This window comes from Prionailurus bengalensis, chromosome B4 (assembly GCF_016509475.1).
Source record: "Prionailurus bengalensis isolate Pbe53 chromosome B4, Fcat_Pben_1.1_paternal_pri, whole genome shotgun sequence".
In the NCBI taxonomy this organism is placed as follows: domain Eukaryota; kingdom Metazoa; phylum Chordata; class Mammalia; order Carnivora; family Felidae; genus Prionailurus; species Prionailurus bengalensis.
In genome coordinates, this window is record NC_057358.1 from 140699511 (window position 1) to 140769974 (window position 70464).

The window sequence follows — 70464 nt, forward strand, 5'->3', positions numbered from 1 at the left end:
GCTGTCAGCACAGATCCCGACGTGGGGCTCGAACCCACAAACCATGAGATCGTGACCTGGGCTGAAGTCGGTCGCTTAACTGACTGAGGCACCCAGGCGCCCCAGGAAATCATATATTTCTTTGAAAATGAAAGTATAAACTTCTGTATGAGGACAAATACTATGAGGACACCCCCTGCGAAGGCCAGGCAATGGCCCAAACGGGCAACCCCGTGTGGTTGGACCCAAAAGTGTGGATAAATTCAAGTAAGATGCCCAGAAGTCGGAACCACACCCATGCAACTCATCCCTGTGAACGGCTGGCCCTGGGCGGGTGGGCGGGCGGGAGGGGGTGGGCATGAGGACCCTCCACACAGAGCCTCCCATACAGCCCTCCACCTGCTGGGTTTGGAGGGCAGGGATCTGTGTTGGGTCTTGCTCCCCCGCTGTGTTTGACCTCAGCTGGTTTTCCGAGGTTTCTTTAAAGCTAACCTTGCCACATTCAGGAGTCAGGTGCAGGAGGGTCTGAGCAGATGACATTCCCCGGGGCCAGTTCCGGCTTCTCTGTGCGGCGCTTGTGAGGTTAACCACCGTCAAGAGGACAGAGTGGAGGTACAACAGGTGTCGATAGAGACAGTCCACGTGCGTGACCCGGAGATCACAGATAACAGGAAAACACGCTGAAAAAATTGGGACATGATGAGTTTGCATTATGGCTGCTTAAAATTCCTTTATTGAGGCAACAACACGTATCCTATGAAACCCATGTAAATCTGCACCACTTTGAAATACACGGTTCAGGGACGCTAAGCACATTCACAGTACCGTGCAATTGTCACCACGATCCACCTCTGGAACTTTACGTATTCCCGAACTGACACTGACACTGTCCCCGTTGAAGAGCAGCCCCCGTCCCCGGCCCCCGGCCCCTGGCTCCCACCATCTACTTTCTGTGTCCATGGTTTTCGCTGCTCCAAGTACGTCGTAGGAGAGGAACCATACGCCGTTGTCCTGCGACTGCTCCATCTCCCTTGGACGTGTCCTCACGCGTCCATCCACGTTGCGGCAGGTGCCAGAATCTCCCCACTTTGTGTGCCAGTGTCTCCCGTTGTATGGATGGACCACGCCTCGTGGACCACACCTCGTTCATCCATTCATCCGTCCATAGGCACTCGAGTTGCTCCCACCTTTTGGCTGGTGTGGATATGCTGCTCTGAACAGGGTGTGTAAGTCTGTTTTTGAGAAACCGTGTTCAATTCTTTTGGGAATCTGCCTAGGAGTGGGTGTGGCAGGGCATATGGTAATTCTGGTTAACTCTCTAAGGAACTGCCAAACTGTTTTCCACGGTGGTCGTGCCATTTTGCATTCCCACCAGCAACGAATAAATGCTCCGGTGTCTCCACATCTTCATCGATACTTCCTCTCTCCCATCTTGCGGATGACGGCCATGCCAGGTGCATCAGGTGATGTGTCGTGGAGATTGCGATCCGCATTTCCGTGCTGGCTAATGAGGTCGGCCATCTTTTCATGTGTCTTCTGAGTGTCTTCTTTGGGGCCGTGTCTATTCAAGTCCTTTGCCCATTTTTAATTGGGTCGTTTGTGTTTTGGTGTTGAGTTGTAGGGGTCCTTTTTTTTTTTTTTAATTTCATTACCTTTGTTTTCAGTGTGATTTATTTAATTCCGAGCTCACGCGTTGATGCTTAATAACGGCTGTGTTTAGCGATCAGCTCACAGAGTTCCCGAAAATCTAACAGCCGACAGCCAGCTCGCCTGTGTTGATACGAGCCTGCTCACCCCTCCCTGGATTCTTGTTAGGATTAAGGAAGAAAATGTTTACAACAGGGTTTTGAAAAATCTAAAGTGTTTTCCTCACATAAAGAAACGCTGTCGTTACTATTTATGGCCATTTTTATGACTCGACACATAAGCCCCCCCAATTCACTCGTATTAACATATCTTCCTGGTGAGCGGAGCTTTGCTGGGGAAGAGTAAAGTGCTGTGCTGGAATTATCTGTGAGCTGACACCCCCATGCCCCCAATCCCCTGGAAGGCTGATAAATGAGAAAGGCTTTCCTCCCACAGCTTTTGAAGAGTCTCAGAACATTTTAAACCCTTGAAAAGCACTTAGCCGATAAAAACCCATTCTAATGAATAAAAGACAGGCTCTTTTGAGGCACAGGCCACTTAGACAGTGTCGGGCCAGAGTTCCCGCTCCCTCCGAGGCCGGGAGACTCTGTCCGCCCAGAGGGCCCTGAGAGTGCTGAGTACAGCACTCTCCTGCCAGAACGCCTCCCGAGGGGGCTGCTCTATTCTCGTCACTTGTCCTCGCTCGGAGAAAGCGGACAGGGATCCGGAGCAAAGCAGGAAGCCTGCTCAGATCTGGCGGGAGGAAGCGGGCCACCCCAGCCGGCTGCTGTCGAGGGCGACAGCTGGCCCGCACTCCCGTCCCTCTGTCCCTTCGTGTTCTCTTTTTTTTCTGGGACCGTCTTCTTTCCTTCTCTCTCTTTTTAGCGCCGCTCACATCCAAAGAGCAGGATCCACGGTTTTTCGGTGAGGTAAGCCCGCGAGCCCGCCGCTGACAAACCGACCGACCGCTGGGACCTGGGTCATCGCCTGTGTCCAAAAGCACCGCCCACCTCGCCACCTGCACCGCCTCCACGCACCTGAGGGGAACCTCCTCCCGCGCCCATCCTCCTCTGCTCCGTCCCTCGTTCGTGTCTCGTTACAGTTCTGTGTGCTCCTACATACGGACGCGTGTGCTGTGTTGCTGGTTTGTGTTCCTTTCGGCTTCATAAACCGGTAACGTGCGGCGTGAGATCACGCTTTCTCGCTTAGGGCCGCGTTGTCGACGTTCGTCGCTCCTGTCGCACAAGACCAGCGTTTGTTTCGACCCCTCTGTGCCGCTGCGTCAGAGCCCGGCACGCGACTGCCTGAGGGTCAGATCCACGGTCTGCGGCGTTTGTGAATAAAGTTTTATTGGAACACGCCCCTGCCAACCTGCTCAGGTATCTGCCGTGGCTGCTTTGGCACTGCGATGGCAGCTGGCTATTCGTGGCTTGGCAAAGCCTCACGTAGCTTCTTGTTTTAAGTGCTTTTCCTCTTTTTTTAAATGACTCTATTGAGGTATGGTTGACACGTAAAAAGCTGTACATATTTAATGCGCACAACTCAGCGAGTCTGGGGACACGTTCACACGGGGGGGACCATCACCTCCCCACGGAGACCACAGACATATCTGTCAGCTTCCCAAGGTCCCCCCGCCCCCTCTGTCATTATTACTGTCACTGTTATTACAACTGTTAACCGTTAAAGTCTGGTTAGAACATATCACCATTAGCTAGAGGCCCTGGGCTGCAGAGCCCGTCCGCGATCCATTTATCTCGCACAACCGAAACTTTACATCTTCCTGCTGTCACCTCCCCACGCCCCCTCCCCTTGGCCCCCGCAGCCACTGCCCTCCTCTCTGCTTCCCTGGGTTTGACTGTTTTCGATTCCACACACAAGTGAGATCATACGGTACTTGTCTTTCTGTGTCTGGCTTATCTCGCCGACCATCACGTCCTCCGGGTCCACCCGTGTCGTCACAGATGTTAGAATTCCCTTCTTTTTTTGGTGTTTATTTATTTTTGAGAGGGAGAGAGAATGAGCGGGGGAGGGACAGAGAAGATCCGGAGTGGGCTCTGTGATGCGGGGCTCGAACTCACGAACCATGACATCATGGCCTGAGCCAATGTTGGACGTGTAACCGACTGAGCCGCCCAGGTGCCCCAGGATTTCCTTCTTTATAAAGCCTGAGTAACACTCCATGGCATGTATACGCATTTCTTCATCTGTCCGTCCGCCCCCAACTGGGTGTTGGGCCAGCTTGCCTGCCGCGGCCACTGTGCGTATGCTTCAGTGAACGTGGGGGTGCATGCACCCCTCAGAAACCCCGATTTCACTTCCTCTGGGTGTGTGCCCAGGAGCGGGATTGCTGGAGTGAACAGTGGTTCTGTTCCGTCCATCTTGAGGACCCTCCACGCTGTTCCCGGAGCGGCTGCACCAGCCTGCATTCCCACCAACAGCGTGACACGGGCCCCTTTCTCCACGTCCTCGAAACACCTGTTGTTTCTTGTGCCGTTGACCGTGGCCACTCTGACAGGGGTGAGGAGGTATCCCTCGTGGCTTGGAGCTGCCTCTCTCTGACGCTGAGTGATGCTGGATTTTGGTTATCTGCAAGTCTTCTGAGAAACGTCTGTCCAAGTTCTTTGTCCACTTTTTAGTTGGGTTATCTGGGTTTTTTGCTATTGGGTTGTACGAGTACCTTATACGTTTTAGACGTCAGCCATGTATCAGAAGATTTGCAAATACCTTCTCCCATCCCGTGGGCTCCTTTTCGCTTTGCTGATGGTTCCCTTTACTGCGCAGAAGCTTCTTGCTTCTCTGGGGTCTGCTCGCCCGTTTTCACCTTGCTTGCCCGTCTTTTGGCTCCATGACCAGTGTCAAAAGTTCCTTTTAAAATGTTTTCTTCCAGGAGTTTGGTGGTTTCAAGTCTGCCTTTTAAGTCCCTAATCCATTTTGAGTGGGATTATGTGGATGGAGTGAAATACGGGTCCAGTTTCATTCTTTTGCGTGTGGAAACCCATGTTCCCCAACATCATTTGTTGACCGGACTCTCCTTTCCCCATTTTGTATTCCTGGATTCCTTGCCGAAGGTTCTGGACTGCAAACGCTCCCGTGTGTTTCTGGGGTCTCCAGTTCTGCTGGTTTGCATGTCTATTTTCATGCCAGTACCATACTGTTTCGATTACCGTAGCTTTGTAATATGACTCGAAGTTAGGAACCACGATGACTCCAACTTTGTTCTTCTTTTTTTTTTTTTTTTCAACGTTTATTTATTTTTGGGACAGAGAGAGACAGAGCATGAACGGGGGAGGGGCAGAGAGAGAGGGAGACACAGAATGGGAAGCAGGCCCCAGGCTCCGAGCCATCAGCCCAGAGCCCGACGCGGGGCTCGAACTCACGGACCGCGAGATCGTGACCTGGCTGAAGTCGGACGCTCAACCGACTGCGCCACCCAGGCGCCCCTCCAACTTTGTTCTTCTTGCGCAGGATCTGTTTTGGCTGTTTGGGGCCCTTTGTGTTTCCATATGAATTTTAGGATGTTTCTTTATCTATTTATGGGAAGAATGACTTTGGGATTTTGCTAAGGATCGTATGGAATCTGTAGATGCTTTAGATAGTACCGACACTTTTAACAGTGTTAACTCTCCCCATCCATTAACATGGGATAGCTTCTCATTAATTTAAATTCTTCTTCAATTTATTTCATCCATTTTCGTTTGTCTTCGGTGATCAGGCCTCTCACCTTCTCCCTAGGTATCTCATTCTTTCTGATTCTGTTATAAACAGAATTTTCCCCTCCTTCCTTTCTTGGGTAGTTTGTTGTTACTATAGATGGTTTTATTTTTGTGATATTTTGTGCCCGTTTTGTATTTTGCAAATTTATTGAAATTGTTATTACTTCTCTCGGGGTTATTTCCTCTTCTCGTTCCCCATTTATTTACTTATTTTTAAAGTTTCGCAGTTTCTTTTTTAAGTTTTTGGTTTTTTTTTTTTAATTTTTTTTTTCAACGTTTATTTATTTTTGGGACAGAGAGAGACAGAGCATGAACGGGGGAGGGGCAGAGAGAGAGGGAGACACAGAATCGGAAACAGGCTCCAGGCTCCGAGCCATCAGCCCAGAGCCCGACGCGGGGCTCGAACTCACGGACCGCGAGATCGTGACCTGAGCTGAAGTCGGACGCTTAACCGACTGCGCCACCCAGGCGCCCCAAGTTTTTGTTTTAATTCCAGTTAGTTACCCTACAGTCTTGTGCTAGTTTCAGGTTCACACCATATTGGTTAGCCCCTCCCCCCACTGAATCAACACCTGAGGGACAGATGTTGCGAGGATTCGGAGAGAGAGGAGCTCTTTGGTGCTGCTGGTGGGAATGCAAACCTGTGCGGCCGCTCTGGAGAACAGTGCGGAGGTTCCTCAAAAATTAAAAAGAGAACTGCCCTACGACCCAGCAATTGCACTACTAGGTATTTATCCCAAGGACACAGGAGTGCTGATTCGAAGGGACACATGCACCCCACGTTTACAGTAGCATTATCTACAGTAGTCACACCGAATTTTCTAGTTTGACAAATACCATATGGTTTCACTCGTAAGTGGAGTCTAAAAAGCAAAGCAAATAAAGAAACAAGGCAAATAAACAAAGAACAGAATCAGACCTATAAATATGGAGAACAAGCCGATGGTTAAGAGGGGAGGGCAGTGGGGGGATGGGCAAAATGGGAAGGAAAGTGGGAAAGACAGTTTTTATTTACGTGGTGATGTTAAGGTTTTTAAAACATAAGACCAGAATATCTGGAAAAAGAGACAATTTTACTTCTTTCTTTCCAATCTAGATGCCCCCCACCCTTTTTTCTTGCCTAATCGCTGTGGCTAGGACTTCCAGTACTGAATAAAAGTGCTAGAGATGGGCCCCCTGCCTTGTTCCTGATCTTAGAGGAAAAACTTCCAGCTTATCACCACTGGGTATGATGCTGGCTGTGAGTTTGTCACGCACGGTCTTTATGATGTGTGCTGAGAGCCTCTCATTTATTTTCCCAAGGAAAGTGCCCTGAAATGCTCAAGGGCGTGCCCCAGCCGTGGGGTGGGGGGCACACGTCAGCCTGTGGTGGGGGATGGCAGTGCAGAACTAGCGGGCGGGGCTCCTGATGCACACCGTGGTCAGATCTGCGGCCGGTTGTTGGGACGTGTGCAGTGGTTGCCGTGAGCCACTGCCCCTTTCCCTGCTACTGTCTGTCCCCAGACTACCCAGCCGTGCCCGTCCAGGGTAGGAGGGCACACCGCTAAGTGCTCACTTGACTCTCACTTCCCCTGGGGGAGAAATTTCGAGCAGAGGGGGGCTCTTGGGACTGGGAAGAAGTGAAACTGGCCTTCTCCCCCTCTTTCATGCATCTATTTGGGGATGTTTTTTGCTCCCTGGTGTGCTGAGCCCGCCCCCTGGACTCGTGGTTTCCCATAAAGGCATTCTTGTTCATGGGTGGCTATTAAAAATCAGTGTTTCTGTGGAGGGCTAAGGGGTGTAATCACTTTGCCCCCATCTTGCCGATACAAGTAAACTCTGAAATATGTCCCATCTGATCCTTTGCAGAAGTTTGCAGACACCTGCACAGTTGTTTCTAAGTTTTGCAAGGGGGGGGGGGGTTATGAAGAATGTGCAGAAGTTCTTATACACGTCTCCCAGCCCACATTCAAGAGTCCAGTTTGGGTAAATACCTAGAAATGCGGCAGTCACTGCATTAGGTCCCCTGGTAGGCAACGTACAACTTTGGGGAATGATATCTAGGAGTTTTTCCAATGTGTTGCACCGTTTATGTTTCTACCAAAAAAGTAAGGGACCCTGGGAATTCCCATCTTCTCTAACAGTTGTTGTTATGATCCTTTCATTGTATCGCCAGCGGATAGGTGTAGACGTGTGGGGACGCCCGTGTATGTTTTAGCAGGAGAACAACACCGCCAGTCTCCTGTAAGGCAGCCTCTCCCAGGAAGCAGAGTCAGAGTCCTGTCAAGTTTAACGGCTGCCGTGGCCCCTGGGACGGAGTACCTGGTGAGGCTGGTGGGAGGCGTGGTGAGTGTGGGAGAGAAGCCTTGTTACCCGGAGGCAGAACAGGCCGTGGTAACTTCACGCCAGTGTTAGAAGCGGCCCCTGGACTTGGAGGAGGCATCCGGGCCTTGGAGACATTCTTAGGAGGGACCCTAAGGATTTGTGTTCGTGTGTGTTTGTGGGCCCACCCCTCTGTGTCCCCTTCTGGTCAAGACCTCAGATGCTGCCAGCTGATACACATTTGGGGTCTGCAGGGGACCTATGCCACGGTCCAGACATAACCGGAGGGCTTCGAGGCTCTTCTGATGGCCAGCTTTATGGAAGACTTGAGGGCAGGCTGGCCTCGAGGGCCTCAGTATCACCCATGTGATGCGGTCACCACGCAGCAACCTGGCTCTGGGTGGGCCCATCACACCTGGAACAGGGATTCCTGATCCTGCCTGGCTTGGCCAACCTACAGCAGGGCCTCCCCCCTGTCCTCCTGGTGAATGGATGAATGAACGAGCGAACGATGAATGAACGATGAACAGATGAATGAACCAATGAACGAATGAATGATTAGTGAATGACAGCTTGCTCTGAGGAGGCTGACCAGGACCCCCAGCATTGGCAGCGACAAGGCAGAGACTGGGGATGCCGTCCAGAGGAGAGTATCGCGTGGGACGCCATCATGCTGTGAGAATGTGGCCACCTGGGGTGTGCTACAGGGGATGGGCTCATTGTGGTGTGAGAAGGGCTGAAGTTCAAGTTCTCCGTGGACATGACAGGCTGGCTCAGTATTATTACCGGAGTACAACCACCACCATCACCGTCATCGTCACCATCGTCACCACCATCACTGTTGCCATCACCGTTATCACCACCATCATCACCATCCCCGTCATCACTCCCATCATTTTTTTTTTCAGGTAGGTGGCCATAACGGTCCATTTTATGTGTCAACTTGACTTCATCAAGGGGTGTCAGATATTTGGTGAAACCTTATTTCTAGATGTGTCCATGGGAGTAATTTTTGGATGAGTATGTGAACTGGTTCACTAGTAAAGTAGATCATCCTCCTCAATGTGGAAGGGGTGCTCATTCAATCCATCAGGGGCCTCCAGAGGGTGGAAATGTGAAGGAAGGGAGAAGCCAACCCCTCTCTGCCTCACTGTTGAGCTGGGACATCAGTCTTTTGCCCTCAGACTGGGACTTAAACCATAGACACTCCCGGGTCTCGAGTTTCTAGAGAGAAGATTCTGGGACTTCTAAGCCTCCATAATTGGGCAAGCCAATTTCTCATAAAAATATCTTTATATATCTTTATATGTCTATCTATATTTATATCTATCAACCGTCTGTATCATCTATCTATCTGTCTGTCCGTCCATCCATCCATCCATCCACCCACCCATCTTATCTATCTATCTATCTATCCATCCATCCATCCATCTCTGTCTCCTACTGGTGCTGTTCCTCTGGAGAACCTAACTAATGCAGTCTCCAAGGCTTTCATTGGATGAAACAGCTGAACAGAAGAAGGGCTGTGGGGAAGACAGTGGGCTGGGTCAAGAGTCTGTTTTCAGCTGCTGTCCTGCCACGGACCAGTGTGGGGGTTGAGACCCGGGCACCACACTGGTTTCTCCTTCCCGCACTGAGAGAGAATCCAGGGGGCTTCGGTCTTGCCAGCATTTGGTTTACGAAGACAGGCTTCTTGCAAATTCATGGGTTCTCGCAAATTCAGGCGCCCTCTTGGGGAAAGTTGTCAGAGTGAGGCACCAAAATTTTAAGCACCGCTCAGCAGTTCTGAACTCCCTGTGGCCCCAATCGTAGGGATGTGTCTAGGAAACAATACCAAAGCATTAATGAAAGATCTCGAGGAAGGGTCCTTTCCGTAGTTAATTGCTTGTAACCTTCAGAAAAGAATCTGGCAGATTCCCCATTGTATCCCCTGAGGAGAGTGTTTCAGAGACACAGGCATGAACCCCAGAGCTGCAAACTAATGATTCTGGCAATAGCAGGACGTCTCCATCCACCCTTTGAAGTTGGTGGCTTGTCACTTGTAATGAATAGCCCTGCTCTTGATAAAGATGTGTGTGTGTGTGTGTGTGCGTGCGTGCGCGAGGTCCATGCACGAGACTATATTATGTCAAACTGTGCCTACTTCTCACACGTCAAAGATTGTCTGGAAGGAGGTGGGAGCAGTGGACGTCATTCCACAGGTTAGGTCCAGGCCTTGCCGGGGCAGCTGACAGCTGGGTGCAGCTGTGGCTGGGGCAGCCTCATGTGCACCACTGTCCACGTCAGGACAGGCCCTGGTCCCCGAGGACGGCCGTGACGGCCACCTTTCCTCACTGTGTGCTCTGTACATGGCTTTGTCCGTCACAAGTGACACTGGATCATGTCTTGTACTCCTCTCTCCGTGTATCCATCTGTTTTGTGCAAGAACACGTTGGACACAACCCAGTGTGTGAGACGGGCACGATGCTCGTGAGGGGTGACGGGAAGGACACGGGGCCAGGAGAGCCAGAGCGGCTGGGGCGGACATGCTAGACGATCTGCCACTTAGGACGACTGAGGGGAAGGAAAAGCCCTTCCAGAAATCCGGTCATGTTAACTTGTCTCCACTATTGATCCTATAATCCGGGCAGGGGTTGGGGGGGGGGGGCGGTGAACCCTGATGATGGTTCTGTGAGTGACCAAAATGACAAATCCGGGCACACTGCTGCTGATGGTAAGTTCTTAACTTTCAGAGGCTTTGTGTGGGGAGGACACGGGCACACGGTGGTTTCCGTCCCAGCTTTTCAGACCCCGGGGCACGCGCCCAGCTGCCCCGATGCCATGAAAGCCCGGGTTCAGCCGTGGATTCTTTCCTGTTCACTCCCACGATGCCCAGGCCACCTTCTTCTCTGCTTCCGAGGGCACGTCGTGGCGTTTCTTCTCCCAAATCCACAAAACTGCTGTCTGTTAAAGGAAAGTAACCACTGAAATCAATTAGGCCCCTGACCCTTCCGGATGCTTCCGAGGCAGCATCTGCCATCTGGGCACACGTGTGCTAAGTGCCTCCAGAAAGGCAGCGGGAGTGACAGCCAGATCGCCATGCAATCTGCAGATATAATTATATATAGAATGCATTTAATGCTTCACTGGGCAACTTGGTGTAACAGTTTAATTTTTCACTGAAATCTAAATTTGCTCCCAGACTGTATATTTTTCTATCACATTAGATAATCAATCTAAGCAGAAATCCAATTTTAACTCAATCAACACTCCTCTGGAGAAGGTTCCACAAATGAGCAGCCCCCTCGCTAGGTTGTTTGAGGCTGGAAGACGGTGGGGGGGGTGCCGCACCTGGGGTCTGCGTGGCCATTTGGGGAGCGGGCCCAGGCTGGCCTGCCACCTCCCCACCACCGGCCGGGGTCGTGGCCAGCTGTCTGGGTGGAGGCGGGGGGCTGTCTGTCTATGGGACACTGAGGCCCTGTCCGGCCTTCCCCTTCCTGCACCTCAGGGCCAGTCTGCAGGCGGTGGCAGGACACATGGGGACCTCAGGGTCTTGCAAAGACCTTCTTGTCTCTCCTTGGTCTCTCATGTATTCCGGTGTCTTCCATAGAAAGTACTAGATGGTATCAGAGGCCACTACACCCTCTGTGTCTGGGAGCTCCGGGAAGCTTCTGGCCCACTCGTAGAGAACATTGTGTCCCCAAGGAGTGTTTGGTGACCTGGCTGCTGACCCCGGCCCGCGTCTTCACGCGGGATCGGTGAGCGGCTGGACGGGTCTCTCAGACTTTCTCTTGTCCCTCCCTGTCCTCCCTTCCTTGTAGGGAGGGAGAGTCTCTCACTCCACGGCCGCAGGTGGGAGGCAGTGCCCCATGGCACTGGGCACACAGTCAGAGGCCCTCCCTGTGGGGCTCCATAGGCACCTCGCCCAGAAACGACAGAGGGCAGAGGAACGGCACCAGCCGCCGATGGCTACTTTCCTTCCGTAAGCAGGAGGGTCTCACTAGGGCCAAATGAGGGAGGCTGCATGAATCTCTGAACAGACTTTATGTTCTGAATCACTAAGGGGCAGCCAACTTGCTCGCCTGCAGTTCGGGTGCGACCCAGCAGCCGTGGAAGGTCCCTTGCCTGGGCGCCTGGGTCCCCTGAGTACGGGAGCAGAACGCATCCCAGTGCTGATGGGGGACATGGCTCCGTGGTACCCGCCGTCTGCAGGCACCTGCCCGGTCACCCTCAGGACGACGTCTGGGCTCTGGCTCCTCCTGGAGCCGAGCTTCACCCCCCTTGGGCCTCAGCAAGGCCACGGCAGGACCAGGGTTTGAACCAGGCATTCCTAACACCAAGCGGTGGCTCCTCGTGGAGACGTCCGGAACGGGCTCACACTTCAACAGCTGTCGGGACACGCTTTTCACTCAGGCTACAGTCACCCCCGGAGGGCCTGGCCCTCCCTCAGCCGAGGGCTTCCGCTTCGGCCTGTGGTTTTGGGGTCCTCGGAGCACACGGGTGTCCGCAGGTGCGGCCAGACCGTGTGGCCGGGATTACGGGGCCCTGTCCTCGCTGGCCCACCTGGCAACCCTCGTAATCCCCGGACACACGTGCTCAGCCTGCGTCAGGCCGAGCGGGCGAGGGGCAGGGCGGGCTGAGACCCTGGGCGCTGACGGGGCCCCATCCTTGGTAGTGGGGTGGGGGTGGTACCCACAGGAGCCCAGAGGGAAGACCACCCGTCACCACGTGGCAAGAACCACATGGTCCCGCTTCTGCGTCTGGTGCTGTGACCTTGAGGCCTTGCTGACCTGACAGGGAGCCCCGTCTGAGGGTCCGCAGATTTGTCTGCCGTGAGCACACCTTCCGCAGGCAGAGGAATCAGGACAAACCCACCACTCCGACTGCCCCCCCTCCCCTTGCCTGTCCTGCTACCCCAGGGCCAGTGTCAGACAAGCAGGGGCAGCCCGTGTCCCGCAGCCAAGCCCCTGCCTCCTTGCCAAGGACCCTGCCTCCCTCTCTGCCGGGGACCAGCCTGCGCTCCGCGTGCGCCCACCCTGGGGAACGGTGATGGTGGATTGTCTTGTCAACGCCCCCCACATCCTCAGGCGCCCTCCTGGCAGGCCAGAGCAACAGTAAACCCACACTTGAGAAAAGACGTGCGGCGGGAGGGGCATCAGCTGGGGAAGGAGACCTTTACCCTGACCCCAGACCACCGTGGGGGGGGATGGGGTGGGGAGCGGGTATCGGGGCCGACTCAGGAAAATTTCCTCTGGCTCATGTCAGGGACCCGACACCGGGGACGGCGGTGGCCTCTGTTCAGGGACAACAGGGCTGGTGACGGGCAGGAGTGAGGGAGCGGGGGCTCGTGAGGGGGCAGGAGGGGTCAAGGCAGAGACACAGGCCGGTGTCTAGTCAGCCGCCCCTCCCCCCCACCGCGGTCCCCCTGAAGGTCAGCTCGGGGCTCTGCACACAGGCAGCGTGTGCCCTCAGCCGTGAGGCCAGGCCAGAACCCGGGCTCGGCTGCGGGCCGGGGCCTTCCGGGCGCCGTGAGCCCCTGTGCCGAGCGCTGGGGGACAGCGAGCCTCGCCCCCAGTCTTTCACGAGTGCCCTGAGCACAGCACGCATTCGGGCGCCAAGCGGATCCACATGTAGATCGGAGCCCCTTCACTTGCTTGACTCGGGGAAACTCCCACCGTGTGGAAGGCATCCCAGGGCAGCACCCCCCCCCCAGCCCCCCGACCACCAGGTGCTCCCGCCTTCCCTGGGGGGTCCGGGGCCAGGAACAGGGGCCAGTATGTGTCCGACCTGACAGCCGATCTCATCAGGACCCTCACCCGGAGGAGCTCCAGCAACTCGCAACTCCCAAGGCCTGGACACGGGTGTGGGGCAGCTGGTCTTTGGAGGCGTGTCCCTCGAGGTGTCTCTGGGGCGTGTCCCTAAGTGTGTCTCCAGGGGGCATTGGGGGGGGTGGGAAGAGAGGGGCGTGTCTGGGCGGGGCATATCTCCCAGGGCGTGTCTCCAGGGGGCGTGTCTCGGGGGGGGGGGCGTGTCTCGGGGGGCGTGTCCATGGAGGGTGTGCGGGGAGTGTCTCCGGGGGCGTGTCCATGGAAGGCGTGCCCCGGGGGCGTGTCTCCAGGGGCGGGTCCATGGAAGGCGTTTCCCGAGACCTGTGTCTGGGGGCGGGTCCATGGAGAGCGGGTCCCGGGGGCGGGTCCCGGGGGCGGGTCTCCGGCCACAGTGTCTCCCTGAGAAGGGAGCCTGAGCCAAGGGCCCACCTGCAGATGGGTCTCAGCAAGTCTTGGGGAAGGAGTCCTGGGCGGTGCTGGGGGCACGTCTGCCACGTCCGCACAGGACAGACGGTGGACACGCTTTTAAGTGGGAAGAAGCGCAGACCAAAGTGAACGAGGTGGTGCCACGGAACGGGTGTGGCCCCTCGCGTGGAGTGAGCATGCAGCGTAAGCCCGGGAGTCACCACGCGGGGGCTCCTCGCCCAGGACGGGACCTCTGGTTGCTCCGGGCTGAGAAGACTCTGCAGAGAATGGTCCCATGGCGGGGGGGGGGGGGGGGGGGGGCGGGGACACGGCGCAGGGGGCGTTCCCGTGGGGGACGTGACACCGTCTCAGCCACGTGGAAGGCCGCCCACGGGGCCCCTTCCCACCGCAGCTCTGTCCTCGTCCCGTCACAAGGTGTCAGCGGACGACAGTCGTGTGTAAGCGCGGTAACCAGATTTGGGGAGTTTTCAGGGGAGCAGGATGACCGAGAGACCTGGGGGTCCGTGGAGACTGGCAAAGTCATTCTGGAACAGTCGCGGGTTCGCAGGCGGACACAGGAAGCGACACACAGTTACTGAGCGTGCAGGCGGAGTGAGAGCCTGGCACACGCTGGGTGAAAAGCTGCTCGCGACACAGAGCTAACGTCCACCAACAAGGAAGTAGCCAAGTGGGTTTAAACCACGGGAGGCACGTTCCAAGGGTTCCTAGGCTCATGCTTCAACCAGAGGGACAGGGAGAAGCGCGTTTGTCCCGCCGTAGAGACAGTGCAGGGGCATTTCCAGGGCACGAAGCCCCTTCCAGGGTGAGCGACTGTTGTCCCGTCAGATGTGTCCCTGTGTGCACGCACACGGTGGGTGTGTGCATGTCTCTACGTCCACGTGGGTTGTGTGTGTGTGTGTGTCTGTGTCTCTGTGCGTGCATGTGCCACAGTGTCCTCTCCAAACTGACCTCTCAATAAACAATAAAATAAATACAGAAATAATTATTTTTGTTTTGCCTGTGGGTTAAGGTAACAGGGGTCAGAAGTGACTGTGTGAACGGCACACTCTCAGGGCCCCGGTGTCCCTGTTCACATGTGGGCTGAGTGTCTCCAGCAGGGACGCTGGGGACAGAGGGTCACAGACGGCTGGGGACGTGCTGCTGGAAACAGGGGCGGAGCCAGGGCACCTGGTCCTGAGTCGTGGCTCCGGCTTCAGGCCTGGGTCCATCACCCAGCATGGGCACTGCCCCCTCTGGAGAGCCCGCCCTGCATCTGGAGCGGCCGCCCCTCCCGGCCTCCACGCGTGCATCCTCGTGGCGGGTTTCCCACTTTTTCCTTTAAAATCTGCCCTGAGATGTGCAACCCCAGATGTCTGCAAAAGCCCCGGAACCTGAAGGAGGGTGGAGGTCACCAGCAGGACAGCCGGCCTCACGGGGGACGGGGGGCAGTGGGACAAGACTAAGAAGCAGACGGAAGCCCATCCGGGCCAGAAGTGCCCCAGGATCTGACGTGATCTAGGCCGTTTGGAGACGTTTAAACAACCCCGTGCAGGACAAGCTGGAAAGACAGTGAGGCGAATCCACTGCAGGGCAAGGGAGTGAGGACAGGTTGGGGACCATCTTCACTGCAGGGTGACGCTCTGGCAGGCAGACCCACAGAAGAGAGGGTGGGGGAGACGTGGCCCCGGCAGCACCAGGGGTCAGAGGGGGAGGCCTCGTAGGGGCATCTGAGGCAGCCAGAGGAGGGACGAGCCCCAGGCATCTGCCTTCTCCTCCCTAAGCTGGGGCACTGGGAACAGTCCGGACATTCAAAGCCACCTTCCCGTGAGGCTTTCGGACGACCCGACTCAGAGTGGCGGCCCCCACACTCTCCCTTCTACCCGGCTGGGGGGCCTCCTTCCGCATCCCAGCCAAAGCCAGGATGCTGTGCGTGCATCGTGTGTCCTTAGGTGCTGAGTGAACGGGAAGGGAGTGGACACACACCCCATCTTCTCTGCCAGGTGACTTGAGTCACCCCACACACGGGCAGGGACAGCGAGGCCGTTGTGCGGGGTCCCAGCGCAAGGCAGGGGTTTCAGCACCCAGGTGGGGGTCCCAGCACCCAGAGAGGAGCCGAGTCCATGGGAGACTGACAAGCAGGGGAGGAAGGTGCAGACTCACAAAGGGTCGGGGGACCGAGACCAGCAGCCTGACAGTTGCCGCAGACGAGGGGCAGGACTGAGCCGTTTTCACGGCAGAAATCAGCACTCAGGGGCCGCACTCAGGGGTAGGGGGCCGGGCAGGGTGGCTGTGACTTCAGTGGACGGCCATGACCCCCGGCGGGACGGAGGGCTCACAGTGAGGTCAGGACCGGCCAACCGACCCACCCGAGGCACTAAAATCATTACGTATGTTCCTTTGAGAAAAGAAAATATGTAACAAACAAAGATAAATGCAGCGCCCTAACAGTGCCCGCTGCGTGATCCCAGGGAAATGAAGCGCGACCTCAAACCCAGCCCTGCTGGGCCCGGCCTGTGCCCTGGGCCCCAGACAGCGACCTTGCCGGGACCTCCGGGTCCACGTCCACGTGCCCCATCCGGGGTGGCCACGGGTGCCCTACAAGTAAGGCCCGACTGAACCGTCTCCACAGGTAACACAGGTGCACATGGGACTCCAGAGGACGATGGCTCCATGGTGTCTTCTGAAGGGGCCGGGCCAGCCTGTGCGGGGACCTGAGAGCAAGGATGGGGTCCTGTGGGGCCGGAGCGCCTCACCCCTTCATCCCTGTTTGAGTTACTTTCGTGGTTTCCACTTGATCACCTGGAAACCCCTGCATCCCAGCTGAGCCTTTCCCCTAAGATCTGGACTCGAGTGTCCCCCTGCCAGCAGACACATCTGCCCCATCACCTGGCTGACACCCGCCTGTCCGAGCCATGTCTGGACCTTCCCCTCGGGGCCACGCTCCCATCCGCCTGGGCCACCCCGTGAAGGCACGAGGGAACTCCTCCACCTCCTGGGTCCCAGGCAGGCCGACACCCACCCTCCCGCCTCCTGGTCGGTCTCCAAGCCGGCCCTCGATTCCCCTGCTCCCCCCCCCCAGGCCCCCCACCTCCGGACCCCCGGGGAGATTAAAGGCTTCCCCCTCCCCGACCCGCCGTGGACTGTCCTCAGCAAGCAGTGGTGACAAGTCGAGCGAGGACACCTGCCCAGGTTCCTCCCCTGGGGCCTCCGGGTGACCGGGGGTGGGGTCTCAGCCTCAGCTCCTCCCTGACGGGCAGGCGGCCGGGGTCGCCCCGCGGCTGCCAAGCCCTTCTTCGTCCACAGCTTCTCTGTGCTCGCCTGCTTCCCGCCAGCTCTGACTCTCCTTGCGCTCCGCACGGCGCGCTGAGAATTTTGATGCAATTTCCGTGGTTTCATTGATCAATTCTTTCCTGATTGATCTCCGGAACTTCAGCTTTCCTGTCCGCCCTTCGTCTGCTTCTTCTTCAAGGAATACATGAATTTTAAATAAATATGTGCATGCACAGGACAGCTGCCATTTGAAGAAAACCTATGTGCGTTCTCCTGCAAATATAGATTTTCTGGCTTCCGTATGAGATGAAAAATGTCCCCTAAATGTATCTGCTTTGTAAATCCAGATTTTCATACATCATGTTTTCCTGGAGCAGAGCTGAGCGATAAGTAGATGTTCCCTACTCCTCCTTGAGATAAGTTCTAAGAAGGAAATACATCTTTTGAAGAACAATTGGTAACAACTTGGACGAGGCCTTCTATCCCTCGTCCTGCCGTGGCCTCGACTCGGGCTCGGAACAGAGGTTTTACGGAGACCACGGCGTCGTCGGCTGGCACGCGTGCACGGCTCGGAACACGCTGGTTATCGCCGGTCGCTCTATTTTTCAAATCTGGGCCTCATCCGAGATCCAGAGTATTTCGTCTGTGCTGCCCTGAGTCTTGCCAGGCAGGCCCGTCACCTCTTTAAACGGACACCCAGGCGTCCACCACGTGTGGATGTGACCCTGGGCCCGTGGGCTCCGCTTGCCCGGGGAGGCATCGGGAGTATTACGGGGCCACACGGATTTCTGTTCCAGCAGCGATAGGAGAACCACGCCCCCCCAGGTGCCCAGTGTCCAGGGTGAACCTCAGATGTGGGGAGCCTTCCTCCATCTGGGACTCAGTTTCCCTCCTTGTAAAACGGGGTTTTAATGAGACTCACGCAATGGCACTTAGAACCTTCACAATTCGGGGGACACGTCTAGCCACGCCGCCTCATGTCTGCCCTGATGCTCTGGGAACGGGAAGTGGCCGCTTGTGGCAGACGGATCGTGCGTGGACCTGCCGCGTGGAACACCAGTAGTGGCTGAGACACTGCTGGCTCTGCGGAAGGACCCGGGAGCCCGGGGCCCGGATCCTGCTTTTCCTGACCTTTTCTGTCATCTGTGAAGCCTGAGGTTCCTGCTGCTACAACCGTGGGAGCACAGAGAAGGGGCTTCCGGAGGTGGGCCCAGGCCCGCGAGGAGGAAGGTTGCCGTTCCAGAGGACCGCTCTCCAAGGAAGCAGACCGCGGGCCCCCGAAAGCCGCCACGCCGACAAGCCATCACCCCTGCTCCGCACGACCACCGCTGGGCTTCTGTACGTGGGGCGCGTGCGGACCCTCTCTGAGCCCACGCGTGGGCCCATGTGACCCCGGAGAGCAGACACGGGAAGAAGGCCTTCCTCAGGGAGGAACCCAGAGCAGACGCGCCCCAGGCCACTTCCCCGTGACAGATGGGCCCCCTGGAACGAAAGCCCGCGTCCCCCCGCTGCAGGGCCGGCGTGGTAATTAATAGCCAGCTGAAGGAGCTTGATTGCTGTTTCTGGGTCTAAAAATGGATAAACAACCGGTATTGCCAGAAAGGTCCAAGCCGTATTCATCACCATTACAGAGAGTAATTCGCAGTGTGCTCGTTAATCAATCACTGCTCTCACTGGGGCTTTGGCCGGCTGGTCCCCGAGAGTGGACAGCCGTCACCGGCTCGCGGGCCGCGGTCCACACATGATGGATTGCGCTGCCATGGCTCCAATCTGGACGGGATTGCTGGGGGCAGGGATGGCTTCCCACGGGCGTCCGTCCCTGATGCAAATGAGGAGGGGTTGCAGAGCAGAAGACTGGAGGGGAAGCCGAGGCGGGAATCAGGCCCCGACTCCTGGGGCCACGTGGAGACATGCCTGCCTGGGTCCGGGGGCCCTCCTGGCCCAGATGTGAGCCCGGTTCTGCCACACACGCTGGTTTGGGGGCCGCCATGTACGCACTCTTTTCTACATATGTGTTTTCAAGTTCATTTATTTATTTTGAGAGAGAGAGAGAGAGAGAGAGAGAGAGAGCAGGGGAGGAGCAGAGAGAGAGGGAGACAGAGAATCCCCAGCAGGCTCCAGGCTCAGCACAGAGCCCGACGTGGAGCTCGATCCCACGACCCCTGAGATCACGACCCGAGCCCAAATCAAGAGTCAGACGCTCCCCCGACTGAGCCCCCCAGGCACACCCGCAGTGTCCCTGTTCCTACGTAAAATAATTAGGTGTTGCACATACGAAGCAGCATTTCTGCACGGCATCACATTTACCATCTGGCAAAGGATGGGGATTCATTCGGCGAGCGGCCCCGGTGGGGACGGTGGGTCCAGCGGAACACAGAGTGAGCCTTCAGAACCGGAAGCGAATCCGGGAGCCTGTGGCAGGGACGGCGTGGCTCGTCCTGTGTCTTAAAGATGCTGGTCCGGGTCCCCACTCCGCACACGGGAGGCGGTCACCCAGAGCTCGTGGCACACGGTCCAGGTGCCAGAGTCTGTGCGGTGGCTCCGGGGAGAATGAGAACATCGGCCAGCGGCCAAACCTGGCGGGAATGTGCTCTTTCGGCCCCATGGAGACTTTATGGGACGGGGCCTGCCCGGACCCCCTTTTTCTGGATGAGGAAACAGGTGCCACGTGGCGCTCCTGCCCCAGGGCAGCCTGAGAGACGGTCAGCGTGATGCACTTGGGGCGACACAGGGCCAGGGGGGCCCCAAGGTGTTCGGAGCACCGGCTGGAGGGACGGGATGTTGGAAGGGCTCCCTCTGGACCCTGAACCACGTCCCCGCAGCGAATCCAGACGCAGGCCGTCTGACGACTCTGTTAAGGCCGCCAAGGCCGCTGGAGGCCAGGCAGGCTCCCTCCCGGAGAGCTGCAGCGTGTGGACGGGCGTCACCTGCCGGCCACCAGCGCCCCCTTCCTGCCCCCCCGCCCCCCCTCCCGTGACTGTGGCCTGAATCGCCGGCCTGGGGAGACCCCGCTCTCCAGGCGGCCAGGGGGCTCCTTCATCGGATCGCTTACTCCACAAGCGTCCCCGGTCACAGACACTCCAGAGTCTGCACATGACGCTGACCGGAGCACGTGTCTGTCCCCGGGGGTGCGCGAACCGAGCGCACACACACGCACACACAGATGCACACGGGCTCTTGCCGGCTCCTTCCCCCACGCTGCGCAGGTGAAGTCTCGGTGAAGAGCTGCCTTGCCGTCGTCTGGGCCCCCGACCAGGACGCGCGTCCCGAGAGGCAGGACTTAGCGTTTGCTGTTTGGCCAGAGGAGGCTTCCCAGTGAGGAGGCCTGTCCGGCCGAGTCTGGATTTCAGAGAAGCGGCACCTTTCGCCAGCGCGAGCACTTCCCAAATGCTGCAATTGCCACGTGGGGCACGTTCACACCGGACACGTATCCGTCGCGTGTCTGAAATCCCTAGTTCCCCAGCACCGCCACTTATGGTCGCTGAACCTGGCAGCCGCGGGCGAGAGGGCTGAGCAAGGTGTCTGCTATGCGCACAGTAGGAGCTCGAGGGGCATGTGCTCACGGCCCCGGACCTTACGCTGAGTGTCGTGTGGCCAGAGTCACTGCGGGCCCTTTGAAGGACAAGCCAGAGGTGCGTTTTCAGCCCCCGTAATCGGGTCTCTTTACTGACGCAAGTGGAGGGCGAGACACATGCGGTCACAGCAAAGACAGCAAGACCCAGGGCCCTGCCCTCAGTTTCCCCCAAACACCACCGCCTGCACAAGGACAGGACACAACCCCGGGAGGGCCCCGTCGGCCTCCCGGAGCGGGCGGTCACTTACGAGCTTGTCACCTGTGCGGTCACACCTTCTGGGCTCTGCTCTGGGGTCTGGGAGCTCCGAGTGGTGAAGGCAGAGAGACGTGCCCCGGATCTGGGGAGGCGAGAGCGGCCGGATCCAAATCCCAAACCCGAGAGGAGGCCGCAGGCAGGGCCCACGTGGGCCCCTCCCCCCGTGGCTGCTCTGGGGAGCCCGGCTGTGCGGACACGGCTCTCAGCCTCCCTCCCCGTGCCTGGGGTCAGGGTGGACCCCTGCAGAACTGAGCCAGCAGAGGGCTAAGAGACTGCAGGAGTGTGGGGACAGCAGGACACAGTGCAGGTGTGACCGCCATCAAAGCAGAGGGCTGTGTGGCCCGGGCTCAGGGGTGAACCGTTCTGGAGGGTGGCCAGCAGTGGTGCCCGTCAGGGACAGTGAGAGTCAGATCTGCCCGGCGGGTCCTTCAGAAGGACCCTGCCCGCCCCCCGCCTGCATGGCCAAGCCGGTGGGAACTGGGGTCACCCCGGACCCCCAGAGCCCGCACAGCACCACAGCGGGAAGAACCTTCCTTCTGTGCGGGGAGTCTGGGGCCAGGCCGTGCAGGGGCCAGGCAGGGACAGAGGGGAAGTGGGGGTGACGGGGGTTCGGGGGCCACCGAGGGCACGGCAAGTGTGGGGGCTGAGTGCTGGTCCCTCGAACGCGTGACCACTGGAGCCTGTGCCCGTGGCCTCTTTGGGACAGAGGGTCTTTGAGGTGCCGTGGAGACAAGGACCTTGAGGTGATAAGGTCATGGATTTTTCCGCCCCGGATCTGAGCCCAAGTGTCCCTGCGAGAGGGGAGAAGACAGGGGACGCGGAGCAGAGAGTGGCCGGGAGAGAGTCTTCCCCTGGAGACGCTGCAGGGCGCCTGTCCCCGGCCTCAGCCCAGCAGGCGTGACCGTCTACGGGGTCCCGGGCCCGGGTTGTGGTCATTGGCTAACGCAGCCGCAGGACGTGCACCACCCGGGACAGGGTTTGGGGACCTTGCGGGTCCTCAGGGGGGAGGATCTGAGAGAGACAAGAGCATCCCGGGGTCGCGGAGAAGGTACCGGTCCCCGCAAGCCCTCCCCAGATTTCACCGTGTGCCTCTCTCCCCGTAGGCCCCTCCCCCACTTGGACGTCAAGGCGAAGTCCCTGGGTGTCCGTGGGGATGGTGACACCCCCCTCCCCGTCCCTGAGACCTTGGGGGAGGCGGTGGCCTCTGCATCACCCCCAAGGAGCGCCGGACCCTGAGAGCCTCCCGTGGCGGGTGGGGGGCCTGACGCTTTCCCCAGAGCAGGTGCAGCTGAGGAGGAGAGGCCCAAGTCACGCGCACGCTGAACCCCACGCGGGACTTCAGGAAATGGCCGCCCAGCTCTGTCCTCGGAACTTTCCGGGCCCCGGAGCTACAGGCGTGGCCCCGTGTCAGGGGCACGTGAGCAGAGGCCTGTGCGCTCGGCTCCGCGGCATCCAGGCCACCGGCTGGTACTCGCTGCCCGCCCCCGGGACGGCTTCCAAGTGAAGGTGGGTCAGCGTGGAGCCGTCCACAAGGCCCAGGCTCGGACTTCACAGTTTGCGCTTTGTCCCCGCTCCCGCCTGGTGCCGTCCTCACAGCCCCTGGCCGGGCGCCCACGTGGGCCACACTCCGTGTGTGCTCATGGCTTCGTGGCCGAGTGATGGCGTCAGGTGGAGCTCAACCCACTCCCAAGGTGAACATTTTGCTTTTTGTTGAAAATATCCAAATGCTTCGTATTCTGTTTCCTGCAGCTTATGATATCGGGTGTCTTCAAAGAACCAAGTCAATAATAATTTAATGAGAGAGAGAAAGGAGGGGGGAGGGAGGAGAGGAGGAGGAGGGAGGAAAAGGATGAATGAGGGAGGGAGAGGAGGGAGGAGGGAGGGGGGAGGAGGGAGGAGAAGGCGAAGGAGGGAGGGGAGGGGAGAAGGGAGGAGGGAGGAGGGAAGGGGAAGAGAGAAGTAGGGAGGAAGGAGGGAGGAGGGAGGAGGGAGGAGGGGGAGGGAGGAGAAGGCGAAGGAGGGAGGGGAGGGGAGAAGGGAGGAGGGAGGAGGGAAGAGGGAGGAGGGAGAGGGAGGAGGTGGGCGGGGGGGTGGGGAGGCGAACGGGCAGCATCCTGGGCTCCGCCTGGGGCGCAGGCGGGGACATCAGGTCCCTGCAGCGGGCTGTGTGAGTGGCCGCGTTGGTGGCCTCAGCCCAGCTCCGTCCGTGCGTCCTGCTGGGACGCCTGTCCAAGGCCGCGTGCGGAGGGGTCCTGCGGCCCGGCAACAGGTCCGCGTTCTGCGTCTCGTGTGCCTCAGCCTCCCTCCCGCGCCGACCGACATCAATGAAACATTCGGGGGTTTGCGTCTGAGAAAGTGCGGGGCTCACCTCAGTCACCTCTGATTGAATTACCCAGCCAGCTGCTCGGCCACTCCCACAAATGAACACATTTGCAGCCTTTTTTCTTTCTGTTGCAGGTAATTTTCATGGCTGGTTTCACTTTGCAAGGATGACAGAAAATATTAATAAAACATTTGATGTCTAAGTTTGGGTGGAACGTTAATAAATTAGATGGGCATATTTCATTTGTGCTCACGTGACGGTGATTGGCTTAAAAGGGACCGTTTGAGGAGATGCTCCCGGTGAAGTTTGGAGTCTTTGGAGGTCGGGCTGGAAAGGGCAGAGGTGGGGTGCCCGCAGGGGAGGAGAGGGCGCAGGGGAGGCTCAGACAACGGTCCCCGAGCCATGGGGCGGGGGCGGGGTCCCCGCCTCCTGTTCCGTCCCCTGACTTTCCCGAAGCCCCTCGGGGCGCACGTGGGGACTTGGTGCAGGCGATGTGAGCCGGGCCGACGGCCTCATCTGGGCGAAGCATCACCCCCCCCCCTCAGCAGCAGGCAGAGGCGGTTCCCGAACCTGCTGCCCCTTCACTGGCAGACTCTGAACTTGAAGAGTGACCTCGGTCCTTGCGTGCTCCACGGGGAGTAGAGAGGTGAGAAGCATTTATAAAAGCGGGTTTTTTCGGATGAGCTGCTGACCGACGGGAAGGGTTTGGAAAGGGAAGGGAAGGCAGAGTGAGCCCAGTGGGAAAGGGGTGTGGGGTGTGGGGCGAAGGGATGGAGGTAAAACACTGTCAGGGGCTCACCCAGCAGGAGGGGCCACCTGTCTTCAGGGACGGACAGCTCAGGGTCCAGGGCATGGAGGCCATGGCCCGGGGTCCCGGGGCCTCGAGCGCAGCAGGGGCTTCCCAGGTTCCCCGGTCCTGGCTCCAGGGCTGCTGGCCCTGCCCCAAGGCCACCTGCGGGGTCAGGCTCTGCTTTGCGCTGGGCGGGGGCACCGCGGGGGTACAGGCCTGGGAGCCAGGGCCGGTGCGTGCAGGCCTGGCCAGGCTGGGAGGAGCCCGGAATGCGGCCTGGACGCTCCGTTCGTGAGGGAGCAGGGCCACGTCTGGGGGGTGGGGTGTCCACCTGAGACGCTGTGGGGCCGCTGAGATGGCGTGGTCGAAGGGCACGCCCTGAACGCACACACATGCACCCACGTAGGCACTCACACACACACGTGCACACAGACACGCACACACAGTGTGCACACGCACACACAAGCGTGCACAGAAGCAGAGGCACAGCCGCACTTCTGCAGGTTTTTGCAACAAACGGCAACGGGCCAGTCCGGCCCGGGTGAGAACGCGCGTGGCGACCTCTCTCGGCGTGTTCGCCACAGCTCGGGACGACGTGCAGAGCCCTGACTCAGGGGGCCCCGAGCCGAGGTCAGCGCCCCACCGGCACCGTCCCAAGCGCTCCGCGCTCTCCAGCAAGGGGTCCCACGCTGCCCGTTCGTGCTGGTGATGTCGTGTCGCCTGCTGCTGTGACGGGGGGGACGGTCTCACTTCCTTCCCTCCGCAGCTCTGGGCTTGGGACACACAGCCTGTCCCCGTCACCCTGTCCTGGAACGGGGCGCCCACACCTCAGGCCCCTCCGGGCAGGCCGTGGTGTCCCGGCTGGCGCTCCATACCCTAGACGACGACACCCTAACAGCAGGGCCACCACACGTAGGTCTTCACTGATTTTACGGAACAGGTTCACTCATTTGAGAAGCGCCTGGCCATCTACTGGGCGTAAGTCACAGAGCAATTAGCTCAATATTTAAATAACCAGGTTTTCACCGTGTGTGTTGGAATGTCACAATTACAAAGCACTTTTAATTGTTTGAAAAAATCGCAGGCTGGTGAGTATTTCTTTGCAATTAAAAACGATACCCACGCGTGAATTTTGCCGCGTGTAGATATTAACCCTTAAGACTGCACATTTGCACTTTCTGCCTCCGTGTTTGGGGACGTGGGTCCGAGGTGGCAACGGGGGTCCCTGGGGAAACACACTTGACGGACCCATCTCCTTTCCCCGTGGGGACACGGCCCCGCCCTCCCGTCCGGCAGCGACCAGTGCACTCAGGGCAGCGCCCGTGGGACACGCCAGCACCTCCGCGGGGGAGGCCTGGGTCCGTCGGGACCAGGGAGCGGGGGCCTGGGACCCAGTGTCGGTGACGGATGAAGCTTTGGGCGGCCCCACCCAGCAAAGCACTGTGGCCGGCTGAGGGGCTGTGGGCGTGTATTTTGTGTGTGTCTGCAAGGGCGTGTGAGTGTGTGTGTGCGCGTGAGTGTGTGTGCGTGCAAGGTGCGTGGGTGTGCATGTGTGTGTACTTGTGTCTATATGTGTATACGTGCACTGTATGTATGTCTGTGTACGTGTGTGCACGCGCGCGTGTGTGTGTTATGTGTGGGTGCGTGCATGTGTGGGTGCGTGTTTCCTTCTCCCCCTGCCCCTCGTCCCGTCACACGGGATGTACTGACCTCGTGTCTCAGTGGGAGGCCTGTCACTTGCCTGTCCTTGTGTTACCTGCAGATGCCTCGGTCAAGACTAGACATGGCTCCTCCTCCGCGGAAGGTTAGCATGTTTTAGGCTGTACGCAGGGGGGCTGTGTCCGTGGTCCTTGTTGGAGCGAGTGTGATGTAAGTAAGGTACGTAGGTGCCTCACCGGCAGCAGTGGGCGGTGGGTTCTCGTTCTGTGTCAGCGTGGCCGGGCCCAGGTGCCCAGGCACCTCACCAAATGCTGTTTCGGGTGTCGCTGGGAAGGAACCGTGTGGATGTGGTTGACGTCAGCTGACTCTGGGCAGAGGAGATGACCCTCGCGGTGTGGGTGGGCCTCGTCCAATCAGTTGAAGGCCTTCAGAGGAAAACCGGAGGTGGCCCTGAGAATTAGAAGTTCCTGCTCCAGACGTAGCGTCACCTCCTGCCTGAGTTCTCCCCACTGGCCAGCCCAGGGGACATCCTCCCAGGGTCTCCTGATGCCCCAGTGTGATAACAGTTCTGTTACTATATGAGCAGCTCCTCAGGGAGTGACGGTGCCGGATGACCCAGGAACACCCACCCGGTGATGGGGGCAGGCCAGGGGCAGGCCAGGGACAGGCGGGCATGGGGAGTCTGGTCTCCCTGCTCCGTGCCCACACGTGGCGCTGGCCTCACCCCACGGCAGCATCATGTCGTGATCACTTGCTGGACACCCTGTGGCCACGTGTATGACACAAGACGGAGAAACGGATGAGAGCTGGATGTGAGTCTCTTCACAGCCTGGAGAGAAGCAGGAAGCAGGTGGGAGAGACGCAGAAGTCACCAGCCCGGCTCCAGTGGGACACGGAACCCTAGCTTCTCCGCGGAACGGCCCCAGCCCCTCTGGACCGCGCTGCCGATTTGTGGTTCGCAGAAACAGAATGTTTGGGGCCAGAGGGGACTCGAGCTCATCGGTCAGATAAATGATCTTAGATTCTGAACTAATGAGATCTGTTTTGGCGAATTTGTATAGTGAATGGTTTGAAAACAGCATTCAGGTTATTTGGTGCCCTTGAGTGAGTTTGTGAATGAATGAATGAATGAATGAATGAATGAATGAGTGAATGAATGAATGAACAAGTGAACGAACGAACGAACGCTTCCAGGACCTGTGTGCCATCACTGTGCCCGACGTTACGGTCAGGGAAACTGAGGCTCAGAGGCATCGTTTGAGTCTCTCTAGAGTCACTGCCCCCACGGGATTTCCTGGGTGGTCACCCGGCGTGCGAGGTCCCACTGAGTGGTGCTGCCGTGCCCGTGAGCCCAGGGCCCAGGTCCCCGGTGAGGGAGTGGACGGGACATGTCCCATTGGACCCGGCAGGGGTGTGGCCGCGAGCTCATTCCTGCACCGTCCTTCCAGCAGCTCCCCTGCAGGCGGCAGGAGGTGGGGGGTCCCCGAGGGGGCCCCCATGTCTGTTCCATGTTGTTCTGCATCCCCCGGGCCGCCCCCGTGTCCCAATGCCTCCCTCGCCTACGCTGCGTGAGGACCAGTGAGTGACTTTCCTGCCACAGCTCCCACGTCCGGTCACCCCAGCCCACCTGCCCCGAGCACGAAGTTTCCGGGCGAAGGAACGGGGGCGGTGGCGTGGGGTGCCCCGAGTCACAGCCAGGATGGGCGGAGGTGACACCAGCCGGCGGGCAGGCCAGCACCCGGCCCGGGGAACCGCACGGTCACATTCAGACAGCGCCCGTCTCCGAACCGAGGGCCTGAATGGACTTGTTTTGTTGATTATTTTTGTGTGTAATTCATGCATTACTTTGGTGTAATGGTTGCACGAAAGCTATAAGCCTACGGGATTTATACCTAATTAAGTAATATTATAATGAAAATCACCGAGGTCAACACCGGTATTCTGCAGTAATTATCTTCCCCTACGAGGGAGTTCTGCCCTCGAGAAGCTCCAAGCCCCCGGCGCCCCGCGGAAGCCTGCGTTCTCCAGCGGCGGGGGACGGCACGTTCTGGGGCCGCCCCGCGGGGGAAAGGGGGCCGGGGTGTGCCCGGGGCTCGCGCGTGCTCCCCATCTCCCGGGGCGGGGGGGTCCCCAGCCGCTTGCCGGCTCCGGGCTTCCCCGGAGCCTCCGGAGCGGGAGCTGAGCCCCAGGACCCCCGAGGTTTGGGGGCATTAATTTAAAACAGCTGATTGCCAGTGAAAGGTCTCATCAAAGATTAAATAAGCATAATTTAACTGAGGGAATGATAATAGATTTAGTTAAGAAGAGAAAAAAAGGAAAATTGAATTAGAATGCATATTTGAGGAAAAATCGGAGTTTAATATAATTACACTTAGAGCTGAGACAGATTACAATTACCATGTTTCAGAGGTGGGATTTTTAACTGTGTTATGTAAAATCAAGTCTGGGTCTTTGCTCTGCAATAGGTCAGGGTCAGGGATCGGAGCCCGAGGAGGGGACTCTGGGCCCCCCGGCCCCAGGAGGCAGGGGCACGTCACCTCCTCTGTGGCTTTCGGGGACCGGGAGACCGTGCCGGGCACGTGGCCCCCCACAGAGGAGGCGGACGGGGGCCCCTTGATGGCTCCGACCTCGGGGACCCCGCAGCCAGGCTGCGGGCAGAGCGGCCGGCTGACAAATGTCTTCACCAGATTAGATTATCCTCAGAGCTGATCCAATCACCTGGGCAGAAATGAATTATTACGGCAGGCAAAACCCCTCAATTCCGCCCCAAATCAGGTTTCCCAGATGGCGCTTTCGCTCCCTAGTCCTGAACTGCCCACCTTCACGGGAGGGAGCCCACGGGGGCCGCGTGTGAGGCAGGCGGGTGCGTCTTTCACTTGCACACGGGGTCCTCGCAGCCCCCCGGGGTCCCCGGCACGTGTGGGCACAGCGAGGACCCCCGCCAGGACCGGCTGTGCTGTGTGTGTGGACCGTGGACGCCCCCGTCCAGGACTCTGGGCTCCGTCATTGTTGTGGGTTCAGCTGGGTCCCCCAGACCTGCACGCAGAGGCCCTAAGCTCAGAAAAGGTGGAGATCAAGCCTTCCCAACTGTAACTGAGGTCAGATGAGGGCCCTCCTCTGATGCTGCTGGCGTCCTTTGAAGAAGAGGGGACAAGGACACAAACACAGGCACACGGGGAAGACACACGGCGGCCACGGAGCCCGCGGAAAGACGCTGCGTCTGCGGTCGTTGGGGTTTGCCAGGAAAACCCCGAGAGGAAAGCGTAAGGCACCGACCTGAAGGCCGAAAACAAAAACGACCAAGCGGGCCGGGTGTCGGCAAGAACAGGGAACGACGGGAACTCTGGCCGCGGCTGGCGGGAAGGAAATGGCACAGGCTCTTCGCAAAGCGGCCTGGGGTTTCCCGTGAGGTCACGCGCACCTGACCGGACGGTCCGTCCGCTCCACGCCAGGCGTCCACGCGGGAGCAGCGGGAGGGACTTGGTCAGGCGTGTTCACCGTGACTTCATTCGAATTTGGAAAAACGTGCAAGGTCCCCAGTGTCTGCGCGCAGGGAGGGGGACAGGAAAAGGCGGGTATCCGTGGCGGCATCCGTCTCAGCGGCTGAGGCGGGAGCTACTGTTGGTGGCTGCTGGGGCCACGGGAGCCCGTGCGGTCTGGGAAGGCCACCGAGCCATCGTTCAGGGTGACGGGGACGTGGGTGTAAACACTTGGCAGAAGTCCCCAAACCGATCTCTTGAAGTGAGTGCACTCGATTGTGCGCCCGTGTGTGAGCCCCGTGGCCTTCCCACAGCCCCCAGCTCCGCGCCGGGCCCCCAGGAGGCACTCAGGAGCCCACAGGACACCGCCCCTGGGGCCCCCGTGGTGCCAGCGGGCGGGCGCGGCCGTGGGGCTGCCTCTGCACAGATGCGCTCGCTCACCCACACCCCACACCCGGTCCCCAATCCATGGGGCCGAGAGCGGGTTACACGGACTCCCAAGCCCTCTGAGCCCTCAGCTCCCTGCACCGCGGTTACGCGTCCAAAGGCAAGGCCGGCGAGGGCAGGGGCGCACGCCTGGGGCTCGGCACCAGCTCTCGCAGCTGACCGGGCACCACGGCTTTGCCCTTTCTCGTGGAGCTCAGGTGCCACGCCTTCTCCGACCACCCCCGTCACCCACGCTCTCATTGTGCACACGGGCTGGGTTCTTTCTGGAGCCCCGGGCTCGTGCTCCACGTCGCGATAATCACCACACGTCCGTGGAGGATCCCTCATCGTGTCGGGCCTCACGGAAAAGCCGGTCGCCCCCTGGGACGTCCTCCCCCTTGTAGGGACACCTCTTGCGTCTGGCCGATCCCCTGGCCTCCACGTGCCGTGCGGAATGTGACTCCGGGCCACCGCTCGGCGCTCGGGGCCCTGAGCTTCCTGGCCGGCAGGGAGCTGCTCGCTTCCGCAGCCCCACTGGGCACCGCTGACCCGTTTCCCAGACCCGGACGGGGAGGGGGGGGCGCTGGCCCGGTGTTGGTCATCAGCGAGCCGCTCTGCTGGAGCCTGTCTGCCCCCCAAGTCCCTCCCGCCCCCAGCAGCCTGGGGGGAAGTGGGCGCAGCCCTGGCCAAGTGACCTTGGGGAGACTGCCTCCCGCCCACGTCCTCAGTGCCTCATCTCGCGCAGGACAGGTGCAGCCCCTCGCGGTGGGCGTGTGACGGGGGGAGAGAACACGTGTCCCGAGGCGCGCCCACACCCCGCACACGGGGCAGGTGACACTGTCACTGCTCAGACTGCGCCCAGCAGCCTCCGCGAGGGCGGACTGTCCCTAAGGGGGACCCGCGCTCAGCCTCAGGGATTGTGGTGAAAAGTTTAAAGTCAAGGCCCAACAATTAGGCGTTTCCCCGACGCCTGGTGAAAATGGGAGACCGGAACGACCTAACGACCAGTCCCCTGCCCACTCTGCTCCGGGGACAGTCCCCGAGCCAAGCCACCGCGCGACCAGGCTCTGTGTGGCCCTGAGGAGGGGGCTTGGGTTCCCCGCCCGCCCTTGGAGCTATTTGAACAAGCCAAGCATGTCTTCCCGCACTGGGGCACGGGACCCCCACCCTCCTGCCCCTGCAGGGCCTGCCTCCCAACCCTGGCTGTCCGCTCTGTTCCCGAGTGCAGCCCGTGTGGCCCCGTGGCTTGCGTGGTTTCCTCCTCTTCCCCTGGGGCCGTGAGCACGCGGGACTAACAACACGCCGTCTACAGCATCTGCTCTGTGTCTGGGGTCTGTGTCGGGGTCAGGCATTCAGCCGCCCCCACGCGCTGGGGAGCCCATCCCTGCCTCTCCAGAGGGGCAGAGAGGAGGCCTTCAGCACAGAGTCTTGACTCCACGGGGCTCGGGGCCATGGCGCTCCACTGGCTGGCCTCCTCCCCCAACACTGGGGGCGACAGGTTCACTCCTGGAAGTTGGCAGGAGGCAGGGTCGGTCTGCCACCCTTGTGCGGGGGCCTGTGGGGACGCAGCGGATACCGCCGGGCGCGAAAGAATTGTCCCAGGACGTGAGGAAGCTGTTCCCAAATGCCCGTGTGGCTCTGCCTCTGCCGGGTGAGTGTCGGTTGCCCAGGGCCTGTGCGCCCGCGACAGTGACTCAGCTCTGGCCACCGGCCTCATTCGGCTAATTAGCACAGGACCTCAAGCGCACAGTGAGATCCCGCCTCCTGAGAGCTCCAGGCGGCTCCAGGCCCCTGCGTCAGGGACCCGTGAATCTTTGGGGGATGTTCCAAGGCAACCTCCTGCTGCTGATTCCGTCCTGAGACTCGCCCGGCTTGCGAAGCAGTGGGCTCAAAGGAATCACCAAGGCTAGCGAGATGCTCATCATGTCTGAGGAAACCGTTCCCGCCCCGACGGAAGGGTGCGTTCCACACCCCGGTCATGGGGACGGCATGAGGACGTGGCACCCACAGTGTGTGGGACTCACACGAAAACTGTTACCGAAACCCTAACTTGTCTGCTCGCCGCTCAGAAGCTGATACTCGGACAAGTGTGTGTCGGAAAGGAAAGTGTTTATTCAGGAGGCCGGCGACCTGGGGAGATGGCTGGTGTCCGTAGACCATCTGCACGGTCCCGGGTGGAGCGGGGGTCAGAGGGGAGACACAGGGAGACGCTGGGGATGATCCCTCACGCGGCCTCGGGCAGACCACTGGCATCAGGGACCTTCCAGGGCCGTCGGTGTGACCTTCCTGAAACGCCAGGTCCCTCCTCCCCGGGGTCAGTGTTCTGTTGAAATCTCAAAGAAACTGGAATCAGTCAGGCTCTAAGCTGAGTCCCACGTTAACCAGTTAGAGATTTGGAGGCTTCGGGGTGCTTGGACACGACCGTAAAGTCGGTCCCGTCCCCCCGACAGAGCAAGGAGGGGCAGGAGGGGACAAACCCCTTCCCGGGACGCCGGCCGGAGCGAGTGTGGCTCTGAACACCAGACAGGGCTGCACCCGACCCGGGGACTGCTCCGTGGGTCCCGCACACAGCTAGGCGTGGACCGGCTCCCTCCGCGTCTGTCCGCCCCGTCCAGCAGCCGGGCAGAGACTGTCCACGCCTCCCCCGCCGTCTCCCCGTGCGGCTCCACTGGGGACAGAGACCCTGGCACTGCCTTCCCTGCTGCACAGACTGCGACCCCCACCCTGCCCTCCTCGCGCTCCCTCCCGCTCCCCAGCAGATGTGCTCGTCCTGTCTCCGTGTGGCTGCGACTTCCCAGGACCCTCTGGGGACAGCCTGCCCTTCCCAGGGGGCAGCAAACAATGCCCTGCAAAGCGACACATCCAGAGCCCGAGAGTCCAGCCACCTCCTTTTCTGACTCCCAGCCCCGGATCCTCTTGCCCTAAGTCACCCCAGGACCAGGCCCAGGGCCACTGGAGCCCACGACAGACCCCAGAGCCCGGAGCCCCCAACACTGTTCAAATCATCTGATCCTGAACTTGATCAGCCGTCCCTGCTCGCCTTCCTGCAGAGAAAACAGCACGGCGTGGGCCGCTCTCTCCTCGCCCCGCCTGCCCGTGGCCGGCCCCGCTGCTCACCCGGTGGACCCGCGAGGCTGGGCGGCCCTCCCCTGGGGAACGGTGAGAGCCAGAGTCTCCTTTCCTGGCCACTGTCCATGTCCTCCACTCCCAGAACAAACCCTGAAGCAGCAGGAGCTCCTGAGGCCCCAGAAGACAAATCCGGGTGTGTCAGTCCATTGGCTGCTCAGTTTAGGGTCACGCCCCCCAAGGACCCAGGAAGCCCGCCCCCCGCCTGCCCCCTTCCCACCTCATCTCTGTCTCCCCCCTCCTGCACCATGCTTAGCTTCCCCCCCCCCGCCCGCCCCCACCAGGGCCTGGGCACCTGCTCTCTTGCTGGTAAGCTCTTCCCGGGGACGCTTCAGGGCTGGAGTCCTCACCCCCAGGCTCTGAGGCGTGGCCGATGTACATCATCAGAAAGCCTTCCCGGACCTGTGAGAAAGAAGCACAGGATTCTGGAGGATTCTGGAAGATTCTGGAAGATTCTAGAGGAGCCACCTGTGCCTTTTCCTTCAGGACTTACATGTATAGCTATTAACATGTCAAGGTGCTGATGATGGGGTGCCTGGTCGTGGGACTTCCTGGCGAGGGGCACCCGTGGGAGTCCTGGCGGGCAGCCGCAGGGGGGGAGCACATGGCAGCCTCCTGCGGGCCTGGGGAGCCCCCACCTGCATGCTCGCCTGTGCGCCCTCCCCCCACCTGAGGTTCTGGCCACCCCTCCGCAAGGTGGGAACGCGACCTTCCTCCCTGAGGCCCACCAGCCAGCTGCAGGGCCTCCCTCGTCCTTGTGGCTTTCCCGCGTAGCTCGGTCGAGGCGCCTCTCCAAGTGGACGCTGGTCCGGGGGTTCCTGCCTCCCGGTCTGTGCCCCAGCACGGCCATGAGGGGCTCTGCGGTGCCGAGGGCTGGGCCTCACTTACGGCCCCCCCGGGGGCCGGAAGGTCGGCTCGGCCTCTGCCCCGTTTAGGTGACCGCACCCCTCTCCGGAGCCACTGATCAAGTGGAAACCCACCTTGCGAACAACCGGGCTGAGATTGCGTTTGTTTTGCTCCTGCCTGGGGCCTGGGCTCAGGGGGACGTCCTGTCTCTGTCCTTCTGGGTGTGGGCAGGGGCCGGGTTCACCCGAGGGCTGGCTCACCTGCGGGCCTAGAGGCAGGGGCCGGGCGTGGCTGGACCTCAGGGGAGCAGTGGCTGCGGGGCATCCTCACTTGTGACCCGGGTCCTAAGCCAGCCAGAGCGAGCTGCGAGAGCATCCGACAGGCGCCATATCGCGTTTTGTCCCCTGGCCTCAGAAATCACTCAGTATCGTCTCTGCTGTTTTCTGCTCATCTCTGCCCCAGAGTTCGAGGGGGAGGGGAGGGGACACATCTTCCTGACGGGCAAAGGCAAGGTTTGGGCGGCCTGCGTCAGTATCAATATCGCCATGGAGATTTTAGGAGCACGCAGCTTGGTGCAGTAAGACCCCCCAGAATTCTCTATTACCCATTAGCCGCAAACACGGTGAATTCGATGCTTTCTTTTCAAGGCTTCTAGCTTGTAAATTTATTTCCTTGTCTTGTGTTTTGAAAGGCTGAACACAGGCCCTTCATTTCTGCATGAGCAAAGTGACCAGGCCAGCTTTGCTCACTCTCAGTCTCCCGAAGGGAGACAACGGGGGCGGGGGAGGGGACCCGTTGGAGCACAAGGAGAAGCCGGGGTCTGGGTGCCCAGCGCAGGGACGGAACCGTGCCGATCGGGGCCGTGACAGAGCCACGCGGCTCCCAGAGCCAACAGGCTGGGAAAAGCAGGTGCCGTCACAGTGAAACAGAACCGGACGTGGGGCGGGATACGAGCCGGGCTCTGGGTGAGGCTGACAAATAAAGGTGGGAAGGTCATCGGCCCTGGGGGACCAGCGCCTCTCCCGAAAAGCACCGTTTGCATCATGAAGCAGTTTGAAGACCCAGAAAGGGCACCAAGATCAAACAGACACTCACACTTGGCCATTTTTGCCTCCGACCTCTCCTTTTGGAGAAGAAAGCGTGACAGACGGCGACCCACTCGTATCGCCTCAGTGACTGATTCTCTACGGCAAGACACAGCTGTTCGCTGAATTCCAGACTCGCCTTCTTTAAAAGGGTCCTGTCTGCCTTACTTGTGTCATGTGGACCTGGGCATAAGATCATCAAGTTCCACAGGAAACGAGGTCGGGATGGGGTTTCAATGTTACAGCCTTACGATGCTGAGATTTCTGATCTGCAAACAACATTTCTCTCGCCATCTGTCCGGGCCTTCTCTACACAGGCCATAAACTGTGCTCTTGTTTCCGTAGATATCATGTATGTGTTTTGTTAGTGTTCTTCCTGCGCCTGGGTACTTTATGGATATCGTCAGTACTGTTGGTGACAGGAGCACAATACGCCACGCAGGAGAGACAGAGGCGGCATTTCATACGACCCCTCGGGCTCGTGTTGCAAAGCAAGCACCGTATGACATTTAACTTACGTTTTGTCTTAGAGACCTTATTCTGCTTTGTATCTTTATAGTCAAGAGTAGTTTCAGTGTGAGATAAATATGATCCTGAGAAGGTTGGACAATGGTGAAGAAAATTGCTCAGAAACGAGGAGGCAGCTTCTGAAGAATGCATCCCCTGCGGTGTTCCTGCCATCTACTCTCTTACTTCGGTGAGGATATGACAAATGTGTCTTTCCTTCTGTGATAATTTCTAATTTGTTACAAATGGCTCGGAGGAATCGGTGTGATTTTGCGCACAGAAACTTATCCAGCACTTTTTTGGATCCACTTTTCGGTTCCGGTAATTTTCTGTAAATTCTCCAGAATTTTCTGTTATTTGTTATCTGCAAACATGGTGACCCAATGCTTCCTTTTCAAGTCTTATAACTTGTATATAACTTTTCTTGTCTCATTGCTTTGGCCAGGATCTCCGTCTCTCCAGTGCAGCCAGCGGCCTTATGTTGCTCTTAACATCGATGGAGATGCTTCTGGAGTTTTGTCTTTAAATACGATATTTATAATATTTTCTGAGATGCCAAGTTTGCTAAGAGTTATCATGGATGACTGTTGAATTTTGTCACACGCTTTACTTGCATATACTAGAGGGAGCTAATGACTTTTCCGTTCTGATCTGAACCGATGATCTGATTTGAGCCAAACATATTTATTTAATTGGTCTGAAGTCACTTACAGTCTTCTCTTTGAGTTTTAAATATCTCTCTATGTTTTTAAAGTTTACTTATTTATTTTGAGAGAGAGAGAGAGAGAGAGAATAAGCAGGGAGGGGCAGAAAGAGAAGGAGAGAGAATCCCAAGCAGGCTCCGGGCTGTCAGCACAGAGCACAACACATAGCTCAATCCCGCTTCTGTGAGATCGTGACCTGAGCCAAAACCAAGAGTCAGACACTTAAATGCCTGAGCCACCCAGGTGCCCCTAAATATCTCTATTTTTAAGTTATATTCACTTTTTCCAATGTAGGGTATTTCTTCTTTTCTTATTGGTTATATTCACAATTTTTTTTCTTTCTCCTTAAGTTAAAAACATTGCATTTGTTGAAACTGATTTTTTTTCGTTGTAAGGTATTGATTTATGCTCTTGTCCTTAATATTTCCTTTTATTTCCTTTAGATTTATTTTAATTCTACTATATCCCAGAGTTGAGCATTTATCTACTTTCGCTAACGGAGCCACGGAAGGCTGTAAATCCCCCTCAAAGTTTTGTTTCAGCTTCAGGCCGCCCGCTTTCGCAAGGTGGACCCTCGCTGCCTCTCTGTCGGCCACGCTGCTTCCCATCACCCTTGCATTTACGTAGAAACAAATTTTTAAGTTTCCAAAACTATGTTTTTCTATGCTCGTACTGTGTTTATTGTCCAGTAACCACAGAAAAATTATGCCCACGCAAATATTAGGGTTTCACTCGTGTCGATTACGGTGTTGATTTGCAAATGTCTGATACACACTGGAAAAGAGTATTGAATATGTGTTTATAGCATGTGTATAATTATGTTGCTTTGGGTACGGGATCGGTCCCCCATCCCTCTGTTTTCTCCAGTGTGTCGACTTTGTTATCCAAACCTGTAGAAGCACAAATATCTTTCATTTGTTTAGCCGAAACAAGGAATGTGTGTAAAGCTCCCCTTTTAAGATAGTGGCTATAACCACTTCTTATCATCCTTTTTAGGTTTTTGCATATTTGTATATATATTTTGAAGGTTTTACTAAGTGAATATGAGCTTATAACAGTTCCATTTCCTGGTTTTATAGACCACTCACCATTACCTGAGTATACCTCTCATCTGTAAATGTATCTTAAATTTGGATTTGTCTGAGACTAACATCGCTCCTCTACGAGGCATTTCTTTTCAATCCCTTTATTTGTGAACTTTGTTTATTTGTTTTATTTTTACCTCCTGTAACGTTTTCAAAACATTCCATCATAGAGCGTCTGAATCTTCAAATCACATATAATTTGATTACATGCACGGGGGTTAAGGATATAGATGTACTTACTTGCGCCATATTAAAAAAAGAATTTTTTTACACTCTTCTTTATATTTCCTTGGTTTGTTTCTCTACCTTTGAGTAGAAAGGGCTGTTTTGTTTTCTTTCCCTTCTCTCCTCTTTCTTTCTTTCTGCACCAGGACCCCGTCTGAGCCCCAGAATCAGACCCAGGTCTCATGTTGGGAGAACCTAACCACTGTCCCTGGGCGAGGGGGCACAGAGCCAGCACAGATAAGGCTGGGGCGGGCATCACGCCTGAGCCAGGTGGTGTCTGGAAGGCAGGGCGAGCCCAGCCCCACACCTGCATTCCCCAGAGCACCGCCAGGAGGTAAAAACGTGGTAAAATCTCTTCTCTCCAGAACCTTAAGAAATCTGGGAAATCCCTGGGGGAGTTAACGTTCTCATGCAGGGGTCAGTGGGATTTTCCTATAATGGGCTGGGTAGTAACTATTTTCTGCCCTGTGGTCCAAGAGGTCTCTGTGGCCACTTCTCAACTCCGCCATTGTGGCTCAAAGCGGCTTCAGCCCCCGTGTGAGCGACCGTGTGTGGCCCCGGGCCCAGGAAGCTCTTGGCAAAGTAGGCAGCGGCTGCCAGGCCTGAGGGCCGTGCTTCCCGGGGACTGTTCTAGCACAGGCAGAGGTCATAGGCCGCTTCTGCACACACATTGTGTGTGTATGAGAGAAGAATGCCCTGGGTATCTCCTGGCAACATCTAGAACGTCTCTGAAACCGACACTTTTGTTCAGTTACTTATGGATACAGTCAAGCAGAAGTAAGAGCCTGAGAACCACAAGGCAGATCTTTCTGCTTAGGATTTATTTGCATTTATTTACATACTTTGTATTTCAATGGGTCCCCTGGAAATGCTTTCAGGAGGATCCTGAGGGCAATTCGTAAAGCTTGGGTCCATCAGGATCCCACTTAAGGTTATGGGAACCAACATTTTGTAATTAAATTTTCCTATAGAAATAACTGCACATCGATATATACTTAGAAGCAACAGCGCAGAGAACCCATGCAGCCTTGTCGCAGTTTGTCACGATGGTAACATCTTGCAAAACCGTAAGGACGTCAATAGAGGTGCAGGTCACCGTCTTATTCAGAGTCCCCCACACTGACTTGTCCTCTGCGCACCTGCGTACGCGGAGTTCTCTGCCAGTGCTTTGTCTTTGAGCCGAGAAGAGCTTCGAAGGATGTCCGGCGACCCGGGATTCCGGACAGGCTCCGGACAAAGTCTGGTTGCAGCAGAAGGGCTCCCAGCCGACAGCACATCGCTGTTATCTGCATGGATATTGTGGGGACACAATTATAAAAAAAAAAAAACAACAAAAAACGAACTCACTTAACCTGGGCTAATGACAGCGCGAGAATTGCTCCGACCCTGGATTAATGGAAGTCAAACGGGGGTTAGCTTGACGGTAATTATGCTGAGGTTAAAAGCTTTCCACACAAGCCTTTCAATAACTGACTTTTTCAAAGACCTCGGGGGCCTGAACAAACTCCCGATATTTATTCAGGCTGAAAGTCTGACTCCGCTCAGACTGCTAAATTAATGAGCCCGGAGACCTCTTCCTTCCCCGACTAGGCTCTGTCTTTCATTTATCCCACAGAGACACATCAACAGTCCAGAATACCATCCATTATTTGGGATTATTAATTCATCAGTTACTCGGTTGAAAAATCTGATGAGTCAATACGGCGAGTGGTTGGGACAGGGTAGGACCCCAGGGACAACCCACCTCGTTGCTTAGAAATAATATTCAGGGAACACGGATCAACAAATGACCTTTTTATTAAAATATCAAGGATCAGCGTCTCCTTATGAAGCTCGGAGGCCCTAACTGAACTCCCCCGAGGGGAGACGTGGGGGTCCCGGGGCAGAACCTGGTGTTGTTCTGTGTAACCTTCCCCTGGCGGGGGTCTCAGGGGCCCTCTGGTGGGGAGGGCGGCGGCCGTCTCTGTCGGCCATCCCACAGGTGCAGAGGCCCGAGATCCTGGCCTCCCCCGCTACTGCACCCCCCCCCCACCCCTTGCACTGGGAAGGGGTGAGGACTGTCGAGGAGGAACAGAAGCAAAGACACCCCCAGCACGTGCAAAGGACGAGGTGGGCACGTGGCCCCAAGACCTCCCCCAGAGTCTTACTTACTAGTTTAGAGAAAGCGCAATGAATATTAACAAATCAGGAAGAAAGCAAACGAGTATTAATAGTAACAAAGGCAAGGGTAAGGACACACTGGCCCCCTGCTGTGAGCAGCCTCTTGGTCCTTTTTTTAACCCCGAGGTGAGCTGGGCATCTGCACGGCGACACTTCACGTGTGCTAAACGGCACTGAACAACATCCCTAATATTCGCATGGCTCCTGGCACACATCCCGCGACCAAGCGCCCGGTCTGTCGGTGGCCAGCCCCGACCTGCGCCCTCTGGGTCCCTGTGGCCTGCACCCGCTCGTGTCCAGGAGCAGCAACCTGTGTTGGATGGCCTGTATGTCCAGCAGGGACCTTGGGAGGGACGGCCTCTTAGGAGCTCTCGGCACCCTGACCTTCCTTTGTGAGCCGCTGAGGAGTGAGGAGTCAGGGCTGGGGAGGAGGGGGGCTCATTAATCCCCCCCTCCTGCCCATCAGGGCCTCCCAGGGGCTGACTCACCTGACTTTGGGAGGAAGCCCAGGCTCCCCCACTTTGTTTACCAGAGGCCTGAAGGATCCAGGGCCGGAGTGCTGAACTCAGTCACAAATGGGGCCTGAGGTCATTGTCAGGAAAATCCCTCTGTCCCCTGTTACTTCTCTGCCCCACGGGTGACCACACACACACGGCACTTCTGACACAGCTGTGTGTGGACGGGCTCCCTCCACCAGCCGGGTCTCCGGCACCAGCTCGGCTCTGACAGCGTCCAGCCGGAGACCGAGTCAGACCCGGCAGGTTAGAGGCCCAGGCCCGCGGGGCTGCCCCCCAGCTCAGACCCCACCGCAAGCCTCTGAGCGACGGCTGACCGCTGTAACTCGGGGCTCTGATGACCTGTCCCCTGTCCTCCGGGTCAGTAACCTGCTGGAGCAGCTCACGGGACTCAGGGAAAGTTCCCTTACAGGGTCCCGGCCTCTTACAAAGGAAACAAATCAGGATCAGCCAGGTGGACGGATGCAGAGGGTGGGGCCTGGGTGCGGGCGGGAACCGGGGTGTGGGCGGGGGTTTGGACGTGGGCGGGGCCTGGTCGCGGGGTGGGCGGAGCCTTGTGCTGAGGGGGCGAGGCCTATGTGTGGGCGGGGCCTGGAGTGAAGGCAGGACCTGGGGTATGGGCGGGTTTTGGATGTGGGCGGGGCCTGATTGTGGGGGTGGGCGGGGCCTTTGTGGGCGGAGCCGGGGCAGGGCGGGGCTTGGTGTGGGCGGGGCCTGGAGTGAAGGCTGGATGATGTGTGGGTGGGGCCTGGGTGCAGGCGGGACCTGGGTTCGGGGAGGGCGGGGCCTATGTGACCGCGGCCCGCTGGCAGACCCCAGGGTTGCAGCCTGGTTCTGATCAGGTCTGCCAGGGGCCTTGGCCTGAGGATGGTGCGTGGGCACAGGGTGGGGGGTGGGTGGGCACACAGCTGGCTTCCCTGCGGTTCCCGAGGGTCCTCTGCCCCCCGGGAGCTCCCCACCTGGTCCTGGGCCGTCTTCAAGCAGGTGAAGGGCTCCGGAGGGGATTCAGGAGGCCAGGCCTGCCGGTGGTGCGTGAGGTCATCTTCGGGAGGAAGAGCTAAGGCACCGGGTGGGGACGCCCAACACGAAGCCAGGCTGTCCGGGCACAGGGGCTCAGAAGCAGGGCTGGGCTCAACGGGGTGGCCTTTGTTCTTTTGTTTCATTTCTGGCCAGCGTCTCAGCGAGTGAATGCAGTCGCTTCTAACAACTACCTGGTGCCGGTCCAAGGAGGACAGCAGGGGGTCCTGGGCGCCCCACGGTGGGGGGACAATGAGGGAATGAACGGACGGATCAGGACGAGGAAGGGCTCCCGAGACCCTGAGGGGCTCCTTCCAGCTCCCCGCTGGACAGGATGAGGGAGGAGAACCCACATGTTCTGTCGATCCTCTGGATGCCGAGGCTGCGGGCGGACACAGAGACACGTGCCTCCGCGTGGGCTCAGGGCCACTGGCCGCAGTCGCCACGGTGGTGGCCGATGTCCCCGAAACGCAGTACTGGCACCAAGAGACCAGCAGCGGCTGGCCAGATGGCGCAGAGGAACCCCTGGCTCAGCTGACGGCCGCTGGGCCTTTCCCGGCACCGGTCACGGTACAGGCAGAGGGGCCTGGGAGCCGCGAGCTCTGGCCCTGACTGGGGGGCCACTAGGGGGTGAGGGGGCCCCGGAGGCAGGACCGCAGGCAAGAGGGCCAGCAGGAGACCAGCGTGCGGAGATCGGGCCCAGAGCTTGGCGAGAGAAGGTTCCGGGAGAGCAAACCTCCTCCCTCCTGGAGGCAAGCCCTGTCCTTGCCTGGGACCCCGGCCGGGTGCCCCTCCGCCCACGCCTCAGGATAAAACCCAGGGCTTTACGGGCTCTCCAGTCCCTTTGACTTCCTGTCCTTCTCTGCGGGGCTTTCCCCACACCTGTCGGGACCCTGCTGTGTGTCACCAGAGGCCACCTGGCTATTCTCTTGCTCCCCTGTTCCCTGCTTGACTTCTGACCCCATGGCAGGTACGTCTGCTGGACACGGTCACATGGCACCCGCCCCGCATTGGAGTCTTGCTCCAGCCGCAGGCCGGGACCCCTACCAGGACAGAGCGGGTGCTCAGGAGACGAGCCTTGGTGGTGCCGGCGTGGAGGTCGCCTTCACGAGCACACGCGGCCTCCTGACTTTTGGGCGTCCCACCGCTCCTGGACACCGGCCTCTCCTCCCACGGACAGCAGGTGGCTCCGTGGCCTCCCTTCTCCCCCAGGCACCTGATCCTCCAGCCGGGCCCCCTGTCTTTCCGGACAGCCCACCCCGGCCCTGTCTTTGCTTTTCCCTGCTACCTTCCTGCGTGTGTCCGAGGACTTGGTCCCCCAGGATCATCAGGCACAGACCAGCCCCCTCCGACCTCCAGTCGGAGCCCCCAGTCCCCGGCTTAGCTCCCACTTAGGCTGGAAAGTGAGGGAGGCAGAGACAGGACGCCCCAAAGGAGGTGGGGTCCGGGCCAGAGAGCTGGACTGGGGTGGGAGGGTCCCAAAGACCCATGTCTGCCGTGACAGGAAGGCGAGGAGCCAGCCGGGCGAGCTCGCGGGGCCAAAACTCGCACTTCAGGCTTGCGCCTTGGCCCCCCGCAGGGAGAGTCGCAGCAGAGACCTGCGCTCCGCCAAAGTGGGTGATGGAAGCGAAGCCTGTCTCTGCCAGCGTTTCCCAGCCGCTTGGAAACACCTCGGCACAAACGCTCTGCCTCCACACGCTCCGAAACTGCGCGTTTCCTGCCCATAAAGATACGAGAGCCCTCATTGCGAACATGTCCGCGATGAAATGAGGGACTTCTGTCCAACGGGGGCCACTGTGGACAGGTTTGGAAGGCGGGTGACAAGCCTGGAGAGTGATCTGCAAAATCTAGATGGAGGAGCAAGGGACCGTGAGAGGGAGAGAAAGGCCACCTCCGGAGGAGGGGAGGCTCGTGGGGACCGTGACTCAAGCACCCCCGCTCGTGGGCTGTGGGAGGAGCGGGATGCCTGCTGGGTCCCCGGGAGCCCAGTGGGTGTCGTGACGCTGCGTGGGGTGAGGGAGAGGTGGCCGGGGCGTCCCTGCCCTCCCCTGAGTCGTGGAGGGAAGCTGAGGGCCCGGCAGGGTGGGGCGTACTCCCCGGGGCCGCAGCGTGGCCTCCGAGGGTCCTGACTACGCAGAGCGTCCCTGCAGATCTCAAGGACAGTGTTGCCAGGTAAGGCGGTCAGAAGAGGCTTAAAGAAAGACCATTGTTGTAACCGAAAATACACGTGTGAACGCAACACAGCGTATTCTAACCAAAACCCCTAAAGGATTTGAAAGAGGTGTGTTAAGATAGGAGAGTGGTAGTCCTGGGCAGGGTGAGTCGGTCAGGAGAGAGGCCAGAGCGCAGCCCTGACCAGCGTGCCCCCCACACTGGGACACCAACGGCTCACACACACCTGCAGTGAAAATTATAAATGGGTTGGTTCCCTTCGGGCAGGGCTGATAAAATTTAATTAACCAATAAAACCAGTAACAATAAAAAACATGACATACAGAAAACGTTTCAAGAACGTACCGTTGTGGTAAAGTGACCCTTTAGTCAATAAAACCGGTTCCACTCGTCCAGTGCAACGTGCCAGGGGCTCCTCTCTGTAACCCTGTACCGGTGTGCCGGGCGGATTTCATTTCCAACCCAAGATGAGGCCGCCGCAGGCCACAGAGGGGAGGACTTGACCAGGATTACTGGTGTTCCCATAAGGGCACTTGACTTTCCAAGCCCCCAAAGCCCCCAAAGAAATGACAATAAGGAATGCATCCTTTCACATAAGTGAAATAGGCAGACGGAGCAGAAGCTTCAGGATTGGTTTGACCCAGCAGCTCAGTATTTTCATAGGACCTGGTTTCTTCCCCCATCAGTAGTTCCCAGGACATGACATTTCTTCACCCAAACCCAGAGAGAGGGGGCTCGAGAGAGAAGCGATGGGCTGCAGTGCATTGAGGTCCTCGGGTCAGGTGTTTGACCCCCAAAACAAATCACAGTGTGGAGGGACGCTGAGATCACATGGCTAGGCCAACGAGACTTCTGGGACACGGCCTGGCAGGTGCAGCCAGGAGGGGCCCTGAGTCAGAAGGTCCACGGTGGGGGACTGGAGCCCGGGTCTGCACTTACCCACCGCTGGAGGTGTTGGGAGCAACTTCCTGCTGGTCTCCGAACCCTTAGCGGGCAAGCTCGTGCCTCATTTCTCTTCCTGTGTCTTTGTGGGCAGAGCATGGGCTCCACGCACCCCCACAAGGCAGACGCCCAGCAGGTGATGCTGGGGACCGAACCAGGAGAAGCCAGGGTCAGCCAGCGTCTGCCGGGCAGTTGGGATGCGTCGGGCGTGTGCAGAGGGCCCAGGCACGGAGGGCCCAGGCGCGGATAGACCCTAGACGGGGAATGACAAAAATACCACTTGCGTCCGGGCATTCTTGTGGTCACCGAGACTGGATGAACCCACAGATGCCCGGGTCCTCTGTAAAGCCCCAGTGGACAGGCTCAGTGCTCTGGAACCTGGTGCCGACAGTCAGTCCTGGAGAGGCCGTGCCCGCGCCTGCTCCGGAACCGCCTGTCTGGCAAGGAACCAAAGTGAATTTTAAAGCTAACAGGCCAGAGTCGCAATTGTCAGCACAATTGATGTCCCCTAATTCCACTCTCATTCACAGGTGTCACTGTGGGGAAGCCGACTACTCTTTGAGAGGTTGGGAAGGACAGTCGCCTCGTGTCCTCGTCCGGTCCTGCCTGACGGGCGAGTAAACGGGTAATTAAAATCCCCTCGGAGCTGGAGGCGCGAAGGCCGGGCTCAGCGGCGGAGAAACGTGGTCCGTTGGCCCCTCCTGGGCAACTTGCGCGTCCCTGGTCCGGGCCCCTCTTCAAGACACTGAACACGTCTGTGACGCAGAGCGTTGTTTTGTTTCAGGCACTGGCGTCTTCAGAGAGAAGAAAACGCTCTGCAGGTGCACAGAGTGGAGGCTTGTAGGTCAAGGCAAAGTGACGTTCAAGTGACTTCTCCCAGCAAGGAGGCTTGTTTGCAGCGCGGCCGCCCAGCCAGCCTCTCTGAGCTGTGGGAACGAGGGAGCCGACGACCTCCACATCCCCGCCCCCAAGGACCTGAAATTCGGGGGGAAAGACACGGAAAATAAATCAAACAAACGTTTGATAAAAGCTATACGGAGCATCTGACAGCACAAAGTGCTCTCGGGAGAACAAAGCACGAGTGAAGTTCCCTCTTCAGTGGGATGATTGAAAGGGCGCGTTGGCCCTGAGACTGGAGACGGGAGGAGGGGGCTCCCAGGAGCAGGTGCAGGGAGGGGGTGCCAGGACACTGAGAGGCTACAGGGGTGGGGGAGGGAGAAGGGAGAGGGAGGTGGGAGGGAGGGAGGGGAGGAGAAGAGGAGGGAGGGGGAGGAGGGATTGAGGGAAGGAGTGGGGGGAGAGAGGACAGAGGGAGAGGTAAGGAGGATAGAGGGAGGGGAGGAGGAGGGGAAAAGAGGGGAGGAGGAGGAGGAAGAGAGGGGAGGAGGGAGGGGAGGAGGGAAGGGATGAAGGGGAAGAGAGGGGAGGAGGGAAGGGAGGAAGGAGGGGAGGAGGGAGGGGATGAGGAGGAAAAGAGGGGAGGAGGGAGGGGAGGAGGGAAGGGAGGGGAGGGGAGGGGATGAGGAGGAAAAGAGGGGAGGAGGGAGGGGAGGAGGGAAGGGAGGAAAGAGGGGAGGAGGGAAGGGAGGAGGGGGAAGAGAGGGGAGGAGGGAGGGGAGGAGGGAGGGGAGGAGGGAGGGGAGGAGGGAGGGGAGGAGGGAAGGGAGGAGGGGGAAGAGAAGGGAGGAGGGAGGGGGAAGAAAGGGGAGGAGGGGGAAGAGGGGGAGGAGGGAGGGGAGGGGAGGAGGGAGGGGAGGAGGGAGGGGGAAGAGAGGGGAGGAGGGAGGCGAGGAGGGGGAGGGGAGGGGGGTCAGTGTCAGGAGCTCCTGGGGCAAAGCTGGGTTTCCACTCTGAGTGATGCTGGGGCACAGCCAGCGGAGCTCAGGGAGGGGGGTGGGGGGAGGGGAGGAAGCTCTGGCGACCGTCTGGGAGAGAGCAGGCGCTGCGGCAGAGGGGACGGCGACGGCGGTTGTGTCTGGGGTGCAGGTTCCGCGCAGCCCTGCAGCCGTGCTGAGCCCTGGGCGGCGCCGGAAGCGAGGTGAGGGGCTCAAGTGCGTTGCCGAGAGGGGTGAACCTGCCGCGGGCAGAGCCGGTTTGAGAGACGCCAGGGCTGCGCCTCCCATGGAACATCGAAGTGGAGGACGTGTTCCCAAGGCGGGCCATTCAGGCAGGACGTTCCTGGGTCTGGGGAGCCTGCAGAACCTTCCAGAAGAAGTGCAGGGACCGGGGCTGAAAGGGGCAGGTCCACGGGGGTGTTCCCTCGACCCTGTGGACGCTGCGTCTAACTGAGCAGGTGCCGAGGTCAGGGGCCACGGGAGGCGGGCAGTCCACACAGAGAGGAAGGGACAGAATGACAGGAGGGCGGGAAGGGAGGGTTCCACGTGGGAGTCCTGGCATCGCGACCATGGAGGATGACGTCTCTGGTGGTCCTGCTAGTGTGGCCGGGCCCGGCCGAGGTCAGACGGCACAGGGCGGTGGCCGGGAGGATCTGGCCGACCCTCTTCCAAGCGGGAAACAGGCAGGGGCTGCGGGTGGTGGCGGAGCCCGGAAGCACCAAGGGGGGTGTTGACGAATCACCCCCTCGCCGCCCCACTCACCTTTGGAAACACCTGGGGAATTAGTTATGCCTCAGCGCGCAGGGGGACACCGCCGGGTCCGGGGGGCCCCAGGTGACTGAGGTGACGCCCCTTCTCCAAGGCGACAGAAAGGGGCTCCTGGGGGCCCTTGTGCTGCCGTCCGCAGCCAAACCGGCTTCCACGTGGCTAAACCACCCCACATGACCCACCTCTTGGGGCCACGGGGAGGGTCAGAAGAGCTCACTTCACAGGGTCCCCGCCCCGCGCTCGGCCGTGGCGGTCCTGTGCGAGGCTCCTGCCCCCCACCCCTCGCCTGCCCCGCGCTGCGCTGGCTGGGGCTCCCAGGGTGTCCTCGGCCCCAGCCTCCCGCCAGGTGACCCTGCCAGTGGAGACGTCACCACAGCCGCGGGGCCGCCCAGCGCACGGCCCACAGCGTGCGGCCCGGGTGTCTGCGGCCCTGGCCTCCTGCCTTCCCTGCCAGGCACCCACAGCCCGGCGCTCAGGCCCCCGGAAGCTCTGGGCTGCTCTGGTCCTTCAAGGCTCTTCCCTGTGGCAGCGTCTGTGGACAAGAGGATGCACCGTCCCGCGTTCCGAGGACACCGGGTTGAGGGGTCCGGGGACGGAGGCCGCAAAGCGTCCATCCACCTCCACGTCTCCTTGCCTCCCCACGTGGGTCTCGCGCTTCGGAAGTGCGTGGGGAATTTGTCCTTGGCCCCTTCACCCCGTCCCTGCCCAGGTGGACTGGGGTCCCCGGGGGCTGGAGCCCTTTCTCTCTCTTTTCTCCCTCTCTCTTTTTCACGCCATCTCGGTTTGCTGACTTGCTTGGTATTAAAAAACTGGGTGAGCGTCTCGCCACGGCCGAACGTATCTGATTTCATCGAGACAGGCGAGGCGGCCCCCGTGATGTCTTCATGGGCTCCACGCAGCGATCGCAGGAAGATATCTTCCAACTGGTGAAATCCACGAGTACCCACGACGTCATTTTCATGGTCACCGTGACCCTCAGCCTCACCACCATCATCATCACCGTCGGCAGCATCCTCTCGTCCTGTGCTTACCCCCTGAACGTGCGTGAACCAGACTTCCACAGACGTGAATGATTGTTTCCCCATCTGCCTTGACTGCCGACTTAATCACTGCTGTCCCCAGATTGAGTGTGGCTCCGTCCCGGGTGCTAACTACCTGTCTTTTGCAGCGACCAGTCTGCCAGTTCAGGGTAAGAACTTAGTCACCCACTAAACCCCCGAGACAGGCCACTCTGCATAACCGACTCTCGGTTCCAGCCAGACGGCTCTGCTTTAATTTCACGAGTGCAGAGTGGATGTGGCACCGTCGTTTCCAAGTCATAAACTCCCTGGAAAGGCCAGGCGGAGATCTGTTAATATGCCAGGCAAGGGACGGAACATTCTCCATCGATTGAAGCCTTCGGGAGTGAGCCAGCCTCACAGAGCTCAAACGCCTCATTAGTGGCAGGACCGTTTTGTGCAGTTACGCCCCAAGCAGCGAGCGGCAGCTCCTCTCCGGTCTGGAAAGCGCTTCACCGTGAGGCTTATCCCGCTCCTGGGAAAGAGCGGACTTCCCTGAGGACTGAGGTCCTGGAGGTGGCCGCGTCTGAATGACCGAGGGAGGTGGCCAGGCAGGGGCCTCTGCCGACGGCCATGTGTCGGCTCCGCTGGGGACATCGACGCCCCCTGTGTCTCTTTCTGTGGAGCCGGTGCCGCACCTGCAGGCGTGGACCCTGGTGACATCCGTTCGCTCGTGTGCGCCCGGCGGGCGGTGGCCGCGGGGTCCCCACACGGGGCTGGGATGGCCGTGCCTGTGCTGTGTTTTCCGAACCATCATCTTGAAGGAGCTGGGGGCCGACGTCCACGTCCAGCCCTTCTTGGGCCCCGTGCTCGTCCAGAACACGAGAAGGGCGAGTAAGTGCCATTTCCTGAAACACTGCTCGTCACACACCCTCGTCACACGCCGCGCATGACGTGTCTCCCAGGGAACTGTCGCTGGCTCGTGTTTTTCCTACAGTGACCTTCAATGGACTCACTTTTAAATGACCCTTAGATTCAGCAACAACGGCCAGGAAATCACGTTTGGTGTCCTGAGTTTGCATAAAGCACATTAAAATCGCGTGAACATACCTGCTAAAACAAATAGGGACCTTCCGCATCGTCTGCACTGGCCTCATGAGCCCACGCGGTCCCTGCTCTGAGGGCCAGCCCTCGTCCTCAGGGCCACAGACGGGGGTTCTCCCTGCTCTGCTGAGGGGACTCCCACGAGGACGGAGCCTGTGCAGCGGCCCGTGCTGGGACAGGGGGACTCAGTGCCCCCACGTCCGCCCCTGGGAACTCGCCCTGGCCTCCCGGGTCCCTGGACGGGCGCTCAGAGCAGCAGTTGTAGATGAAGCCTCCGGGCCTCAGGACCCGTCCCGCCCACCGAAGGAGTGAGTCTAAGGGATGCTTTCTGAGGAGGCATGTGGGGGTCCTCGTCAGAGGCCCCGCAAGGCTGGCTGACCCCGCGCCGGGGCCGGGGGAAGAGGGCGGGGCTGGGGTGCGCACCTGCCCCACTGCCCAACACCCACGGTGGGGAGGACCATCTCCTCTCATCTTACGAGCCCGAGAGAAGTTATGTCTGCCTCCTCAAGACCCACGGATCGGAGTGTCGCGGGCGGCCTGGGCATGGCCTCCTCGGAGCTCCCCCACCAGCCTCGGGTGTGAGTCAGGGGGCGCTGAAGCCTGGGACCCCCTGTGTCCCCCAGCCCCCCACCACCCGCAACCGATGCCCCACGTGCCCACCCCTGTCCTGGCATCCATCGGGGCTGTGCCCCCAGGGTGACGGCCCAAGTGACAGGAGCCCACACAGGACAACAAGGACGGGTAATTATGTGTCCTCACGGGCACTTTGTCTCCTAATCAATTCCTCTGGGCTCCCCAGACGGCCCTCTGCTTTTCATAATACAATTTAATTTTTATGTACAGATTTTCCTGAAGGGCATAAATGCATTTTCACTTTATGCCCCAGTAATTCAGTTTTAAACCAAGCATAAAAACTCAATAAACAGCGAAGAGCTAACTGCATATGCCAGGCCCGTGACCTTTCACTGTTATTTTTGAATAAATAAGAAAGCGGGTAAAAGTCATATATGAAGTCGACTGAAGATTTTCCATTGTCTGTTAGAAAATCAGCCGGAATTGACAATAATTTGATAGTTCATGCTTGAGAGAGCTCCCCAATTGGGAATGTGAGGCCCGGAGATTGGCTCTCAGGGCAATCACCGGGAGATTGGGCGGCGGGCGGCCTCTCCTGACCTTGAAGCCGCCCCCCACGCCGAGACGCCGTGATAGACGCGGACGGCGTGCCCGGACTCCCCGGCTTGATAAGCGCAAATGAAGAATCACGGAGACACCACGCAAGCGGGTTTCTCAACCGGCTTCTCAAAGGCCGCCTACGTGGAGCCTCGCTCGGTGCAGGAGGCAGGTCTGCGGGAACAAAGGCCGGTTCTGCAGGGATCCGAGCAAACCCACGGCCCGCACGGCCCTGTCGCAAGTCCTGCGCTGGGATTTCCTTCATCCGCTGCGCAGACGACCAATGCCATCCACCTGGGTCAGACTCAGGGAGAGCGGCCCGGTCCCCACCCGGTCCCCGCCCCGGCCTTTCGCCCCGGCGGGTGGCAGCAAGACCAAAGGGGGCACGGGGCCCTCCCGGCCGCAGGGACACACCCCTGCTCCTCAGTTCCATCTTCCCAGACTCTAGGCTCTAGAAGCTTCCGCGACTCTGGTCATTCTTTCCTTTAGTTGTTGGTGAGTGAGGCTCCCTGGGGGTCCCGGGGAGGGGGGGGGGAGTCCCGGGACCAGCCCATGTGGATCTGGCCCCTTCTGCAGAACGCCCAGTGTCTGCCCACCCTCGCTCTGGGGCCCGGTCAGCCCCACACGCCCTGGGGAGGGGCTGGGCACGCTTAGCCACCACGCAGACCAGCCGAGACCAGAGATGCGGACAGGCAGACGGACGGACACTGGACTCCGTCACGGGGAACCTACAGGGCCGGGGGTGACGCTGCATGGAGCCGGATGGAGAATCCGGCTGGCGGGGCGGAGAGGAGGAAGGTGGGGGCCGGCAGAGCCGACCTTGGTCCCCGGGCCGCGGGGCCAGGGTGGGATGAGGCGAACGCGGTGCTCACTCCCAGGGCCCCTGCGGCCGTGGGACAGCCCTTCTCATGTGTGCACGAGGCGTCTGTCCTGCCCCCAGCCCTGCTCTGCTGTCCCCTGAGGCCCCGTGGCCCCCGCTGCCACAGCTGGTGCCACACGGCCACCTGATCCGGCTTAGGAGCCCGCTGTCCGCCTGCGAAGCGTGTGCCCATGTGTGTTTGTGTGTGCCGTGCATGCAAATGTGTGTATACACCTGTCCACGGGAGGAGCGTGCGTGTGCCATGCGTATACGTGTGTGAGCGTGTGCACAGCCCTCCTTCCTGGGGCCTCATCCCCTGAGCCCCCTCCGATCCCGAGAAGCCCGATGCTCCAGGACAGACCCCCAGGCAGAGTGAGGGCCGGAGGGTGGGGGCCCAGGCTTGCTCCCACGAGTGGTTTCTACACCGCTGTCTGGTGGCTGAGTCCCCAGGAGCTGAGGGGGTGACAGCCGCGGGGCCCCCACTGGCCCAGAGGAGCAGACAAGTCTGTTCTTGATTGTTCAGGCCGTGGCGGCTTCATTCACTCAGCAGGTGCGTCAGACGGGAGGGACTGAGGTGAGGCAGGTCGAGGCACCCGTCTGAGCCCCCGGAGCGAATCCTCCGGTGGGTCACAGAGCGGAGGGCTGGTGCCTGCGATGCTCCGTGGCTTACACAGCTGCAGGAAGCCACCGAGGTTCACCGAGGCCCACGGGGCGGCCCACGGGGTGGCCCATGGGGACGCCCATGGGGTGGAGGTTCCCAGGACAAGGTGCTGTCAGTCACCACGGTGATGGGGGTCCGGGAACTGAGAGACCTGCCCGTAGGCTGCCCAGCTGCCCGTGGCTCCCGTGGCTCTGTATTTGGAAGCAAATTTTAGAATGAACTTCCTCAACTTCCACCCGAAGATGTTACCGGAATTTTGACGGGGCCTGAGATCAAACCACGCGTGAATTCAGGGGAGAGTTTGTGTTTCCGTAATGCGAGGCTCTCCAGTCCGTGAGGGTGATGAATGTCTGCATTGATTCAAGTCGTGATTTCCTTCCATCGTTCCTTGTGTAATGTCTTGTACTTTTTGGTGTAAAATATCGCTTATTTTTGTGAGATTTGTTCCTCTGCAAAACACGTTGAGCATGTTTTGGTGTTACTGCAAATGACAGTTCTCTTAGCTTTATTTCCTACTTGTTTGTGGCCAACATAATAAAGAATATAATTGATTTTTGTGTACTGAGCGGAGTTCAAGTGACATTGGTAAATTCACTGATCGGTTCTCACAGTTTGTGAGCTTCTCAAGATTCCTCAGCTGTGAAGTCATGTGAGGAATGGTGCTGGCCCGTGTCCTTTCCGGTCTCCATACTTACGATTTCTTTTCCCCGTTTATGTGTTTTTCACATTGGGTCTCGGCACCCGTTTGAGAGGAGACCCGATCACCTGTACACACTCCTTCCTCCGGGGCCGCTCCCGCCACCCCGTGATACGCGGCCCCATCTCCCCAAACCAGAAAGGCTGGACTCTTGTCCCCCACACATGTAACTCCTCTGGGATGGTAGGACACGCAAGGGGCAAGCACGGTCACAGAGTCACCGAGGCTGACGTGTCCGACCTCTGCTCCCTCCTCTCTCTCTCTCTCTCTCTACTATTTCAGAACCGGAATTCAGAAATGTGTCCTGACAAGTTTACTTAAAGTCAGACTTTTCTGATCCGCGTGTCGATGGATTTGCCAACCGTGAGATTTTCCAGAAGGGTGATGCGTGGTAAAAGCGCTCTGAGGAAACACATACACAAACTACGACATCATAATTCACATTCTAGCGGCCGTTAAACATACGTTACCAACTTGGATTTCAACTTGAAACCTTGTGAGACGCGTCATGAATTTTCCAGGTGACTTTGGGGGAGTGGGGAACAGTTAAAGAAGAGCCATTTAAAGATCTAAAGGTGAGCCACCCGTACGCAGTGTCCCCAGGAAGCACACGGGAAGCTTACGGGAGGGATCAGAGTCGGCGGGAATGGCGCAAAGGGGACAGGCAGGTAGCGGACGGCACCCACTCGATCCGTGGGACCTGCTCGTTATCGCCGTCCCAGCCAGTGGTTAAAGCAGCCTCGTAACGTGGAGCCGAAGGACGAGGTCCCGAGGAGGCTATGACATCTTCACGACGTAAAGCGGTTGAGTACAACGTGACTCTTAAATAGAGGCTCACGCTCGAGTACAAAACGCCGAGTGGGGGTACGAGCCAACCTCTCAGTTCTTGTTCACACATCAGAACTAGCTTCTTAGTAAGAACCAGAAGCGAATACAAGTAACTGTGGGCCGGCTGCGGGCGGGGGACACAGCAGTGTCTGTTAGGTCTCTCTGGGTCCTCGTGCGTGGGGTCGGAATACGACGTGATTTCTCCGAAACCCCCAGCTGAGGCTGCAGACGGAAGGCGGGCTCCGTCTGCCTCCCTGCCCGGCCCTTAGCGCAGGGAGCCCAGCGCCAGGGCTCGCCCATCTTCCTGATCTACACTGCAAAGTGAGGCAGCGAATACCGCTACCTGTGTGTTCACGCTGTGAAGCGAGATAAAACGTGCTGCGTTTGGGGGGACTTTCTCAAGAGTTCATGAAACGATGTTCACTAATGCGAACACTGGGTCAGGCCGTGGGGAAACACAGGGACACAGGACGACGGGGCTTCGCCTGCCAGCCTCTGCCCTTCAAACCGGCTCCCCACCTCCCTCCGTGGGGCTTTCAATGCCGTCTTCCTCCCAGCGACCGCGGCTCAACACCCCCTGGGTGTGCAGGGACCCGAGCGGCCTGTCCTGTCCCTTTGCACACACACACACATCCACACTGTTGGGGAAATGTCAGGACACAAACCCAAACGCTTGGCCAAACCCAGAAAACTTCTGCAAACGGAGAAGACGCAGAAAACAGGTGTATTACTGAGTGAGCCCCGAGGAAGAAGGAGGCTCGTGTGTGCTAACAGATCACCAAGAGGGAAAGGAGTGTCGATGGCAGGTGGCCAGGCGGATACAGATGTCCTCCAGGGGAACGTCGCTGCCTGTGTGCATGCGGGCTGGGCGTGCCACCTCTGTCACAGGGCAGACGGCCGTGACCACGGCACCGGTAGACTCCCCCCATGTGTAGCAGAGCGGGTGGTTTTGCAAAGTGAGCAAGACGCCCCCCCCCCCAAAGGTAGGCGCTGACCCTCAGGGTGGGGAGCGGAGACGGGGCACGGTGTCCCATGCTGTCTACACCCAAAACGGCGGTGGGAGGCCCCTGGGGAGACATCGCCCGGCCAGAGCCTGGTGAGAGGCTCACTGAGCCGTCGTGAACGCTCACGACAAGGAGAAAAGAGCCCTTTGTTCTCATCTGCATGTGCGCTTACGACACACGTACACGCACGCACACCCTGCTCGGCGGCCCCTTCCACACGTCCGGGGAACCAGGACGCGTGCTGTCTTTCAGAAGCGGTGAGCTGCAGGAGGCCAGCTGTGCAAGGCCACCAGGCCATCGTGCACACGGACCCCCGCCCCCCGGGGCCCCCTCTGGCCTCCGGCCTCTCGTGTGCCGCCACGGCCAACAGGCTGGCTGCCTTTTCACTCCACATCCCAGAGGAGGCCCCGGACATTGCCTTCCCTTCGGAGCACAGACCACGCACAGGGGGTAACGACTAACGTGTGTGTTTCGAGAACTAATTAGAATAAAAGACTGGCGTTCAGCCGCGGCCAGGTACGGGTGGTAGACCACCCCCTTCCTATGGGCCCCCCAGGGGTCAGAAGGAGCCTCTCGTGTACAAAGATGAAATCCATCCCGGATTTTGCACTAATCTCCCCTCGCTTTCCAGACAAGATCGCTCGACCCACACAGCTCATGTCCGTCAGTGACGTATTATTCCGATTTGCCTTGTTTCGAACACGATGATAGGCCGACGCAGAGGGTATTCTATGACGTGCCATTTTTCCCCTCAAATCCCCACATTTTTGACAATCGCCAGTGTCTATACGTGTAGCTGGGATCCACGAAGTTCGGCACCGAGCTGTGTGTCTACACCTGTGGGTGACTCTGTCCTGTTTGCGCTCTCCTCGTGACGCCATCGTCTTGTTTGGGATCAGTGCTGTTCCACCGTCGAGATCATAGCGACCTCTTACAAGGTTTTGGGAAATTCCCACTGTGCATGTGATGGAAATTTTGTATTTTGTTCCATGAACGTTTGGTGGGATTTGCCTTTTGAGAAGCTGGGTCCTGGGGCGCCTGGGTGGCTCAGTCGGTTGAGCATCTGATTCTTGGTGTGGGCGCGGGTCACGATCTCGTGGTTTGTGGGGTCAAGCCCCACATCGAGCTCTGTGCTGACGGTGCAGAGCCCGCTTGGGATTCTCTCTCCCCTCCCCGCTCCGCCCCTCCCCCACTCGTGCTCCCTTTTTCTCTCAAAATAAAGACATAAAGTTAAGAAAGAAATTCTGGGTCTCGCGCTTCCTTTGGGGAAGAGCTTTTATCCCCGATTCAAACTCATAAATGGTAACATGAGCTTTAAAGGGTTCTGTCTTTCCTCTGCTTCACTTAGATCTGTTGTCTTTCTTGTAATTTGTCTAGTTCACCTGATTTTTGAAATTTATTGGTGCTAAAATATTCAGACTGTTCTCTTTTCAGCCTCAGCTGCTTCCGAAGGTACGATCCTTTCTACCGAAACGCACGCTTTCCCGCCGGACGTGATGGGGGCTTGCCGAACGAACCACCTTCTCAAAGAGCTTCGCTGTGGGGGATTTTCATTTCCCAGCTCGCTGACTTCTGAGCCTTGCTTCTTTCATTGTACCTCATCCTTTAGTCTAGTCTGTGTTTACATTGCTTGCCTTGTAGACCCCTTTTTGGTCTATTGACATTTTCATTGAATACTAATTTGCGTAACGATACGATATTGGATTTGCCTGGAGAAGAGCTCACTCCATCTTACAACCTGTACAGACCATTTTCTTAAAGTTGGTAGGTGGATGGTTTTACTTTATTTTTAAGTTAACCTACAATAAAACGCACTTTAAGGGTGCATGTGCACTTACAGGCTTTAACACTTGCTTAGGGTCATGTGACCAGCGAGACAACGGGGACGTGGGAATCCCGTCGCCACGGACACCTCCCTGCGGCCTTTGCGTGGCCGTAGCCGCCCCCACCCCTCACCCCTGCAGTACCGCAGTTTGGCTAAGAACAGAGGGGCCGTCAGCATCCCCGTGCATCTTGTGCGCGGACACGAGTTCTGTCTCTTGGGGGGGAACCCCTACAAGTAGTGGTAATACCAAGTGTCTGTTCAGCTTTAGAAGAAACTTCCAGCCGCCTTCCCGGGCAACGGCGCCTCCTGCCTGCCCCCACCAGACGGTGACAAGCCCAGTCCCTTCCCAGCCTCGTGCGCGTGTGGCGTGGTCGGTTCTGGAAGTTCAGCTCTGGCGCTGTCCTTTCTCCGGCTCATCGCCAGCCCCCATCTGCGAGGATCTGGGGGCCCTGATGCTGAGGGAGCTGCCTGCCAGCCCCGTGGGGGGGTCTCACGCCTCCTCAAAACAGTGGGTCACCGTGTGCATGCTCGTAACTCAACGCCCCCACTCGGGGCTCCCGACACGGGGACCTCCCCCGGGTTTTAAGGTGCATTCCCGCTAACCACGGCCGGTCACGGCTGACCACGGTCAGCATTTTCTCTCATGCCTCGCTGCCACCTGGGTCTGTTTTGATGAAACTTCTGTTCAAGTCTTTTGCCCATTTTTAGGTAGTCTCGTCTGTTTTCTTACCGTTGAGTTTCGGGAGATTTAGTGGGGGTTTTTCCAACCCAGGTAAAAGTGTCTCTCGGATATGTGGTTTGCAAATAGCTGCCCCCAGCCTGTAACTTGTGTTTTCATCCACTTGACGGTCTCTTTGAGAGAGCGGCTGTTATTACTTCTGAGGATTTCCAGTTTTCTCATGGTTTTTCTTCTATGTATTGTGCTTCGGTGCGGCCTCCGAGGGCTCTGGTACCCGGGTCACAAGATCTTCTCCAAAGCTTCCTCCCCAAAACTGTACGGCTTACACTTCACGTTTGAGTCTCCAGTTCATCCGGGGTTAACTTCCGCATCGGGAGTGAAATGTGAGTCCCGGGTTACTTCTTCTGTAAGTGGAGATCCAATTTCTCCACACCTTTTGTTGCAAGACTATTCTTTTCCTTTGAATGGCCTCTGCGCCATTGTTGGAGGTGAATTGGCCACATCCGTCTACTTCTGAGCGCTTCCCTCCGTCCCATTGATCTTTGTGTTACGTCTTTGTGAATATGACAGACTCCCGGCTGCCGCGGCTCGAAGCGAGTCTCGTGATAAGGGAGCACAAATCCTCCACTTTTTTTTGTTTTTTTGGTTCAGAATTGTTCAGGCCATTCTAGTTTCTTTGTCTTTCTGTGTAAATTGTAGAATCAACTCGTCCACGCCTACAAAAAATTGTGCTGGAGTTTTTAACTGGTCTCGGTATAAATCTGCAGACAAGTTCGGGGAAAGCCATCATTTCTCCTAGGCTGTGCCTTACGCGTCGACGCGGAGTGTCTCCGCATTTATCAGATCCTCTGTGGTGACGCCCGTCGGCACCGCGCGGGTCCTTGTGTTGTGTCAGCGCCATCACTGACCGCATCGTCTTCAGCTTGTTCCGTTCATCTCAGATTTCAGCTGTTCGCTGCGTACAGAAAGGTGACTTACCCTCTCCCTTATTGTTTCCTCCTTTTTACCTGCATTTGACTCCTTTGTTTTTTTTTTCTTGTTAAATGGAAATATTTTAGAGTCTTCATTTTTTAAAAAATTTTAATGCTTATTTTCGAGAGAGAGAGACAGACAGAGACAGAGCGAGAGCGGGGGAGAGGCAGAGAAAGAGGGAGACACAGAATCCGAAGCAGGCTCCAGGCTCCGAGCTGTCAGCACAGAGCCCGACGCGGGGCTTGAACCCACAAACCGCGAGATCATGACCTGAGCCGAAGTTGGACGCTCAACCGACTGAGCCACCCAGGCGCCCCAGACTCTTCTTCTTCTTGATACAAGCGATTAATTCCATGAATCTCCTGCTTAGAACTCCTTTCTTTAGCTGCACCCTACAAAGTTTAATATAAACTATTTTCACCTTTGTTCAATTCAAAATATTTTCTAATTTCCATTGAGACTGTCTCTTGACCCCTGAATTATTTAGAAGTGGCTTATTTAATTTCCAAACGCTCAGATACTTCCGTGTTATTTTTCTCTTCCTGAGAATTTAATTCCATTGTGGTCAGAGAACGTACCTCGTATGACTTTGGTTCTTTAAATCGTGTTGAGGTTTGTTTTGTCAGCCCGGCCCCCGTCTGCCTTGGCACACCATCAGCGCATGTGGCCCCGAAAGGGGTGTGTGTCTTGCTCTGGGCAGGGGGAGGGTGGGGAGGGTGGCAGGTGCCTCAGGCAGCTGTGTCCCCGATGCTCCGCGTGTAGGTCTGTCAGTTGCCAATAGGGAGGGTTGATGTTTTCAGCCGCAGTTGTGACGTCGTCCGCTGATCCCTCAGTCGATTTTAAAGCCACATTATTAGGCGCGTAGGCGGTTAGTGTCCTGTCATCTTCTGGGGTGAGCTGACCCTTTTATTCTGATGTAACGTGCCCTTCATCCCCGTCGGCTCTCTCGACCTCGACGTTAGCGTGCCTGCCCCACTCGCTTCCTTCCGATTTGTCTCCACGGCGGGTCCGACTCCGTCGTTCACTGGGAGACGAGGCTTATCGTGATATTTGAAATGAGTTGCTCGTAGACGGTGTGGACTTGGGCCCAGCTTTTCTCTCCGTGCTGATACCGCCCGTCAGTCGGTCTGTGTCGACAGCTTGCCTGTGATACGATACCGATATGTTGGGATTGGCGTCGGCCGCGTTGTTAACCGTGTTCTGACTGTTCCAACCCTCTCCATCCTGCTTCTCGGGTCCTTCCTCCAACTGTAACTTGAACTGTTCATGCTCCATTGAAATGTTTCATTCCATCCAAGTGTCCCTGCTCCCAAGACTCCCCACTGTCACCCCGACCGGGGCCTCGTCACACGCTGCTCACACCCCCCAGATCAGATGGAGGGACGGGAGGACAGCCGTGGGGCTCCCCCGGCTCCTGAGGTCCAGAGTGTCTCTGTCTGCCCTGGGCTGCGGTGGGTGCCATGGGCGCCCCCTGCCCCTGCCCCCTCGGTGGCTGCTGCTGCCCTGCATCCCTGGCATTGTCTGGGTTGGGGGCTTGAGGCAACGCGGTCAAGGTAGAGAGCAGTGGGGAGGATGGGGGCTCAGAGTGAGGGAGTCCCCGCTTGCCAGGGGAGCAGGGCCCCCTGATTCTCCCGGAGCCCTCCGAGGCACCTGGCCACGTCAGTGCTCCAGGCACAGAAGCACACGGAGAGCGTGGGGCTCACTGTGAACTCGATCATCTGTGAACTCGGGTCTTTCCCCCAACGTGCCTGCTAGGGGTGCCCTCGGGCTTGCTGTCCCGGGGAGTAGGGCTGCAGCGGGGACCGTCCCGGTGGCTGCTGGGGAAACTGCAGGTGGGTGAGGGCAACAGAGCCCAGCACCGTGAATTTCGTCACAGATTCTGGAACCCTTGCCCCCAAGCCTTTCTGCTCACCGCTTCCGGGACAGCTCCCAGCCCACAGCCTCCTGGTCCTGATAAAATTCTCCAGTAAAGGCCACCTTTGGGAAAGGGACCCGGTCTTGCCTTCTTGCCTTCCCGAACCACTGAGCAGGGAGACCGTTCTGTCTCCCCCTCGGGGGCCGCCCTGCGTCTGTCGGCTTCCTTGCTACACCGGAGACCCCCACCTGCAGCCTCGCTGTGAGCAGAGGGTGCTGGGGAGGGGCGCATCCCCGGGGCAGTGGGGGTGTCCTTGTCCTGGGCTCCTGAGGGCCCGGAGGACTCACCGGGCAGAGGAGGCCACCCAGCTGGGAGCTCTCAGGGGACCGCGGGCCCCCACCCTGACCATTATTAGCCGTGGGCCTCAGCTGCCCCCCTGCCCTCTCAGACTCTGTGCGTGCACCTGGAAATCGGAGGGGATAAGAGCGCCAGCGCCCCCTGTAATCGGGAGGCGCTATTGACTTGACCACGAGGATGCCTGAGGCAGTGACATCCGCCATGTGCGCTGTGACACTGAGTCCCTATTTGATAGTGACGTCCTTGGCCGTCTCTGTTCACCCCCAGCAGAGGGCCGGGTTAGGCACTGAGTCAGCGAGGGCTGAATGATCGGGCCGGACCCCGCCGAGCCCCGTGTGCTCCAGGGTGAGGGCGTTCACACGACGCAAAGTGTGGAGTGCTGGGGACCTGGGGTGGAGAACACGGAGCCGCCCCCCGGCCTGGCCACAAAGCAGCTCCTTCCAGGGCGAGACGTGCCTGGGGCCTCTGCTGCTGCTGGTGGTCCAGAGCTGGGGCGGGGGTGGGCGGGGGGCACCTACCTGCCAAGGGACATCCCTGCCCCGGGGGTGTCCGGTTCCCAAGGGGCTCCCAGCAAAGGCAGCCCCTCCCCGGCCTGTGTTCCAGGAAGGAGTCAGGCCCGAAGGAAGATTCAGGGGAACAAGGAGCCCCTTTGTTTCGGAGGCGGGTCTGCAGGCCAAGCGGTCCGGGGGATCCGGGGTCCGGCCGAGGCAGGCTCGCCCCGGGACGGACACGGGCACCTGCAGCCCACACGTGGTGGAGAAGGGCCAGGCCCGGGAAGAGGTGCTGCGGCCCCGGAGGAAGGGAGGGAGGGGCAGGCGAGGCCCCAGGGTTTCCACCCAGGCTCCCCAGTCGGGCCAGTTTCTCCCTCCCCTTCCGGGGACGGGGGGTGCCACCCCGGGGGGCAGTCAGCAGAGGAATCGTCTCCTCTCCAACAGCCAGGCTCCTCCTCGGGCCCCACACAGGGGGACGGGCGTCTGTCACCCGGCAGTCACGGAGCGGTGTGGGGGAGGGTGCAGGAAGCGTGTGACGAGGGGGACACATCCATGACTGGGAGCAAGTCGCTTGTCCTTGGCTCCCCCAGGTTCCCGGGGCCCCGTCTCTGGCCCAAAAGTTGAAATAGCAGAAGCAGTTAATCCCAAGGGCCATTTCCAGCTCCGAGAGCCTTTGAGCCCAAGTTTTATTTGTGGAAAACAAATATGTTTATAGTGAGATCATTTCAGCAAATTGCTTCCTAGAGCAAAATTTATCTTAAAGGCAACTTCAGCCCTTCCTCCTGTCCCGGTCGTGCGAGCAGGAACCCCGAGGTCGTCCCAGCCTCCGTGCAGGTCTTCTCTGGCTCCCCGAGAAGGGGCCCCGGGGCTGCCCCTCCAGGCGCTGGGGTCAGACCCCGGAGAGTTCCAGCCTCGGTCCACTCTGGTCCTTGATCCTGGGATCTCGCCGTCTGGATCCTCACCCGAGCGCTTGGAAGAAAGGAGGGCGGCAGTGCTCTCCGCGTTCCCTGCGTCCGTCCGTCCATCCGTCGGGGGTGCACGCCTCCCTCGAGGTTGGCACTTAGCCCCTCCGGGAGCTTCCACGGAAGCAGGCAAACCGCACGCAGACAGACAGACACAGGCAGGCAGACGTGACGAATGGACGGGGGGATGATAGGGGCACGATGGATGGACGGAAGGACGGGCGGGTGGACGGAAGCTGAGAGGGAGGAGGGAGCGGCGGGTGGGGGGCAGGTAGAGAGATGGGCCGACGGACGTGCGAATGCTCACACTCGGTTCAGACACAGCGTCAGTGATGGGCGTGTGGCGGGCACATCGCCAATGGCTGCCCCGCGGCACCTGGTGCTCCCAGGATCCTCTGGGACTCGACGGGCCGGGATGTCCTGGGAGGAGCCGCTCCACACTGGCCAGAAGACCGCGGGCTCCTGAGCCCCGTGTGGAGTGGGGAGCCCGTTCCCGGAGCAGAGCCAGGACCCGGCGTCGTGCCTCTTTCCCCGGGCGCTCTGTCCTCAAGTCCGCGGGACTCCGGTCTGGCGGGTGCTGAGGGGGCCTCAAGGTGACACCTCGCGGGGAGCTGTGCAAGGGGCTCCCACGGCCTCTCCCCTCGGGGGGCTGCCTGGGGAGGGGCTGGGCGGTGTAGCTGCCTCCACCCAGGGACCCCGGCTCCGGGGCGTCCTTACCCTGAAGCCTCACCCCTGAGCGCCTTCATTACCCAGGTGACCCCAGAACGACACCCATCGTGCTCTCTGAGATGCAAAGCCATGGGCAGGTATGGGGGCCGCTTCCTGTGTTGTGGGGCGTCCTCTGGCCGTACCTCCCCCCGGCACCTGTGCTCCTCTGCCTCCAGGCTGGCTCTGGGGACACCTCCTCCAGGAAGCCTTCCTCGACTCCCTGGCTCATGACGGGAATCTCTCTCCCTTGGTGCTCAGTCTCTCGGGTCCCCTGAGGACGGATGGCTGGCGTCTCATGCTTACAGGGACGCGGGCCCCCGAAGACCATGGTAGGACCTACCGTGGCACCTGGCAGCAAAGACAACGTCTACACGGAGTGACGACTCAATGCATTCTTGTGTTTAATCTGCCCAATCTGGTCAATAGAAGAGAACTGTTATCCTGTGCCGGGAGTCCCAGCTGAATCTGCTGCTCTGGAAAGAGAAGGCGACTCAGCGTCCGCGTCCCCGCCGACGGGGCAGCTCTGATGGTATAACTGAGCCCGGCAGCCTCTCAGGTGGGTTGACCTCAGTCCACTGTCGTTACGTTTCAGAGTTTCCTCTCAGGTTCTCCTTCGGCTCCTCGGCTGAACTCAAAGACAGTCCGGAGACGCCAGCGTCGGCAGAAAAACCTGTTTCCCGTGGTCCCCAGGCCGGAAACCACCCTGTGCGGCTCCTGGGGTGAGCGCCGGGGGCTCAGGCAGACGCGGGGGGCCCCACCGCCACCCCAGAGCCTCCTGCGTCTGCCCTCGTGGGGACTCGTTTGCAGAAAGGCCCCTGGGAAGCAGGAGCCCTGCCTCGCTGCTGGGGGCGTGGCCGGTGCTCCTCGGTCAGTGGTCAACACAGAGCCGGGTCTCCTGACAGCAAACACAGAGGGTGGCCCGAGTATCTGCTGGTTCCGCTCCGACCTGGCCCGGCTCGGAGGGCGAGAGACAGGGGCCAGGGCCCGTGGGGCGGCAGGCGCGGCCAAGCCAGGCCGTGCTCCCAGGTCGTGCACTGCCACAGCCCTTGCTACGAATCTTGGGCCCAGAGCCACAGACCCAGCAGGGGAAGGTGGGGGGCGACCCCTGAGCTCCCGGCCCCACCTCCCCCTCTCCCCCCACGACACCCCCGGCCCCTCCCTGAGCCTTATCTGCTCGCCCCCCGTGCCCACATCTGCGCTGGTCCTGGAGCAGCCTGTGTTCTCTGCTCCCCACACCCTCAGCCGGAGGCGCGGGGCGGCACCACCACCCCGATGCTCAGCCCGGGAGCCTGGGGGTCGTGCCCGACGCCTGTCCCCCCGACCTCCCGACCGTACGCCCCAGGTGCTTCTGGGATTTATTCCCCCGCGTCCTCCGGCGATTAACTGAAGCTGAGGATATTGCCCCACACGCAGCTTCCGAGGCCATGACTCCTGACCTCCAGCCTTGCCCTGGTGACCCTAACGTGCACGCGGGCACAACACTATCCCCAGGAGACGGGCCGCCCTCCGTCCCCGCATCTGGGGTCCCCTGCCCCGGCGGCAGAGGCCCCATCACACATCACCATCCTGGCCTCTGTGCCTTCGCCAACTCTGCTCCCTGGGCTCCTCCTTCCTTTCCGGTCTCTCCCTGGTGCCCAGCCTTCCCGGCTCTCCCCGTAAGGACCGGGCACCAGACACGGCGATCGCCGCCACCACCTCCGCTCAGACGCGGTCCAGAGACCCTGGCACCACGGCCACATGGCAGGTACAAGCCGGAGGGAAAAAGGGAAGATAGCTTTATGTGCAGATAATGTGATCCCGTATGAGGGAAGCCGAAGGACTCTATGAACACGTCATTCGAATCCATCGGCAAACTCCACGTGCTCCCCACAAACAAGGAATTTGAAAAATATCATTCACATTTACAGCATCAGAAAGTCAAATACTTCATGACAAGTGTGCAGGCCACCGACACGGAAAAACAAAACTCTGCTGAGGGAAGTTGCGGAGGGTCTGACGGGATGTGGAGGCGAAGGGCATCCGTGGCGGGAAGGCGCCACGTGGGTTCCTGGAGACTCACCATCATTCCATCTAAAACTCCATCGGACCTTTTTGGGTCAAAAAGTACACGCTGGTTTTCAAAATCGCCCAGGAAATCGAAGGATGTCAGGGCACCAGGGCAGCCGGTGACCCGCAGCCGGCTGCAAAGCCACCGCATGTGGGTGCCGTGCTGTGACATCAGGTCCCCACAAGGACCGTGGGGGAGGGGGAGGGAGAGGGGCCACAGCGGTGGCTGGACGGCCATCAACCGGCCGAGAATCTCCTGGAGAGGAAGGGAGTGTTCTGGCCCGATCCCCTCGGAAAGGACGGGTCTCCGTTTCCACCTCCCACCCTGGCGTAGAGAGGGTCACCTTCATAAACGTAAAAGAAAAAACTGTAGTTTCTAGAGGAAAATGTAATAGGGTATTTTCATGACCTTGGACCATGCAATAACATCCTAACATGGACACTAAAATTCTAATCGTGCAAAAATTTTTTTAATGGATAAATTGAACTTCATTGGAAAAGAACCAACCCCCCCCCAGCCCCCCGCTCACAGTTAGATGGTGACAAGCCCCCCACAGGCTTAGCGGGAACATTTTCCGTCTCGTGAGGGACCCACGCCCCGAATGCACAGAGACGCCCGTGCGGCAGGAGGAAGACGCAGCCGTCCATCCCAGAGCACAGACCCAAGGCCGCTCCTCGCAAAGGGATCGACGAGCGGTGACGAGGTCTCAGAATTAGGAAGATGCACGTAAAAATCACACGTGGAGCCCCGGGCCGCCCCACTTGTCACCCTGCCAAGGAGTAAAGGCCAGCGCAGGGAGGCCACGGTCTGGTAAACGCCAGAGCTGACGCACTTTCCCACGCGGACGCATCCACGCAAAGATGCACAGTAGCCTCTGTTTATGAAATCCAAAACCTGGAAGGGACGCCTGGCCGGCTCCATCGGTGGGGTGAGCGACTCTCGATCTCGGGGTCGTGAGTTCCAGCCCCACATGGGGTGTGGAGATTACTTAAAAATAAGATTCAAGGGGCGCCTGGGTGGCTCAGTCGGTTAAGCGTCCGACTTCAGCTCAGGTCACGATCTCGTGGTCCGCGAGTTCGAGCCCCACGTCGGGCTCTGGGCTGATGGCTCGGAGCCTGGAGCCTGCTTCAGATTCTGTGTCTCCCTCTCTCTCTCTGCCCCTCCCCCGTTCATGCTCTCTGTCTCAAAAATAAATAAACGTTAAAAAAAATTAATTAAAAAAATAAGATTCAAAAACAGGGAACACGGACAGGACCACAGGTAACGGCTCGGTAAGTTCACACCACGTGTCCTACGTGCACAGCAGACAACGGGCCGCCGTCACCGCAGAGCGTGGACGAGCCTGACCCGTGTCACGTTGTGCGAAAGAAGGCAGGTTCGAGGATCCGGGCGGGGCGACCAGGCGGACGTGCAGGAGTAAAGCCGCCGGAGCCTCTGTGTCCCTTCTGCACACGTGAGAAAATGCGATCGATCGTCTTCTGGGGAAGCTCGAACACGCACCACTTGAACCTTCACATTTCGCCTTAACTCAGTGAGGGACGTGCTGTTTCCCCCTGTTTTTCTGTACCTTGTGACCTTCCTTCAACGATCGTGTATTCACTTTACTGTGAAAAGATCCCTATTCTTTCAAAATCAAGGGAAAGAGCGTGTATGTGTGAACGTGGACACGTGTGAACGTGGACACGGATGTGGGCGTGTGTTCATAGGAGTGGACAGCCTCCAGCCGAGCATTATTCTAATGTTCTTCGATTAAACATCAAATTCGCTAAAGTAAGCAAGCCCTTTAATATCTCACGGCTTCTAGGTCAGAAGGCTGGCTGGGTTCTCTGCTCGGGTCTCCCAAGGCCGGAATGAAGCGATCAGTGGGCTGTGGTCCATCTGGAGCCTGGGACCCTTTTCGGGCCCATTTGGGAGTCAGCAGTGTTCATTTTCTTGTGCTTGTAGAAAGTGGGCCCCTCAGGTCCTGGCTGCATCCCTGCCCCACCCCCCTCAGGCAGCCCACAGCAAGGGCGGAAGGCTTCTTCAGGCCACAGGAGCAGGCTCTGACTCCTTACCTTCTTTTAAAGGGCTCACCTGATTAGGCCAGGCCCACCCAGGTCAGCTCCCTTTCAGTTAACTCAAACTGGTTAGTAACTAATCACTGGAGTCACAGAGCATCCGACCAGTCCCCTCTCCCAACATGCATACAGCTCGTGCACACACACAGGGGAGATTATTCGGCTGAGTCCAAGGGGTGGGCAGGACTTCCATGCCGATTTCCCACCTATGTATTTACAGAGCCTAAAGCCTTCTGCAAAGTACCTGCAGTCAGAAACAAGGCTCCTGGGGTAATCACAAATGACAGTGGCCTGCATGTGTCTTGCATGAACGGAGCTCAGATTTCAGGGGCTCCCGTCCCTCTGTGAGTTTAACTGTCCCTGCCTCGGGGCCCTGGCACGGGGCCGAGGGAGAGCTGGCCCCGGTGACCGGATGTGTGCCGGCCTGCATCCCAGGGTGGGCACCCTCTTGGAACGCACGAGAGAAGCTGCAGGGGAAGACTGTCCCCTCCCTCTCCTCGCATCCGTCCTGGTGCAGACCCAGTGACAGGTAACAGTGACAGGGGCGGGGGAGAGGGGGCCCCAGGCACTGACATCTGTGGGCTGGGGGTGTGGGCTGGGTGGGTGTTGTGCCTGGGAGCAACGAGGGCCTTCGGGGCAGAAAGGGAAGCGGCTACAGCTGGAGGCAGGCGAGGCCAGGAGGGATGGGCGGCAGGTGGACGGGGCCCATTCCAGGAACCGTGGGCAGAGGGGCCAGGCGTGGGCAGAGCAGAGCACTTGGGCACCAGGGGCTGGCGGAGGGGGGCTGGGATGGGTCCTGGAGCTGGGGCAGGGCGCGGGGCTTCAGACCTGGACCTCGGGCCCCCATAGCTGGGGAAGGGATGCCTTACAGACCTCACCCTCTCCCCTGCCAGCTGAGCCCGGGGCAGAGGAGGAGACCTGAGGGCCCGAAGGCGAGCAGGGCCATGCCGACCGTGCACAGACCTCCGTGTCCCAAGTGGCCGCTGGTCGGAAGCAAATCCTCGTGGGCAGGAGCTCATGGAGAGACGAGAACTTGGTTGAGAAACTGAAAACAAATCTCAATAAGCAGGAGATAACCACCAATTCCTGTCGCCATGGTAACAAAGATTGGGGAGGGGGAGCCGGGGGAAGAGTCTGGAAGGCCAGAGCAATTATCTCCTGTCTTATCCTCTAAGATCCAGGCTCTGGCTGGAGCTGTTTTCACCCCGGCGCCCAGCCCGACGGGGAGTGCGGACGGCTCTGAGCTCCAGCTGCCCGCTGCCCCCGAGTCCCCTGCCTCCGTCCCCCCCGCAGCTCCCAGGTTCTCTCGCTCTGCCCGCCACGCTGCACCACCACGGCACTACGGGGCTTGTGTCCCCGTCCCTGGGCACGCCGACCCCGGGGGCACATTCGAGCTGGACCTCCTGCCAGGCGCCTCCGCCTCACCTGGGTGACCACACTCAGCGTCTTTCTCCAGGACAGCGTGTCGGAGCCGGACACCAGGCTCCCTGTGCTGAGAGGGGCTCCCGGGCCCCAGGTGCACAGCGGCCTGTCGCGTGGAGGGGATGGGGCTAAGCCAGCCCCTGGGGACAGTGGAGGGGAGCTCATCTTTACACGGTCCAAGCGGGTTCCCAAAACTCTAGCCGGTGGTCAGCCAGAGGGCAGGTGCCGGGACCCAGGCTGTGAGGACGGTACACGTTTGTTCTCAAGGCAGCTGTGGTCCCAGAGTCCCATGGGGACACGACCTGGAAGGTTCCGGAAAGGACTGAAAGGTGGGGTGGAGGGACCAGGGCTGCAGAAGGGGCCCCGACGCGCACACCACCCACAGGCCCACTGCAGACCATGCAGCCGGCCGGAGCCAGGACCCCACGGCAGAGCGGGTCTCCAGTGCGCCCACCGGAAGGCGGGACCAGGCCCTGCTGGGCGGTGCAGCCTGAGCTGGTGCCCGCTCCGGAGGTCCTCCATCACCCGCTCCCGCTAAACACACGTACCTTGCGGTCCCAGAAGCCCACGCCGAGGACCGCACCCAGAGAAACGCTCACCAGGACGGGCACCCAAAACCGGAACCACCTCAAACACGGGTTCAGAGCACAGAGGCGTTTTATTAAATACGGAAGAAAAGGCGATCAGATAAGAGCTGGTGGACTCGGGGCTCAGAGGGGACTTGGTTTTAACAGGGTCCCCCGGGTCTTCCTGCAGACGGCGTCGGGAAGGAGTGTCACCTGGCTGTCCAGGGCCTGGTGAGAGACGGTGGGTGTCTGCTGGGAGCTCATGACTGAGGGCAGGGGCTGGGCAGGGGCTGGGGCTGGGGCAGGGGCAGGGTCTTGGCGGGGGCAGGGACTGGGGCGGGGGCAGGGGAAGGGGCATGGTCTTGGTGGGGGCAGGGGCTGGGCTGGGGCAGGGGCTGGGGCGGGGCAGGGAGGAGGCACTGAGGCATCCTGACCCAACAGCCAACACAGCAGACAGGAGTTGCCGTGTCCCTGCTCGGGCTCCGGGAAGGCCCGGGGCAGCGTCCTGTCCCCAGGGTCGTGCAGGGACATCCTCCCAATTCCCCCCATCTAAGGTGACTGGTTCGTGAGGCCGCAGAAGAGCTGCTTGGGGGGTCCCCCAGGCACCGAGCCCCGCGTGCACATTCCACCGGGACAGCCAGAGCCCAGGGGCCCCCCGGCCCGCCCCCGGGGTTATGTGTGGTGTAGACGCCAGAAAGAGGGGTCGCTCCTGGGCACCCGGCTCCACTGCGGGGAAGAGAGGGGTCAGGAGTTTCCTGTCCAGGTCATGTGGCTACGTGACAGGGCAGAAGTGAGTTTTCCCTGAACACCCCATCCCCCCACCACCGAGATTGTTCTCAGGGGAGACACTGCGTTGCCCTGGTGGGCCCTGGCAGGTCTCCCCCTTTGCTGGAAGTCCACACCCCGGAGCCTCGGGCAGTTTTGTAAACGGACTGTGCAGATTCGGGTGGCCAACAAGAGTCAAGGGCCGTCTCAGCCTGGGGGCCGGGGGCCGGGAGCTGGGATCCTTCCTGTGGCCCCCGCGCTGTGGCTTTCCTGTCCTGGCCGGGCTCTCCCCTGCTCCCAGGAACCCCCTCCCGGTGCCCCCCCCCCGGTGGTGCCCACGTGGACTCCTGCTCCAGGGGCCCCTCCTGTCCTTCCCGATAGAGGCTCTCCCGGTGCTGGGCCCGGGAGCACGTGGCCGGGGACATAACGGTGGCAAATGCAGATGTCACGCAGCACGCTGCTAATTACCAGCAACGTGCGGGAACAAATTGAGAAATGATGGATTTAATAAATTCCTACATTTTTTGTTTACACCAACAGTGATCTGGGTGCGGGAGGGTGGGGGACGTGCTCGGCATGTTGAGCCACACCTGCCGCCCCGCGCTGTGCAGCCTTGGGGCCCAGCAGACAGGAAAGCACATGGATAATTGCATTTTCTCCCCACGTGTGGCCGTGGGGACCGTTCCAAGGAGGAGGCTGTACTGAATCCTGTTTAACCTCAGAGAGCCGCGTGGCACAGTGAAGGGCCGCCTGCCCGGGCTCCACTCCGCCCGCGTGGAGGGGGTGGGGCGGGGAGGCCCCACTGGTGATCAAACAGGATCGAGGTCGGCTCCGGGCCGGCCCCGCCTTCGTCCGGCTGGGCGACGTCGGGCGAGCGAGAACAGGACCGAGGAAAGGAGGAGAAAAGCCTCCCCGAGAGCACGGGGGTCTCGGTCCCCGTGCCCGCACCTGACCTGGCGCTCGGCAGACCGGTGCTGGGCCAGGCGGGACGGGGACACAGGACCAAGGAGGGGACGGCGGGGGGCGTGCGCGAGGGTCTGAGGGGCCCGACCGTGGCTCCACGTCTGCCTCCGCCCTCACCCCGCCTCGGAGCCCTCCCCCGGTCGTGCAAGGACCCCCGTCCACAAGGGTGCTGCAGAGGACTCCCCGAGCATCGGGAGAATTCACGGGGGTCGGTGGCGGACGGTGAGACGCAGACTGGGCACCGCGGGCTCGACACTGGAATGTGCGGCCGGACGCACGGTCGGCAAACGTTCACCAAGCATCGTGACAGGTGGACTGAGCAGCCGGGGCCGAGGCAGGAGCGCAGGCTGATGGTGGGTCACGGCGGGGGTGGGGGGGAGGCCCCAGCCTGAGGGCCTCCCAGGGGTGATGCGACGCTGTCGGGAGACTCGGCCACGTGCGGAAATGAGTGGGCTGCACCTGGGTTCCAGCCGATCCCGAAGCCTGTGAACCCGGTGACCTGCCCGGCCCCCACCCTGTCAAGCGGACAGGGGACTGTGTGCCTGACGCAGGGAGCGCGGCCCCTCCAAGTTCTCGGCCAAGTCCGGAACTGCAGGCCCTACGCGGATGGCGCTGCAGAGCCCCGAGAGGGAGGCGCACGGTGCGCCCGCAGCCCAGGTCCCCACGCCCGCCGTCCTCCCCGCGGCACCCCCACCGCTGGGCGGCTCGGACGAAGCCTGTGTCAGCCTCGAAAACCCCTGAAGGAGAAAGGTGTCCAGGCCCTTTGGAAGGTCAGGTCACCAAGGAGGAGACACTCACCCCCCAGCCAGCAACTCGCTAGCCAGTTCGCCACCGCCGCCTCCGGGTCGGGGCCACTGTGGCCCCCACTTTTCAGCCGGG